Source organism: Lactuca saligna, chromosome 8 (genome assembly GCF_052625555.1).
Source record: "Lactuca saligna cultivar CGN05327 chromosome 8, ASM5262555v1, whole genome shotgun sequence".
In the NCBI taxonomy this organism is placed as follows: domain Eukaryota; kingdom Viridiplantae; phylum Streptophyta; class Magnoliopsida; order Asterales; family Asteraceae; genus Lactuca; species Lactuca saligna.
This window is the reverse complement of record NC_136424.1, coordinates 84095248-84167336: the sequence shown is the minus strand read 5'-3', so window position 1 is coordinate 84167336 and position 72089 is coordinate 84095248. Positions and strand designations below refer to the sequence as shown.

General features: G+C 34.9%; 2 protein-coding genes across 2 annotated transcripts; one reads left to right on the top strand and one right to left on the bottom strand.

Annotated features, from left to right (window-relative positions):
- The first annotated feature begins 19866 nt into the window (after window positions 1-19866).
- LOC145012694 (transcription initiation factor IIB-2) lies at window positions 19867-21643 on the top strand. The gene is made up of 7 exons (XM_078971489.1): window positions 19867-20329; window positions 20399-20423; window positions 20505-20634; window positions 20727-20857; window positions 20933-21021; window positions 21105-21181; window positions 21265-21643. Exons 1-7 carry the CDS (start codon window positions 19980-19982, stop codon window positions 21396-21398), a joined length of 936 nt encoding a protein of 311 aa, XP_078827615.1. The 5' UTR covers window positions 19867-19979; the 3' UTR covers window positions 21399-21643.
- A 38945-nt stretch (window positions 21644-60588) lies between these two features.
- LOC145012242 (zeatin O-xylosyltransferase-like) lies at window positions 60589-62116 on the bottom strand. The gene has a single exon (XM_078971038.1). The coding sequence runs from the start codon at window positions 62100-62102 to the stop codon at window positions 60693-60695; it is 1410 nt and encodes a 469-aa protein (XP_078827164.1). The 5' UTR covers window positions 62103-62116; the 3' UTR covers window positions 60589-60692.
- Window positions 62117-72089: the final 9973 nt, after the last annotated feature.

The window sequence follows — 72089 nt, the reverse complement described above, 5'->3', positions numbered from 1 at the left end:
TTGGTGAGTTGTAGTAGGAGTTTAGGGGCTTAATGGATCAAGACCACCTTTAAGGAAACCAAGGTTTGAGTTTTAAGCTTAATAGTTGGTTCTTGAGGGTAAAGTTGGAAACTTTACCCTTCTAGGCATCAAATTGGAAAGGATCTGATGTTTGGAGCTGTTGGATTCGAGAGAAATAGCTTAATGCATTAAGAATGGTTATCAGACTAAAGAACTTGAAGAGTTCACAAAGGAACTAGACGAGTTGATGTGAGTAGGTCCCAATCTTGTTGAAAAGGAAAGAACTCGACGGGTTAAGGGAGGACTCGACGAGTTGATTCGTAGTATCACGATTTTGTGGTTTATGCGAACTCACCGAGTTGAAGGACAACTCGAAGAGTTGAGACAACTCGGAGCGTTGACTTTGACTTTGAATGGGATGTTGACTTTCACCTTAACTTGACTTTGACCAAGGTTAACATTTGGGGGTTATGAAGTACTGAATGGGTTCTAGAGGGTAGTCCCATAAAAGGGTTTGGGCCCAATTTGGAAAATTGGGCCATTGATGGGCTCTCATGGATTTTATAGTTGGGCCTTGATAGGTCGGGGTGAAATGGTCATTTCACCCTAAGTGTCGATTTTGGATCACGGGGTAGAACCCAATTGCTAATTGGATGATATTTTGGTATTGATAGCTTGAGGAGTTGCCAGGGCAGCAGCTAAGGAATTCTTGCAGAGAACTTCAGCAGTGCGAGGTGAGTTACCTTCCTGTTGAAGTGGGTCGAAGGCACCAATGCTGACTCACTAGTAGTTGTTTATAGTTAAATGATTGTCTTTGTAATAATTGTCCGATATGCCACTATATGTTATGATTTATGTGCTAGTATGTTAATATATTATGTGATAGTGGTAAGGGGTGAAATAGACCCTGTATCCGGTTAATAAGACTGAAGGGGGTAGGTCGGGCACCCAGATATGCATAGTTGTATGATTATGTATGCTATTATGTGGTAGTGATAGGGGTGAAACATTCCTCGTAACCGGTCGAAAGGACTGAAGGGGTAGGCTAGCACCCATATATGCTAGGCAATATGTGATTTATGTATATATGCTAGGGTATTATGTGGTAATGGTAGGGGTGAAATAGTCCCCAGCTACCGGTTGAAAGAGACCGAAGGGGTAGGCCAACACCCTGATATGCTAGGCGGTTACGGTTGAAAGAGACCGAAGGGGTACGCCAAGACCCTGATATGTCATCGTCAATATAGAAACATAAGCATAAAAAATTTACATTCATTATCACTAGTGATTTATATCTCCTTAATCTCTCAGTGTAATGTGACTTCATATCAACACCTGTGATATAAATAAAATGAGTGGGTCAGGTTGGCAAACCTGGTGAGTACATAGGGTTTTCAACCCACAATAATATAATTATTATGTTTAAACATCAAAAAATCAACCCAATTACCCATCCTCGTTATCTTATTTACTCTTAAGGATCTACCCTAAGAATCAACTATTCATCTTTCATTTATTCCTAGGATCATCCTAAGGAATCGACACGAAGTCCATCGTTGCCACGTTTAACACAATAGGCACTAAGTATGCATAGTTGCCAGGGATTAGGCTCCAAGTCTGCATGGTCACCAGGGTTTAGGCATAAATTCTGCATCATCGCCAAGGTTTAGGCACTAAGTCTGCATGGTCACTAGGGTTTAGGCATCAAGTCTACACGATCGCCAAAGTTTAGGCACTAAGTCTGCAGAGTCACCAGGGTTTAGGTATCAAGTCTGCATGATCACCAAGGTTTAGAGTACACCGGGTGAACACATCGTTCACAACACTTACAGGTTGCGGGCCTACTAGTGTTCCACTATACCGTCTAGAATAGTCTGTGGTTGTCATCCATACTCTGCTAGATGACGGTGCCAACATTTGGGAACAAGGCTTCTCACATCGTCCACCTCTCACCCTTACCTCATGGTCTATATCACCTCTTAACTCATCATCCAACTCATATTTCATCTACCCATGTTTTACCCAACATATTATGTAGATATAAATACATATACAATTGAAATCATATAAAACTTGTATAAAATCGTTCATCCAACATAGATAGCAATTATACATATAATATGCACACATAGCACGTAGTTTATATAAAATACTTCATATCTATGTGTAAGATGAAAGAGACCATGCACTCACTTGATAAGGTGGTGACTCGGTACTCGGACAACGCTTCGTTTACTTTAAAATAATTTCCTTCGACAAAAACTAGTATTATTACCACTATATTGTAGTCTAATATTTACCGTGACTAATTATTAGTCTTATTATTATTATATAAGTGTTTAAACAATACTTTCCAACCACTATGTACAAACAGGGGCCAGACATAAAACACCGAACGGCAGGACCATTTTTGGCATATAGCACTTCTGAAATCCAACAACCCTATGCGGCCCTTTAAAACAGATTTCCCTGTACCACGAGTAGTTAAAAAGATATTATAACGACACTTATATAATAATAACTCAAATATTTATTATAAGTTCGTAATAACAATACTAATTTTAAATATAAGCTATATTAAAATAGGGTAAGCATAACTTACTTACAATGGGGTTTTAGCTAGGAGTCGAACTCTACAGGGGCAGAACTTCATCGCTGAATCTTTCTAAGAAAGATTCGTGCGACACTTCAGCGCTCACCTTATTATACTAAAACTATAGAAAGAGAAGTCGAATCACGAGGGACCGAAATGCTCGGGGGATAAGAAGAGAAAGACTCTTGAATCAAGATAATGGTGCAAGAAATATGAGAGCCCAAGCCTCTTATTTATAGTAACTGAATTTACAAAAGCTACCCTCCATAATTACTTAATGACCTTATAGTTATATAAATGACTAAACACCCCTTCATAATACCTTTTTAAATATATTTAATGATATTTGTACTAAACTAATGTCGAAAGTACTCAACACTAGTCTTATAATAACCGCATCATCGATACCTTTCTAATGATGTCATACCCCCGAACCGTCAGAAAACAACAACGGAAATGTCCAGGGGCGGGTGATGTCATGCGTAGTATCACAACAATTGTATCATAGCAAGGGAAGTAAACACAACCATTACATTAAAATATGATTATTTACGTCTGTTTGAAAAAATAGATTGTACATAACTGTATATAACAAAAGTAAAAGACGTGACTCCAAAATGCTACGTCTTCTCCAAAAGTTGGCAAGAGTACCTGTCTATTGTTGCCCTGAGAATACAAGCAATTTGAAAGAGTAACATCATAAAGCTGGTGAGTTCATAAGTGTTTAATTTTGGTGAAAAATGTTTCTTTGATCCTTTTGAAAAGTGTTTCCCAAGAAAATCCTATATTTTCTTATAGAAAGTATGTTAGAACATCCGTTACTTGCTTGTTGAACAATCTGTTTATGAAAAGTCGAGTTATCCCAGGAAAATCCCATATTTTCCCTTAAAAGTTGATGGTTGATTATCTATTCTAGTATGAGGTGTACATCTACCATACTTATGTCGTTAGACGTAGTTTGCTTGAAAAACCCTGTTTGCTCCCTGGGAGGTGTATTAGCCTTATTACATAAATAAAACTAGTAAATATGTGGTGAACTAAATCCTAAGGGTATTATTAATACTCTCTAGTAATCAAATCGGTTTTTACTTTGAGGTTAGTTCACCTGTTTCATTACTACAAAAGTAAATTACTATTATCTAGGTTGCGAGTGTCATAACCGTACTTAGACTTGATATGGCACGTAACGGGGCTAGTATCTTTTTATGACTTTGTCACCCCTGGACCTGTCGGTCTAACTGTAGTTAGAAGTAAGGTGTGGGATAGTCGGTCTCGTATAGATCTATACACAACAGTCACGTTCCCCCTCCAAGAGATTCTGGTTACAAGTGCTAATCCTACACACTGATTCTGCGGGGCTGTTACCAATGATGTGTCTCCAACTTTAGACTAACAGATTTAGAAGTAATAATTCTGAAAATCCTGTTTATGGTTTGCATGAATCCTTTATAAAATAACATATTTTACGATATGATTCACAAGTTCATTGCCTTAGTTTTGAAAACTATTTCTACGAGTTGATTTCTTAATCGTTTGGTAAAACTGCTTTCTGTGTTAAAAGCATACTGAACATATAATGGTATTAAACAAATAATATATTTTTGTGCACAAGTTTTATTGTACTTTTGCTTGTATTCCCCCTTGAAAACATGAAAAACTCGTAAAAAGCATAAGGGTCTGAACTCACTGATTCGAATGTACGTTCGGTGTGGATGATGAATGTCAACCGATGTTTCGTATGCAAGTGGATCCTATTAACATATAGTAACATATATATATATATATATATATATATATATATATATATATATTATATTAGGGTATTCCATGACTCAGCATGACGAGAAACCACCCTAAGGACCTGGAAATGCTTGAACTAAGTGTCAGAACCATAAATGATCGAACGAGGGAGGTTTACGGCCACCCTAAGGGTGTGTATGGACATGGGTGTACGACCCATGAGTGTATGGCCGTACACTCATGATGGGAAGTGCTTTTGAGGCGTTTACAAGGTACTACAAGCATCCAAGGAGTGATCTAGGTCCCATATTTAGTGATTTTTGCTAGTTTAAGGCCAAATATAAGCATCAAAGTGGGTGTAAGGCCATAAGAGTGTGTGTGTGGCCGTACATAGGAGTGTGCGGCCATACAGAAGGGTGTGCATCCGTACACTATTCATTCATGCACAAAATGTCAATTTGCAGGTGATTCAAGGTTAATACCAAGTCCAAGCTACTAGATGGGGGCCAAACTCTCACTTTGGAGAGTCTTTAAGGTGTGTACGACTACCTTATCAAGGTATGTGGTCATACACCTTTAAAGGATGAAGAAGATGATGAATTTAGGCTTAGATCAAGATATCTTACAAGTATAACAAGTTAGTGATGGAGTACTTCATGTTTTTGAGGCCTTTGGAGTGTTCTTGGATCAATATTCTAGAGAGAGAAAGTAGAGTGCAGCCAAAGAGGGAAAAGAGTGAATGAAGGGGTCTCCCCCTATATATATAGGTGAATGTGAGGCTGGGGGTGGGTGTGCGGCCGCACACCCATGTGTACGGCCGTACACACCTCCCAAGAGGGTGTATGGCCCAGTTTTGACCCTGTACGACTTGTTGACTCATTCCTAATCTCATTCCCGATTGTACTCAAGCTTAGAACACTTAAACAAACCCTTAAACAACGTTAAAAGGTAATGGAATTGAGTTTAATATTGATAAAATTGACCAATCATACAAAATAAAAGTTTCAGGTTGTCATAAATGATATATACATTTGTATATATATGTATGTACATATATATGATTTATACTTTATTTTAATACATAAATATGCTATTATAATTTGTAACTCATTCATACGAACTCCATTTTTGATGTTCTTTATATCCATGTATTGGTATTTATGAGTATTACAACTTTCATTTAGACACCGTCAGCTAATTGTCATTCTATCTCAGATTTACAAATTTGTATCGAATTTATCGCGTTCGAAGAGTAGGGACCAACTTTCATCCATATCATTAACATATGAGCTCTACTCTCGACATTCTTTATATCCGTGCGTAGGTAAAAACAAGATCTAAAACTTTCATTTAGACTCCGTCGGCTAATTCTCGACCGATCTTAAATTTAACAGTAGGAGGAGATTATATTGTTAAATATCCACGTAAAATTCATAACTTCTACATACAGAATCCGTTTTCATCTGTATTTTTACCATTGAGTTCCTATTAATGAGATCTTCAACTCTTATTTAGGTCGCGTAGGCCAAAAACCGGTCGAACTAAAATTTGAGTTTCGGGTCGTGCACTATTATGCCAAATGTTAGAAAATTCAGAACTTCCTCATACGAAGTCAGATTTGGGCGTTATTTTTATGAACGCTCTCAGTTTAACATATTCTATGACTTTTGTTAATATTACTAAGGCTAAAAATTCATCGATCGTAAATTCACTATTTACGTCTCCCGGTGTCGTGCCGGTTTTGCCGAAAATCTTCGACGGGTCATAACTTCTTCGTTATAACTAGGATTTCGGTGTTCTTTATATGTACTAAAACCTTGTAATATATACTACAACTTGGTTAAGATTAATCCTTCTAAATAATCTTCCATAAAAAACTCATTTTGATGCTTATTGTCTCTAAATTGACTAGCCCGAATCTGTGGGGGTTACATATATGCCTAGCAGTATGATTATGTATGCTATTATGTGGTACTAGTAAGGGTGAAATAGTCCCTGTAACCGGTCGAAAGGACCGAAGGGGTAGGCCAGCGCCCATATATGCTAGGCAGTATGTGATTTATGTATATATGCTAGGGTATTATGTGGTAGTGGTAGGGGTGAAATAGTCCCCGGTTATCAGTTGAAAGAGACCGAAGGGGTAGGCCAGCACCCTGATATGATAGGCAGTTACAATTGAAAGAGACCGAAGGGGTAGGCCAACACCCTGACATGCTAGGCGGTTACCAGTTGAAAGAGACCGAAGGGGTAGTCTAACACTCGGATATACTAGGTGTTTACCGTTGAAAGAGTCTGAAGGGGTAGCCCAGCACCCGAATATGCTAGGCAGTATGTGTATTGTTTGGTATGTGGTATGATGGGGGAAATCACTAAGCTTCGTGCTTACAGTTTACAGTTTTGGTTTTAGGTACTTATTCTTCGAAAGGAAAGGAGTCTGCATGGTCACATCACATCACACTATGATTTCCGCATTATGAGATCTTTGGGAGTTGTACTCTGATATTAATTTTCTATGACATGTTTTGATTATTTGAAATACTGGATTGTGATTGTGAAATGAGTTGACACTATTGATGTTTCAGGGTTTTGGCTCGAGTGGGCCACGTTACTTGTCACTTGGATCTTCTAGATGGGTTCAGTAAGATTCAAAGCACATTCCACGTCTATCGTATGTGAAAGTGCTTATTGGATGATTCTGTAGTGGTTCCATTAAAGGATATTCAGGGGGAAGACTGCTTGAATTATATTGAGAGACCTGTTGTGTTTCTGGATCGGAGGATGAAAACCTAAAGGAACAAGGTTGTCGAGTTGGTGAAGGTGCAATGGCAGCACCACAAGGGTTCAGAGTGAACTTGGGAGTTAGAAAATGAGATGAGGGAGAAATATCCAACGTTATTTGGGTTCGTAGACTTTAAGGACGAAGCTCGATTCAAGTGGGGGAGAATTGTGACGCTTGTTAGAGTATGTTCCTTATTTTCCCTTTCTATTTAATTTGTTGCATTGTTGGTCCTTGGCGTAGTACGTGGGGTGTACCACATGGTACGCTTAGCGTACTAGCTAAGAAGTTAGTATGTGAGGCGTACCACATGGTATGCTTATCGTACTAAAGAGGGAAATGACCGTGGGTCTGAAGCCTTGTACGTTGGGTGTACGAGGGTTACACATTGCGTAATACGTGGATAAGAAAACCCTAATTTTAGGGTGTTGCACCCTATATAAGGACCTTAGGTCCCTAGAGTTGGCCTCTTTACCAGCCTCCATTACCCTAAAACCCAAAATATCGACCTTTAGCCTCCATTGTGGTATCTTTGAGCTCCTAAGAATAAGTTGGTATTTATTTTGCTCATTTTGGAGGGATTGAAGAAGATTGAAGGTGCATTGCTTAGTGTGAAGCATATAGATCCATAATCATCACTCATTTTGCATGTCTTTTGAGGTATCAAGTTGATACATTGTCTTCTCCTTGCTTAGATCTTTTCATGTCTTGGTTTGTTGTGCTTTTGGTCCCCTTTTGGGTTAGTTTGATGAGTTAAGTCGTTTGAGGGGCCTATTCTTTTAGATCTGACATATTAGGAGTTTCTTATGCTTAAAGGTGCAAACTTTATGGGGTTTTGGTCCCATGCATGCATTAAGTCATCTATTAAATCCTTTTGACCTTCAAGAGCTTCATTAAGCCATGCATGTACGTAAAATTAGCAACTTTACGTGATAAACCATCTCAAGGAAGTTAGATCTAAGTTTTGGAGTGATGTCTTAATGGATTAAGAGCTGGAAATGTGAAATGGCCAAATGGAGGAGTACGCTGCGCGTACAAGCAGGTGCACTGCGTGTACGTGCTAAGTACACCCCGCATACTCAGCCAGTTGGGCTTCGAATGTTTTGGGCTTCAGTTTGGGCCATTATGGACTTAGATGCTTAGGGCCTTGGTGGGCCATCAAGTTTTGGCCTGATGACTGTTTTAGGTTCTCTTGGAAAAGGCCCATGAAAGGGATTTGGGCCCAATTTGGAAAATTGGGCCATGATTGGGCCTTGGATGACTATTTTGGTAATTAGGCCTTTTGGATTGTAGGTTTGGGCCTTAGCCTTGGACCAAACTAGGTAAGGGGTAAATGGTCTTTTTACCCTAATTTTGGACTGATGGTTATGGATTGGAATCTAATTATTAATTGGATGTTATTTGATATTGATAGCTCGAGGATTTATCGAACCAGCAGCTAGAGATTTATTCGTGTGACTCAGCAGTTCGAGGTGACTTTCCTCACTGTGTTTAGCAGGTCAAAGACACCAATTTCGGCCCATGATTTTGTTATGTTAGGGTGCTAGAGGTATGCGTGACTCTTGCATGTGTTATGTACTTGTATGATTACTGGGTGGGGCCTGATGATCATTTTGTATGCTATGTATCTTTGTAATTATTTCATGTGTATGTTTTTATATGATATATGTTTATATGTATGCTGTGCGGGCCCCAATATTTATACAGGGCGGGGCACGATGCCGAGAGGGGCCTGATGACGGGCGAGGCCCATTATGTGATTATTATGTATGGTATGTGGTATTTTGGGGAACACACTAAGTTTTGTGCTTACGTTTTTTGGTTTATGTTTCAGGTACTTCCATTTCCAAAGCGAAGAGCTCAGGATGATTGCAAAGAACACACCATCTCATTCCGTGTTTTCTTGATTTAGTCCGATATGTCGTGATGGTTGATGCATTGTTTTATATGGATTTTATGATGATGTTTCTGGAATATTGGTTTTATTAATTTTAAAAATGAAATTTTTGGGTCTTATTTTTGGGACTATACATCCTCGAACTTGGCCGGGTTAACCAATATACCTTCCTCGTTGACAATGTGCCCCAAGAACTGAACCTCACGCAACTAGAACTCACATTTAGAGAATTTGGCATACAACCTCTCCCTTCTCGGGGCCTCCAACACCTTTCTTAAGTGCTACTCATGTTGCTTATTAGTCTTGGAGCAGACCAAAATATCATCAATAAACATTATCACCGACCAATCCAACATCGGCCTGTGGACCCGGTTCATGAGATCCATGAACGTTGTTGGTGCATTGGTGAGCCTGAATGACATCGCCACAAACTCATAATGACCAGAGCAAGTCTGAAGGTCGTCTTCTATACATCCTCATCTATGACTCTCATCTGATGGTAACATGATCGCAAATCACTATTGGAAAACCAAGATGCACCCTGTAACTGGTCAAATAAATTATCGATCCTCAGAAGTGGGTAACTGTTCTTCACTATTAGCTTATTTAACTCCAGGTAGTCCATGCACATCCTGAACCATCCTTTTTTTCACAAACAAAATCGATGCTCCTCAAGGTGAGCTTCTCGTTCGAATGAATCCGTTGTCTAGCAACTTCTGAAGCTATGTAGACAACTCCTGCATCTCTGGTGGTGCCAAGCGATATGACGCCTTGGCTATTGGAGACGCTCCAGGAACCAGATCAGTCTGAAACTCGACTTGTCTCTCGGGAGGCACTCTTGGAAATTCCTCAGGAAACACATTAAGGAAATCCCTAGATAATGGGCACCCCCTTCAACATCAATCGTGCCCTCCACCCAAGTATCTGAAAACATATGCTTGAAAACTAGAACAATCCTACTGCAAATATCTCCTAGCCTTCACATTTGAATAGAGAGTTGGACCATGTGAAGCTCTCTCACCAATAATAACTTGCTCTCCCCCACTAGGAGTTTGAACTCTCACCAACTACCGCTCACAGTTGACCAGGTAGCTCCCGAATCAAACAATACATAAACATTCATACCATTGACCAAAAAGGTCCCTATATAAGATCAGATATAATCATAAACATAAATAAGGAAACAAATAAAAATATAAATAAATCACGTACCAGTAACCACATCTGGTGTTGCACGAGTCTCATCGTTAGTCAACATAAATGCCCTACTCTTCACCACAGGTACCTCCATCTTGCCTTGACTCCCATCAGTAATCCTCAAAGTGGTTGGTGTAGGTCCCGCCACTGGCCTTCTTGTGACATGTCTTGTTGCAGTGAAATAGATCAATGCACTTCGGGGACAATCCCTACTCATATGACCCATCTGCCCACATCTATAACAACCTGAACCCGATGATCGACAAGCCCTGCTGTGTTTCTTGCCTCACCAGTGGACCCCGACCTTGCTATCCCCTAGAGTGCTAATCAGAAACCTTGGGCCTCATAGCATGACCCACGACAGTCTGCACCTGCTCTGATATACGCTTCATCTGAAGCTCCGACTCAATCTCCCACTCACGAGCCCTCTCAATCATATCATTTAAGGTCTTGCATCTTGAGTAGCTCACAAACTCCTTTATGTTATCCCTCAACATGTCATGATACCTCGTCTTCTTCATCTCCTCATTCGTAGCATACCGCGGAACCAAAAGAGACCTGTCCTAAAACTTGACGATAAAACTTGACGATAATATCCGCCATAATCTCAATAGTTTGGCGAAGGTCCTGAAACTCCCTCGCCAGCTACTGCACCTCGATCGCTGATGCAAACTCCCTTTGAAATCTCATAACGAACTACTCTTAATACATGTCTTCCACAACTGCAGTCCCCACAACTCTGATGAAAAACATAGGTTACAAAAACATTGCTCTAAGAGGAAAAACATTTAAATTAAATGATTAGGGAACATGCAACCTAAGAATGGTCTATGTCTTTCATATAAAGCCAACATACTATGAAATATCAAACTATAAAGTTTTCCTAAAAAAATATGAATTCATTAGTAAGAATACATACCTTGTTGATTGTTGAAGTAAACAACCAAGAATCCTTTTGTTGATCTTTTGGAAGCAAGCACCACAAACATCGTGCCTCAAGTGGTTCACACCCAACACAAGCAAGACTGATATTGAGTGGAGAGGAGGTAGGAGGTTACACTTTTGGCCAACCATTGGGGATCTATAAGTTCCAAAAATGCTAGGGTTAACCTCCTTATATAGTGCAAATTGGAAACCTTAGATAACCCCAAAACCAATATAATAATATTATCTTGAATTGGTAATTATCCAGCTTCCTGATTATCCTCCAAGGATAATTCTAGAACCCTAAAGCCTCTAAAATCATCCACCCTATGTGTGGAAGGTTCTGGAGCCTTTTGTTCAACTATTGAACAATTTCACTTTAGTCCCTGTTGACATACAATACTAGGAAGGTTACTATACTCTTACTATCTTTGACATATACACATGACTCATATTCACTTCTAGAGAAACCAAACTCCTTGACTTTCTCGTCCAAGCAAAGATTCCATCTTCAAGATGCTTGTTTCAAGCCATAGATGGATTTCTCAAGCTTGAACACTCTAGTGGGAAACTTTTCATTAACAAAACCCTTTGTATGACTCAAGTAAATATACTCAACTAACTTCTTATTAAGGAAAGTATTTTTGACATCCATCTGCCAAATTTCATAGTCATGAAACGCAACTATGGCAAGCATTATCTTAATAGATTTTATCCTAGCCACTAGTGAGAAGATCTCATCATAGTCAACCCATAGGGTTTGAGTAAAGCCCTTCACAACCAGTCGAGCCTTGAAAGTGTGTACCTTTCCATCCATTTCAGACTTCTTCTTGAAGATCCAGTTGCACCCAACTGTCTTACGACCTGGTACATTATCAACCAAATTCCAAACCAGGTTGTCATACCTGGACTTGATCTCACTGTTCATTACCTCTTTGCATTTAGTTGCACCAGGTCCTGTCATTGCTTCTTTGTAGTTAGAAGGTTCATCCAAATTTACCAATGTACTATCACTAATAGACGTATCACCATCTGTAGTAATATGGAAACCATAGAACTCAGGTGACATTCTAAGTCTACTGGAATGCCTAAGAGGTAATGATTCGTCAACTGGTTCAACTGGAATTTCTTCCTCTTATTGAACCATGGTGTCTTCATAGGTTCCTTCATCGTTTGATTCTTGAATCTCTTAAATATCAATTGTACTCCCACTGTCCTCTTTGCATATAAGCTCTCTCTTTCTCTCGAAAGACTCCTCTTCGTGCTACAAAGACCACGTTCTCACTAGGTCTGTAGAACAAATATCAAAAGGACTTATGTGGGTAGCCGATGAAAATACATCTCTCACTTCGAGGTTCAAGCTTATTGTGAGTCTTTTGTCTAACGAAAGCTTCACAAACCCAAACCTTGATATGTGCTAACGAAGGAAACTTCGCTGTCCACATCTCGTGAGGTGCTTTGGCAACCTTCTTAGTTGGGAAAAGATTAAGAATATGGGCGACAGTCTCTAAGGCATACCCCAAAATGTAATTGGAAGTGAAGCTCGACTCATCATGGAACGACCAATGTCCAACAAGGTTCGATTGCGTCTCTCATCCTCATCATTAAGTTATGGTGTCCTAGGAGGTGTCAGTTGTGAAACCATTCCACATTCCATGAGGTAGTCATGGAACTCGATACTAAGATACTCACCGCTTCTATCAGATCTAAGCATCTTTATCTTCCTGCCCAATTGATTCTTGATTTCTTGTTTAAACTCTTTGAACTTTTCAAAGGTTTCTGACTTATGCTTGATTAAGTAGATATAACCATATCTGCTATAATCATCAGTAAAAGTCACATAGAATCAGTTTTCATCCCTTGTGGTGGATCTGAAGGGCTCACACACATCTGCATGTATGAGATCCAACAAACCTTCGCCTCTTTCACAAGATCAAGTGAAAGGTGATTTTGTCATCTTACCCAATAGAGAAGATTCGCATGCGTCATCTGATCTTAGGTCAAAATATAACAACACTCCATCCTTTTGGAGTTGGGTGATGCATTTCTTGTTAACGTGTCCAAGACAACAATGCCATAAGCATGCTTTGCCTATACCATTAGACGAATCAATTTAAAATACACTATTGCCTAAATTGTCTACACACATCGCAGTTTCATTCACACCATCACAAGGTAAAGCTTCAAAATAAAAAAAAACACCATTTTTATAAGCAGAAATAGAACCATTCTCATCATTAAAACAATATCTAAAACATTGTCTAAAAAATGCATGAAAATAAATAACGTTTCATGTCATTTATGATGAGTAGCAACAATTCAATAAATCTATACTAACACCATCACTAAGCACTAGACTATAAAATCTAATATTGGTGATAGGTGAAGATCGCCTATTCCCCATGATCAAGTTTTTTGTACCATGCTTCACGTCCTCACTTATTCTTAGCCCATGCAAATCAGAACAAATGTGAAATCTACCCACTGAGAATATGATGAGTTATTAGATAAGATAGTGTATATACGTGCTGTAGTAGGCTTCACCTTGCCATCTTTAATGTCTTGCAGATACTTTGGGCAACTTCGTTTCCAATGCCCTTTGTCGTTGCAGTACAAGCAAGTGGCTTATTTGGGAATAGAGACATGGGGAGCATCAGAACTAGATTTACCTTTGGGTCCATTGCTTGACGGCCCAGATTGAAACTTTCCTTTCCGGTTCTGTGTTGGAGGACATTTTCTCTTATTTCCTTTCCATTGACCAATGGCCAGAACGGGAGCACTAGCAGGAGTGGAGGCAACACTCTTTCCTTTCATCCCTGCTTCAACTATTCAAAAGAGGTTGTGCAATTGAGACAAAGTGGTCTCATTGTTGTTCAAATGATCGGTCAAGATGAACTGATCATAACAACTTGGTAAGGAGTTCAAGACTATGTCAAAATCCAAATCCTCATCAAAATGCTCATTAAGCTTTACAAGGCGATCCACGTATCATTGCATTCTTTGCACGTGGCCGCTAATAGATTCTCCCTCTTTCATCTTTCTGACTATGAGAGACTTTACCACCTCATACTTTTCTTGATGAGCTCGCTTATGGTACTTTTTCATAAGGTCCTTGTTTATCTCGTATGACCAGTAATCCATATGGAATCTCTATGATTCAGGAGTCATGGTGGCCACCATGATGCAACAAACTTTTGTTGCATCATTGTAGGGCTTCTTATAGGCGACCAGTTCTTCAGGAGTGGCCTTCTCTTCATCAATCTCATTCAACTCTTTCTTAAGGACACACTTCTTGTCCTCAAAACAAAGCTCCATCTTGATGTTGCACATCCAATCATTATAGTTTGTTCCATCCAATGTCACCCTTGATCAGATGTTTAGCAAGGAACAATTTTGATTGGAGGAGGAGGAGGAGGAGGAAACAGAAGCATCATTTGGAGTAGACGTTTGTAAAAGGAAGGTAGTTTTAGTGAGATAAGAATAATCCTTAATATAACAACCCAAAATGACTTATTACGGCTAAGATGCAAATATATAATTCACAACTTAGAAAAGGGATACCGTAATCTAATTGTAAATTTTATAAAGGTAGGTAAATGACGATTTACCAATTCTACCACTAGAAAATGAATTTTGAAAGAAATTAAGTTAAGTGAAATTCCTACATCTTTTGAGATTCATTGAAACTATTCAATTACATGTTTAATCTCAGATTATGCTCTTCCATTTGTGATTGGGATACCGAGGATCACAAATAAGATGTGAATAATCATCAAATTAGCTTGGTACTCTCGATGTCATTTATCATCTCATTTTAATGTGTCAGTTAACCACATGCGCTCCATTAATCAATGATAATTTTCGAGATGCTCATTATTACTCATTTTAGTCACTATTAGTGTGTCGGTTAACCACACGCGCTCCACTAACTACTATAAAGTATAATGTGCAATTTCATGGGTTAACATACAAATTCACATTTTTCCTAAAATAACTAAGATTGAGATTTTTTTAATACAAGGGTTTAGTTACTTTTAATCGCATTATACTTATTAATGAAAATTAATTGTCTTATCAAACCTGTTCGGCTAACGAACATCTACTAATTAAGGAAGCGGTGAGTGAGAGTGGACACTCATTCAACTACCATTTTATAGGCAGTTTTCTTATATCCCCTTATAGACTAGTTTCATGAATGAGGCGTACTAGCGGTTCGACTTACTTAGTCTTATACATCAATCAACTATAATAAATAAAGATTCATTTTGCCACATGTCAATCTTGTATGAGTTTTAACACTTATCATTTTATCATATTTTTGAAATAAATAATATCCACATGTCAATTTCTAGGTTTTTTCAAATTTTAAATTAAAAAGCCATATAGTACTTATATATTTATATATGTAAAGTATTAAATGTAATAAATGTGATAATATTTGTAATTAATATGTTTCTTCATTCCTTATTTCAAAATTCTATTTAAAAAAATACTTAATGTTTACATTTTAATATTTAATATTTTGTTTAATCAACTCGTGTAATACATGAGTTTTACACTTAGTATAATAATTAGTTAAAGTTTTAATTTTACATGTAGTATAAGGTGTATTTTAAAACTTTTTTAAAATACTAGGTTTATAATAAAATTTGAAAATTTATATAATTTAAATTTAATATAAACCAAATAATATTTGATATTAATTATTAGGATTAATATCTAAATCAATTATTTACACACTTAAAAATTAATTATATTAATCAATAAAATAATTAATCAAGTCAAAGATTTATCTCCTAACTTAATGGCTTTTATTTTATCATCAAATATTCAAAAAATTCGGATTTGGAAGATATTTAAAGCAAATAATTACCAAATAAAAGCAGATTATGCAGTTAAGCTCGAAAAAAAATGATATGTTCAGATCTCACGTCATGAGCAATAGTGCTCACATTATGAGATGCGATAAATCTGAAAATTTTAGTTTTGATCGATTCACCAATGTGTAATTACATTAAAGATAGTCATAGGCTCTTATACCAATGATGGAAAACATAAGTTACAAAAACATTGCTTTAAGCGGAAAAACATTTAACAATTAAATGATTAGGGCACATGCAACCAAAGAAGGATCTATGTCTTTCATATAAAGGTAACTTACTATGAACTATCAAACTACAAAGTTTTCCTAACAAAATCTAAATTCATTAGTAAGAATACATACCTTGTTGATTGTTGAAGTAAACAACCAAAAATCCTTTTGTTGAACTTTTTGAAGAAAGCACCACAAGCGTCGTGCCTCTGGTGATTCACACCCAACACAAGCAAGAAGGATATATAGGAGAGAGGAGGTAGGAGGTCATAATTTCGGCCAACCCTTGGGGAATTATGAGTGCCAAAAATGCTAGGGGTTAACCTACTTATGTAATGCAACTTGGAAACCCTAGATAAGCCTAAAACCAATATAATAATATTATCTTGAATTGATAATTATCCAGCTTCCTGATTATCTTCCAAGTATAATTCTAGAAACTTAAAGCCTCTAAATCGTCCACCCTATGTGTGACAGGTTCTGGAGCCTTTTGCTCAACTATTGAACAATTGCACTTTAGTCTCTGGACTTTTAATTAATTCTTTTAATCAAAAAATTAATTCCAAATAACTTTCAATTAAATATTAATTAAATATTACTATTTATAATTAATATATTGTTTTTATAATATATTAATAAATTATTTATTTCATTTTATTAATCAAATAATAAATCAACCCCTCTTTCTCTAATATCATCTTGTCCAATTGCTAGGTTTGAGGGTAACCCAAAAGGATTGTGCTACTATCAATTGAACTTTATACCAATTATAGTTATTTCCTTAGACACCTAATCCAACAAGATCGACCAACCTCATCCCCCCAGTCACGTGCCCGATCTCTCAATAGGCGGGATGCAAACCCTACCTTTGCTCCCCCCCCCCCCCCCCCCCAAGGGAAAAAGCTCTTCCGTTGAGCATTCTTCATGTTAGCAATCCAATGCTGGCTAGCGATGGGGTCCTTAGCCCCAAATAACTTATGAGCTCCACATGCTTTAAACTCTCAAAATAAAGGAGTCCATGCCCCTATCTGACCTACAACAATATCGGCTTGAAAAACTTTGAGTCACTCATCCATGAGCTCCATAACCCCCTCCTTGATGATACCAAACATCACGGGGGTACCATCCAAAATGCCACGAGTAACCTCGGTCGCAATAAGATTATGTAGCCTCTCATCAATCAGTTCCGTGCCCAAGCCAGAGCCATAACCTGAATCAGAACCAGAAAATCCTCCTTAAGTAGTCATAACCATCCTCAAACTAAAACACAATCTAGAAATAATTTACATAAGACTCGAGGGAATTCTCACTATATAGATCTCCTTAGAGTCTCTAAGTCTATCCTTGTCTCGAGTACGAATCTTGTGCTTCCAGTAGTACGGGCCCAATATTACGTTCCACTCAAATCTGTACCTTCCTCAAGAACCAAACCGACTCCTCTAAGTCACCACACTAGGACTATATACCAATCATATGCTAGAAAACATACATATCCTAGGCTCTCCTAGGAATCCTCAACCCCCACCGCTCACAATACCGAGAACCTTAATCAACACCATTGGTTGCCTTATGCATGCAAGTTATACACAAAATGGGATCACATAGACTGTGAAATCATGATTCTACCCGAAGTCCACAACCAAAAAAGGAGCATGAAACAATGCAAAATCAATCATTCTAGGGTTGTATAATCATAATTGTATACAACTTTGAAAGCATACACTTAGCAATTAACTGAGCCGATATCAATTCCAAGTAATACATAGCATCCAGTCTTCCTTGGCAATAAGGCATCACATAAATCAGGCAATTCTATCATACGGTTCCTAAAAATATCCTTAGCCCTACTTAAGCATGCAATGCACATATCAATCATACTAATCACAATACAAAGGTATGGGTAATTTGGGAACTACTTACTTAGGCTCGACTGACTGCACGCATCACACCCCCTTTTTAATTAATAAACATCTTTTCAAAATTTTGATTTCTTTTTCTTTGAAAAGATTATCATTTCCTCAGTTTAAGTTCTAACACACCCGAAAGTGTATCTGAATCCCTCAAACCAAGGCTCCGATACCAACTTGTAACGTCTCAAAAATATGGATAAAATTTTCATTTTTAATTTAATTGAAAACCATAAAGTGTTCATAACAAACTCAACAAAGTATCTCGGATGAGAGAAATCATTAGAGTATAAATCCAAATCCTAGAGAAAATGCGGAACATGGGTGGATGTGCTGCAATCATGTCGGACCCTTCCCTTTTGTACCAGAAGTACCTGAAACTACAAACATAACTGTAAGCACAAAACTTAGTGAACTTTCCAAATTACCACATACAACATACACATAATATAACAACACATGGTTGTGTCAGGTCCGTATCAACCCCAAATAACAACAATTAATTGTGTCGCGTCTGTATCAACCCGAGTCTATAATGACTTCAACACCAGATTAGCCCCATATAAATCATGCAATCACATTAGTCAAATTTATATAATAACATACATTCTACTCATACAATACAATGGACCGACCTTGATGCCTTTGACTCACTTAAGGTGGCAAGACGACTCACCTCACAAATAGATGAAAAATAGCTAAACGGGTCTCTGTTTCGAAAATCAGCTCAACCGAACACCTATTTAATGTCAATTGACCAAACTCAACTATAAATCAAAATATCCAAAGTACCTCCAAGTCAATCCTAGCCAAAACAAGGTCAAAAGTGAATGTCAATGGCCAAAGTTAACCCTCCACGTCGTGGCCTTCAAATGCCAAAACATATGTGTTTCCCCGAGTCTCCACATCGTGGCAGCCAAGGCCATACCGTAGGAACTCGGTCCAAAACATCTTAACGAGTTAAGGTGAATCCTCCAATTCCACAAGTTCCAAAGTCCAGATCCAATCATTTCTAATGTTCAAATGGGTAAAGTTTCTAGCTTTGTCCATTGAGATCCACCAAGAGGTTTAGATCTCAAGTCCTAGATCCCCAAAGGCTAATAAATGCCAATGACTTAATCAAGAAGCACTTAATTCCTTAAGCCACAAACTCATTTGCTCCACAAGGGCTTATAACACAAAAACCTTTTCTAAAGATGGATGGTTTAGATAAAAAATACTTAAAAAATGCATTATGTTTGTTGGTTTAGATATAAAATATACTTAAAACATTGTTTGTTGGTTTAGATATAAAAAATTGTTTGTTAATTTTTGTGAATAGCCTTTATTTTGTTAGTTTATATCCAAAAAATTATTGGCTAAGATTTAAAAATTATTTGTTGGGTTTTTTTAAAGAACGTTATTGGTTTAGATTCAAAAAATTATTGGTGATAGTGATGCTTGAATTTTTTTTTGATAAACATTAATAGCAAAAAGTAAAAAAAAAAATAAAAAAATTATATTGAAAAAACAATCAAAATAGTTAAAAACTGAAATTTTGAAAAATATATTAAATTACAAAAACTACACCTATTTTATAAATATTTTAAAAAATATATCGTAATAAAAAAAAAAAAAAAAAAAACTCCCAATCCAATCCGGTCCACATCCACCCATTTTTGAAACGGCCCGGTCCAGAAACTTTTCCTAGTCCAAATGCTCTGTCTTAGATGGGAGTCAACGGAATACGTATAATAGATGGTTTTTTCCACTATTATTCTCACGTTGAAGTACAGAGCTTAGATTCTTACACATAGATAACCAGGGATTTGTGAGCAAGAAATCGGACGAAAACAGTTTTGAGTTGGAAAGATATGGATGCCTACTGCTCCGATTGCAAGAAGAGCACGGAGGTGGTGTTCGACCACTCTGCCGGAGATACGGTCTGCTCCGAGTGCGGACTCGTTCTCGAGTCCCACTCCATCGACGAGACATCTGAGTGGCGTACCTTTGCCAACGAGGCCGGGGATAACGATCCTGTCCGTGTCGGTGGCCCGACCAATATACTCCTCAACGATGGCGGCTTGTCGACGGTGATTTCAAAACCTAACGGCGTAACTAGCGATTTCTTATCCTCCTCGTTAGGCAGGTGGCAGAATCGAGGCTCCAATCCCGACCGGTCGCTTATCTTGGCGTTTAAAACAATTGCAACGATGTCTGATAGGTGAGAATTAGCCTTAATTGTTTCTGTTATGTTGATTTAGGGTTTTGATGCGTTTAATTTATCATTCAGGTTAGGCCTTGTTGCTACAATAAAGGTACGCTACGCCCTAAATTCTATCTCCTTTAAAGTCATGTTTACATTTCAATTTATCATTTGATTTATGTTCAATTTTTAGGATCGAGCTAATGAGATATACAAAAAGGTTGAAGATCAGAAGTCAAGCAGAGGACGAAACCAGGACGCCATTTTAGCAGCTTGTCTGTACATTGCCTGTCGTCAAGAAGATAAACCACGAACTGTAAAAGGTACATACAAATCTTGATTTAGTAAATCTGGCCTCATTCGTATATATGATTGTGAACTGATTTTTTATAAAACTCTGTTGATGCTCAAATAGAAATCTGTTTGGTTGCCAATGGAGCCACAAAGAAGGAAGTTGGGCGTGCAAAAGAGTACATTGTGAAGCAACTGAAGCTTGAAATGGGTCAATCAGTGGAAATGGGGACTATACACGCTGGCGATTTTATGGTTAGTTTGATCGTCTTTTTACATGTATTTTGGGTGCTTGATTAATGATTATCAATCAATTGTGAAAAATCATAGAGACGATTTTGTTCCAATCTTGGTATGACAAATCAAACTGTTAAAGCTGCCCAAGAATCTGTACAGAAGTCTGAACAGTTTGATATAAGGTAACTAATTCATGTCTCTTTATGTAAATCTGACATATGATCTTTAATATATATTCATATTCATTTGCGCTTTGTGTTTTTAGGAGAAGTCCGATTTCTATTGCTGCTGCTGTTATTTACATTGTGACTCAACTTTCTGACGATAAGAAACCCCTTAAAGGTGAATTTCTTTCCTTAAGCCATCTTTATCAATGACCATTATACCCTCATCTTCTTCAAGAACCTTGGCTCTATTGAATGCAGATGTATCACTAGCAACAGGAGTTGCAGAAGGGACAATAAGGAACTCATTCAAGGATCTGTATCCTCATCTGTCCAAAATAATACCTACTTGGTATGCCCAGGAAGAAGATCTTAAGAACCTCAACAGCCCTTAAATATTTATTTACCAATCTGCCCTTTTCAGGATATGGAAAAGAGAAGGATTGTGGTGCAATAATTTAAGTCTAAAAAATCATCAATCAAATCAAATGTGCATTTTTTTTTTTTTTTTTTCAGTTTCGATGTCTGTGATTTTTCTTTCTTCCATTTTCTTCTAATCCATAAAGCTAGATAATGATAATATATTGTTCCACGTTTTCGATCAAACTTAATGCATTTTTTTTTTCCTGAGCTTTTTATATGTGATGCTCAATACACACCTTTCATTTGATAAAAGAATTAACACAGTATGATCTGTATCCAGAACGATATGCTTTTCTGTCATCTAAACTTTAAGTTTTTTATATTGTACGAGAAAGTAAATTTTTAGAAAATAATTACATTTTTTTATAAGAAATATAAGACAGACATGGATTAAATATATTCGTAAGATAAAAATATAATAATGATATCACATCTGTAATTTTAAAATGTACTAGTTGTGAGATCCATGTATGGAATGAGTTAATTTAAAAAAAAAAGTTTAATATAATGATCTAAATATTTGAAAACTTTGAATTTATAAGGAAAAAAATTTATTAAAATTGAATTGTTTTTTAATCTTTTAAATTTAAATAAACAAACAAAAGAAACTAATAAGATTTAATTTGGAAAATTTGAAATTAAAAGATAAATATATTAATAAAACTGATATTCATTTATTAGTATATTTATTATAACTATTATATTAAAATATGAAGTAAAATTTTAATAAAATAAGAAAACTCATAAAAATGATAAAAATGATATGTGAAAAAAAAAACTCAAAATAAGCATAAAATGATATTTAATAAATTGAATAAGAATATGCCATGTTGTAAAAAAAATTTATTTATTAAAGGGGATTGATAAAGTTTTTTTTTTTTTTTTTTTTTTTTTTTTTTTTTTTTTTTTTCTTTTTTTTTTTCTTGCATTCCTTGGATGCCAATGGTGTGGTGAAATTGATGAATCTATCTATTTGTCTTTATAAAAAAGATGCATCTATATAATAATTATAGAAATAAAATAATATAACTAAAAAAGGATCAAAGATAATATAAAAATATTAAAAGGCAAATACTGTCAATTATATGAAAACAAAATAATAATAATAATAATAATAATAATAATAATAATAAATAAATAAATAAATAAATAAGAACACGATTCCATCTTAATTCACATATCTAAATATCCAAAAATAAAATGGTTTACGCCAAAAATAAACTTTCTTATTGTGCAATTTGTAGGACCCATTTTTATTATATGCGTCAATGTCGTACACAAATTATTGGAGGCTAGAGTCGTGGGTGACCTTTCATTCATTTCATGGTTAATCAAAATGATTATACATCGCATGTTATTTTGGATAAAATAGTAGATCGAGACATGTAGCAAGAGGACACAAGATGGCATAGAAAACCAATCTTTTAAAACTTGGGTTTTTAGATGATCCGCTGTGATGATCGATTCACGGGTCAACTGGTTCAACCGGTTGAACTGTCGGGTTAACCCGGTTTATTGTCTTTTTTTATTTTTATATATTTTTAGTTTCCTGCATAATGCATAAACATATAAAACCAATAATTTGATGTACACAAAGTTTAAATACTGAAAAACATTAAAGAAATGACTCGTTGTTTTGGTGTTCGCTACTTGTATCCAACTATCAAAACCCTATTAAATCGGGTCAATCCGGTTTTAACCGGTTTAACATAAACGGCCGAACCGCGGTTCAAGAGAAACCCGGCCGGTTAACCCGGGTTTTAAAACATTGTAGAAAACAGTATCATGTGATCTTCAAACTTCTAGCAAACAAGTCGTACTTTGTCCGAATCAAAATAACTACTTTTTAGGTTTTAGAAAATGACAATCAATCAAAATTTTCTTATGATCTCGCTTGTAATTTGCATGTTGCTTACGCTTAATACTTAGGAGTGTCTCAATCTTATATTTTACTAAGATAAGGTTTAGGTCCTCAATTCAAAAGGATTCCATATTCTTCAAACTTAACTCAATATTAATATATCTCTAATCTCAATTAGTCTATCACTAATTGTTCTATAGACCACATTACAATGACCAATCTTGACTCTTGAAGATGAAACACATGACACAACAGTGCGATCTTGAAAACTTAAATGTCGTATTTATCTTCTATTATTCTATCTTGATTTTCAATTGTTCAAATCCTCAACGTCAAATGGTATGTGTCACTTTTATTCAAGTTTTCCATTATTTACTAGGGTTATCCCATTAGGGATAACTATTTTCAATTATACATTGATTACATAATACATATATTCAATTGTCAAGTCTTGAATACTTATGTGTGGATTTTGCTTTTGAAATTTTTGAATTTGTGTTGGAACGAACTCAAGGAAACAATCAGCGAGTTCATACTCTCAAGCAACAAGTATTTACATTAATTCATCACTTCTAATATTATGTTTGTTCATTTGTAGTTGTCTTGGTGATTCACAAAAAAAAACATATACATAATAAAAAAAAATTAACTTCGTCATTTATAAACTTTTAAAGTTTATTATTGCAAGTTCGAATCTAATAAAGGGAGGTTTGTAACGTTAATTATAATGAAAGCCAAAGGGCCCCATATTTTTGGTTTGTGTAGATCTTTCATACTGGTTGAGCCGCCCCTGATAACACCACCTTCTTCCACCATTTACCGTGCAACAACATCAAGTTCTGCCGTATTTACTATTCACCTTTCTTCCAACTCCATTAACAATTAGATCGCCACCTCAACCATAGACACACCACCTTTTCATCTCCACGTATATTCCGACTCCAAGAAACTATGTAATTAGCATTGCATTCCTCGGTTATGGGCAATGCAACAATTATGATCCCCTCTGTATACAAATTACAACCACAATGACTCATGAACCCACCGATAGATGAGTGCCCTAATATCTCAAGTTGAGGTGTCCACCTCCTCAGGTCACCACTCCTAAATCCTTCATCTCCACTCTCTCTCTTCATACCCTTCCAACAACTCTAACATTAATCTAACATCTCTATAAAAAAATCCCCTTTTTCAGCATACCTCACCACCCATATGAACTTTTGATTGTTTTTTTTTTCCAATTCCATCACTATCACTTTAATTTATTGTCCAAACAAAACATAAATCACTAAATTGCTTCTTGTTTATTAAGTCAATTGAGTATTTTATTTGATTGTGTGATATGTAATGTAAATAGAATTGAATTCACCAATAGCCCAATACTTATTTGTAATGGATTCGGTGTCACTTTGGTTTTGGATTAATTTAGAGACTTGTCTCCAAACACTTTATTTATGTCATAAAGTATTGAGTAAATTACGTGAAAGATCATTATGGTTTGGTGTAATTTGTGCGTTTGGTGGTTTTTTTTTTTTTTTTTTTTTTTTTTTACTTCGATAGTCCCTATAGCATGTTTTATTGCGTCGTTGGTCGCTGACATATATAAAATTGCTATTTTATCCTTAATATTTTTTAATATATTTTTTTATATATTTATTATTTATAGTTATTAAAATTCAATAGGTTTAATCAAAACATCAAATAAGCTAAAACACAAACAATCGACACAAGATCTTTCTCTTTTCCTACCCATTTCTCATCGGCGGCGACTGAGTTTCTTGGTTGAGATTTGTTGTCGTTTTGCGTCTCTGGTTACCTTCTTCGTACCGCGGGTGTTTGTTGCTTTTTCTAAACTACTGATTCTATGTTCTATGGATCCAAGACCATTAGATTTTGAGAAAGGTCGGTCGATTTTGGGTGGTGGTCGCCGTTGGTGCAAGATATTTCATATGCGTTTCTGAATCGTGCTCATAGAAGAGCTAATGATGCTAGGGTGTCTTCTAATTTGTCAAAGTAACCTAACCGGAAGATGGATGTGACCAATGGAAGATCGGACCTAATAAGTTGTCACAACTAGAAATTCTCCGATCGAAAACCAAGTCAAAAGGGGTCTTGTATATGTAATAGTTATAGCTATATTGCTATTATTATGATATGTGTAATGCAATTTGTAGGAAACTATACTATCCTAAACTCTCATGATAAATACAATCAAATGTGATCTTGGATTTTTTTATGTCAACATAATTAGCATACAAACAATAAAACCAACATGTTAGAGTTTCTTATACACTAAGACCATGAACACTTCCCTAGGAAGCCTCCATGGCCGTGAACCACCTTAAGACAACAAGCCTTGAACATGAACAACTTCCAAGAGGCCACTTTGGCCGTGAACTACCTTAAACCCTCAAAGGTTGGCCGTGAACACCATTTAAGGAACAAGAATGACCATGAACACCATTCTAGGTAGCCTTTAGGTCGTAAACCCCTACACATGAGCATATTAGGCCGTAAACTCAAAAGAGAAAAGGAATATGGAACCGTGAACCCCCTTTGGTGGACCTCCCTTGGAGCATAAACCATGGTCTAAACCCATTTAGACTGTGGACCCTCTTGATTACCAAGATATTACAGTTGTCATGCATGTTTTACCCAATAGTAATCCAACTAAACATCCCATTTAATTCTCATTCCCATGAGAAGTAGCGTAAACCCCTTTTCTCAATTCACAAACTCATTTCCTTTCTGAGAATCCTCCATGAACTCTCCCAAGAACTCAAGTCAAGCTCCAGAAAACATTTTCTTCACCATTCCTTCCAAGTTCCTGCTAGCAAAAATCTTCAAGAAGTTCATCCAACACTTCAAGTGTTCTAGGCTCCAATTTCTCACATCATCTCTCAAAATCATCCACCAAATCCATTCTTTTAATGTTTTCATTGTTTTGGGGGAGGATACAAGTCAAGGGTCTTATGAAATCATGGTATAATTGCTTGTCTATAGTTATATGTTGTGATGTATGTGTTAAGATTATGAAACTCCTTATAAGAAGTCCAAGAACTCGAGATTTTAGTTAAGTCTCAAGAGTTTGGACTATATTTCACATATTAATTGTTGATTTGAAATAAAAACTGTTGTTTATATGAATTAATTCATAAAGCCTTATGTAAAGAACCATAAGGAAATTGCTTCAAAAATTTGCTTAAACAAAGTTGTTGGCATAAGATTTTGGAGATGTAAAAATTATGAAAACTTATATTATTTTGGACCATTTTTGGCCATAAGTATATATAAGGCCGTTTTTGAGATATACGATAAATTTGAGTTATTAATGAATATCTCCATTAAAATGGGCCAGCAATGGAAATATCTAATGAATAAGGGCATTTTGGACATTTTCTTAAATATGAGTCCAAAATGAGTATTTTAGAAGAAATGGACTATTTTTCAACAATTCTCATATTTTTGGATCACTCATGATACTTTTAACAAATGTGGGTCTTATTTGATAATATATAAAAAGAAGGGCCACTTTTGCCAACATCGATAGTATTGAGTCATTTTTGATATATATGATTCAAAGTTGATTATTTTCAATAAACGAAACGAAATACCGAGTCAATAAGCACAACTAAGGTTATGAAACGAAACGAAACACCGAGTCAATGAGCACAACTAAGGTTATGATGTAGCACCTGGTTCCTGGTACGTGAATTTTGCCTTAGTAATTGTGTTTTTGGCTGTGGACTCGGCGAGTTGGAGGCCCAACTCGCCGAGTAGAGACGAGACTTTGGGGCACGGATAAGATGACGACTCGACGAGTCCATATTAGGGACTCGGCGAGTCTGCGCTGTTTGATGAAACCCTAATTTCCAAGGGTTTTCACCCTATTTAAACATCCATTTGCACCCCAACTCCGCCCCATTCACCCCCAGAAGCTCTCCAAACGTTCTAGCTCTTGTTCTTGTGAGTTTGAGGCATTTTAGTGTGTGCTCTTGAAGATTTTGAGAAGGAAGTGGAGTAGATCAAGAGGAAGGGAAGGAAGCCAAGCATCTTAGTGTCCTTTCAGTGATTTCCTTGAGGTAAAACTCGTTTTCCCCTGTCTATATGCTTATAACTCCATTAAAGTCTTCCTTGAGCCCTTCCCCAAGCTTGTATGTGCATCATATTTCGTAATAAGTTGATTGGCCTCTAGATCTAGGCTTGGTTGAGCTCCAGGAGCTCAGATCTACTACCTTTATGGACCTATATTGCATGAAGACCTTAGATCTACTCTTTTGGTGCATTTTGAACCCTAAAACCCTCATGGATGAATATCTACACGTAAAGATGAACTTTACGTGTTATTCATGCTCTAGGAACCCAGATCTATGAATGGAATGGACTAGATTCGAACAAAATCGCGTATATGGCTCTTGCATGGAGCAGACTCGGCGAGTCTAGTCGCGAGTCTCCGAGATTGTCCCATTTTTGCTGTGTCGAGTTGTGTAGTGAGTCCAGGGTGGACTCAGTGAGTTGGAAGCCAAAACTCACCCATAATGGAACTCGACGAGTCGATGCCCAGACTCGGTGAGTTTAAGGCAATCTCCTTAGATCAAGATCAGACTCGGCGAGTTGTTCATACAACTCGGCGAGTCACAGTATAACTTGTTCATCGGATGAAGATGAACTCGACGAGTTGTTCATACAACTCGGCGACTAGGATGAAGGACTTGAACATCAGTTTGGATGGAGAACTCGTCGAGTCAACGCCTAACTCGACGAGTAGAAACAGAATCCAGGTCAGTTGTTTGGACATGGACTCAACGAGTTGGCGAGCCAACTCGGCGAGTCGGGTCAACTGGAAGTTGACTCTGACTTTGACTTAGGGCATGATCAGGGGTAAAATGGTCATTTTATCCAAAGGACAGTTAGCAGTTTTTGACTAAGTGTTTGGTGGGAATTACAGCCGGAGTACTTCCGGAGCAGCAGCAGCAACAGGCTGACTATTCCCACACAGATCAGCAGCTACTCTGAGGTGAGTTTTCCTTCCAGTAGGAACGGGTCTACGACACCAAGGCCGACCCGTGTAGACGAGATGTTAGCACTAGAGTGTGGGCCGAGTCCGTATCTCTGGGGTTAGTTGATTATGATATATGTGTCAGTATGATAGAGTTGTTTATACTTGTTGTCTGTGTGATACCTGTATGTTATGGGTTAGTGGTTGAGTGTGGGCAAGGCCCGTATCTCTCCGAGTTATAACTAGAGTTCACTGTACCTATATATATATATATATATATATATATATATATATATATATATATATATATATATATTAGTGTAAGTTTAAAGTCCTATAAGAGTTATAACTAGAGTTTTCTGGAGGGAGAGCAGAAATTTGTGTATAGATCTATACGGGGTTGAGACCTCGCACCTTCGCTGTTCGCTACAGTTAGACAGGCGAGTCTAGGGTGACAAATGTCTTCAACAAAACTAATGCCTGAAGAACGTTAACACAAACATTCCGTCATATTAGTATGGTTATAACCACTCACTAGAATATAACAAGTATTATTTAGAGATTTACGTGGGAACACCTTACAAATGGTTAGCACATCGCGTTGATTGTCTCCATGCATGGTATTGATTGTCCGCATTCGTTGTGTGATCGTCCACATGCATTGTGCGGATTGTCCACAAGCAACCGTTGATTACTCACACCACCCCGGTCTTCGGGTTTTAAGACCACAAACGATTACACGACTTACTCAGAACACATCTTTTAATTATCAACAATTATGATTTTGAATATCTCGAATGAAACTTTATCACACAAGTCTAAGGGATTTAAGACTACTATTTTTGTATATAAGAAAATATAGGATTTTCTGGGAAAAAACGATTTTATACAATTTCGAAAGATCACAAACAAAAGCACACCTACAACTATATTTGATTAGAAAAAAGACTAACAACTATTTTGTATATCAGAAAATATAGGATTTTCTGGGGAAAAACGATTTTATACAATTTCGAAAGATAACAAACTAAAGCACACCTGCGACTATAGTTGATTGGAATCAAGACTTACAACTATTTGGTATATCAGAAAATATAGGATTTTCTGGGGAAAAACAATTTTATACAATTTCGAAAGATCACAAACTAAAGCACACATGCAACTATACCTGATCGGAAATAAGAACTACAACTATTTTGACAAGGAAATACTGGATTTTTCTGGGTTTTTAAACTATCACAAATCTTTATACGAAAATGCTTATGAACTCACCAACATATTATATGTTGGCGCTTTTCAAACGACTTGTATTCTCAGGAAAACAGTAAACAAACTTATGGATCGCGGATTATGGATTATTTTGCTGTGGTTTGGAATTTACTTACTAGTGTCTCTTTTTTATAATTTGAGAACAAATACATGATGTAAATTATGTAAGTTTGTTATCTTAATGTATGATGTTTGGATTTGCTATGTTTCATTACTATTCAATTGTTATGATACTGCACAATGACGTCATCCGCCACCGGACGTTTCCCTCGTCTTGGTCCAGGGGTGACATAAGCAAGGGGTTTCATAAAGCTTTTGGGTCATCGAATCGAGACCTCGATTTGCATCTTCTTCTCCCAACCCACCGGACCACTGCTTCACATCCATCGACCACAACTCCAAATCGACCCACCCCTCTCAGACATGGCCGAAAACCAACACCTCATTGGATTCTAGATTGTGTTCGTTTATTTCACCCTAACAATTCAAATGCAGGAATGATTTTAGCTTTGTTTTTGGAATTTCTGGTTTGATTTGTATTTTCCTGGTTCGTTTTGCATTTCTTCTGGTGTCATTGCAAATTTCAGGAATGATTTCAGGTTTGTTTTGGGGATTTCACGCTCACCTGCACCAGATTCTATATTTTGTGTGTGTGTGTGTGTGTGTTTTTTTTTGAATTTGAGCATTGATTTTTTTTTATATATCAAATTTGATGCTTTTTTTTTTGTTCTGGATTTCAACTTGTTTGGTTTGTGTTTTTCTCAACTTCTAGTATCATGTGATATTAGCGATAGATAATGGCCAAAGATGGTGGTCGGACAAGGAGGTCGGAAAGGGTGGTCGGTGATATTGACCGAATATGCTGGTGAGTACAGGAGAAGCAAGACAATGATTTCATTAATTCATAAATTAAATAAATGATAAATACTAAGGTTGTCAAGATCGGGATCCTACGTAGGATCATATTTTGGGTTTGCAAGATCGGGATCGGGATCCTAAGATCCCACAAAATAAAATATAATTTTAATTTATAATTTTTAATCATGAAAAATAGTTCAAACACTTAATTCTTCGTTCAAAAGTTATAAAAACTTCAAAATATTAATCATAAGTCGCAACACAAAATGATAAATGCTAAATTGGTAAGGGTAAAAGACATAAAATTGTAAAAAAACTCATTTGCAAAAAAAAAAAAAAATCAAGGGAGGTGGGATCGGATCGGATCTCGATCCTACGATCCTACTTACAATCTTACGATCCTACCTGCGTTCCTACCCCAAATACGATCTTTTGACGATCCGGATCGTTTTTCATACATAGGATCGTACGATCCTACGATTAGGATCGTGTACGATCCTACGATGAAGATCGTGATTTTGACAATCATTATAAATACTATAGGTCCATTTACTTTTAATAAGTATAAATTACAATTTTGATCCCTGTGTTTGGTTAAATTTACATATTCAGTTAAACATTTGAAAATTTGACAAGATGCATCTTGATGGTTTAAAGAAATTGCACTGCACATCCTTAATCTATTTAAAATGACCATTTTACCCTTATATATAATTTTTTTTTATATTTTGCCGCTTATATTTATTTTATTTATTTATATATTTCATGATTTTTATATATTTTTTAAAATTTTATTTGAATATATTTTTAAATTTTTTTATATTTTGTTCATTTAAATATTTTTGACGTTAAATTTGAAGAAATTTTCTAGTTTTTATTTATTTATTTTTATTATTTTTTATTATTTTGATGTTTTGTTTGTATATATCTTTTAGTGTTTTTTTGATCTTTTTTATATATTTGTAATGCTTTTTATAAATATTTTTTGTATAAAAATTATAAAAAGGTTAGTTAAATGAGAATATGATTAACACATATTAGGTATATAATTTTTTATTTTAAAAGGGTTAATATAGGCTAACCGATATTCAAAACAAGTGTCAATCACTTCTAGTTCATTTTTTTTACATTTCATTCCGAATGGGAAATACTAATCAGTATTCATATCACTCAAATACATTTGTCAATGTTTTCGAGTTCATTTTTTTATAAATATTTTTTTCATTTTCGGGTTATATGATTTTCCAATTAGCCATTATATAACTTGAAATACATTTTCGAATTTCAGTTAATCTATCTATTAATCTTATTAAAAATATAACTTTATATCTAGTTTTTTTTAATGTTTTTGATGTTTTTTTTACATTTTTTTGTATATATTTGTATCATGTTTTTTTAAATATTTTTTGTTTGTTTGTTTGTTTGTTTTTTTTTTTTTTGACGTGTTGTTTGAGTACATTGTAATTTTTTGAGGTTTTGTTTGTTTATACTTTTTATAACAAATGTAAAACAAAAGTTCGTTAAATGTGAATATCATTAACTTATATTATGTATAAAATTATATTTTTAATAAGATTGATAGGTAGGTTAATTGAAATACGAAAAGAGTTTCAAGTTATATAAAGGCTAATTGGAAAATCATATAACTCAAAAACGAACAAAATTTCTAAAATAAAAAAAGATGAACTCGAAAACATTGACACATGTGATTGAGTTATATGAATTATGATTAGTATTTTCCATTCCGAACGAAATGTAAAAAAATAATTCCAAAACTAAAAAAATTGAATTCTAAGTCACTGGCACTCGTTTTGAATTTCGGTTAACCTATACAATAATCATATTAAAATAAATAATTATATACATAATATGTGTTAATCATATTCTCATTTAACTAACATTTTTATATTTTTTAATACAAGAAATATTTATAAAATGATTTAAAAATGTATAAAAAACAAAAGATCAAAAAAAAAAAAAAACTTTAAAAAATATATTCGAAAAAAAAAAAAATTCAAATAAAACGTTAAAAAAATGTAAACAAGTAAAATATAAAAAACTTTAAAAATATATTCGAATAAAATTTTAAAATAATATATATAAATCATAAAAAATATAAATAAATAAAATAAAATGTAAGCGACAAAATATAAAAAAATAAAACAATTATATATATATATATATATATATATATATATATATATATATATATATATATATATATATACATACATACAAGAAAAAGAAATATGTAAAAGTAAGGGTAAAATGGTCTTTTTATGTGGATTAAGGATGTGCACCACAATTTCTTTAAACCATAGGGATGCATCTTGTTAAATTTTCAATGGCTGGACTGAATGTGTGAATTTGACCAAACCATAAGGACCAAAATTGTAATTTACTCTTTTAATAAAGTAGAAATAATGAATAAATTAATCAAAATAATAATAATAATGAAAAAATAGACTTTTTGGCTGGCAAAAGCTGACACGACATGACAAAAAACACGATACGAAATGAAATTGAGACGAAATTGAAATTCAAATTCGTGTTCGTGTCGTGCATATAAAACACAATGTCGTGTCGTGTTTGAGTTAAAAAATTGGCATAAAATCAACCTGATTATAACACGAAATTAACCCGATATGTAACCCGAAAATAGCACGATAATAACCCAAGTTATTATATCCAGATCACCTTAGCATTTTGTAAATTAAGTAGTAAGAGTTTATGAAAGGGCTTCTAGCCCATTGATATCCGGTGTTGCCCTACCTCCTTGAGGTTGAGGGTTCAAGTCCCGTCGTAAACATATGTGGATTTAAGGTGTAGTTTAGGAGTAGACTAGATTTATCGTTTTAAAAAAGTTAGTAACACCCTGCTCCCAAGTTCAATTAAGGAGAGAAAAGAAAGGAAATGGACATAAATGAAAGGAAAGTAAGAGAGATTGATGCTCCTGAGTTTCATTAAAGGAAGGAAATGGAAGGATGACTTTCCTTCCGATTTGGGAGGATTTGAAAAGAAAGAATAAAATATTTAACTTTCCTTCCATTTCTTTCCAACTCGGGAGCACAAAAGACAAATTTGTTTTCCTTTCTTTTCTCTCCTTACTTTCTTTTCTTTGCTTCAACTTAGGAGCGGGGTGTAAGAGTTTACCTCAGGGGCGGAACCAACTAGTAGCCGTGGTAGCCTGTGCTACCCCTCAAGTTTGCTTGAGAAATGAAGGGAAGATGAGAAAGAGGAGCTCAGGAGCAATGAAGTCACACGATTTTATCTACTTTACAATAGAAACTTCCAACTTCTTCTTGCTCATCTTTTCAATTGTAGATCCAAAACATGATAGTTGTTTTACTTGCTTTCTGACTGTGTCCATATTCAATGATTATTTATGAGATTATCTATTAGTACAAATGGTCAAATAACTTTATAATTTATATTGTGTTTTAGGGGGTTTCATATGGGTTCGATTGTTTAATAGGAGGTATCTGTTTTTTATGAACACCAAGTGTTTGATAAAAACTCTTCAATGAAAGACATCCATAATGTTGTAATGGATGAATGGAATAAAACACCTGCATCAATTGGAATCCCCATATATTGCTTTTCTTGAATATTTCCCAGATATTGCTTTTCTTAAGGACTAATGTGAATGATCATATCCTTTATATTGCTTTTTGTAAGAACTATATCAGTTGCTTCAATGATCCGTCGTCCCAACACCTATTGACATTTTTTATATTGCTTTTGTTGCTTTCTGTTCTTCAACTGGTTAGTGATCTATTTTTTTTTGTAGGATTCAAGTGTAGATGGATGCACACGTGACGTTAGAATTAAGCATAATGCTATAGGTGGTAGGTGTTGAAGGGGCATAATCTAAACAGAAAATAATAGTGAGAAATTGGTAAGCATAGTTTGTTTTAGTTCAACTATATGTTTTGGTGTAATGTTATGAAGTTAGGGTACATATTTATGTTCTTAAATTTAGCCATGAGTCATGGCTTCCTTAAGACTCTCATTTCAACTTATTTTTTCTTTTGTTTAACAGGATGACGACAATAGGGATGATACTTCTAGGTATATGTTTGTTGAATGAAAGTAAAGTTCCAGTTTTCATGACATTTTTATATACCTAAAATTATGCAGTTTCTTGATAATTTACATGGTCAATAAGGAGGTGGTGGACTGGTGGCACTTCTAAACAACTTCTAAGCCCTATTTAACAAAAAATACCAAAGGGTCAATGGCCTAGCGGTACAGAGTGACTCTATCAATTGAGAGGTCATGGGTTCAAGTCTCTTTGGAGACATATGTGGTTATTTAGGAATAGATTAATTAGTTAGTTTGTCGTTTCAAAAAAAAAAATTAACAGAAAACTGATAAAAATCAAAATCAAGGGATGGTCCACATCAGTCAAAGCAAGGGTAAAGACTATTAAGTTGCAAAGTTGCAACCAATTAAAGATTATGCAAAGATTAGGCAGGAAAAAATGTTAGAAAAGTCTATTGGTTCTGGTTAGATGGTAGTTATAAATAGAATGACTTGCTCTATCTATGTTTAACATAATTGACCATATTCAAAATTGGAGTTTTTTCGATTTTACCCTTTCGGTCTTACACAGAAAAAAAGTGCTACCCTAAGTATCTTTTCCGATTCCGCATAATATATATATATATATATATATATATATATATATATATATATATATATATATATACATATATATATATATATATATATATATATATATATATATATATATATATATATATATATATATATATATATGTTCAGGTTCATTTGAGACCATTCTAATTTTATGAGACCGTAAGACCAAATCTAAAAATAATTTAAAAAAAAAATAAATGGAAAAATCCAAAAATTCTTTTTTTAAATATTATTTTCGGAACTTGAATTAACTAAAAAAAATAAAAATAAATAAAAAATAAAAATAAAAAAAATCCCGTTTTTTTTTTTTTTTTTTTGAAAAATACGTGAAATATTCTAATAGAATATTACACTAACATATTTTAAAATGAAAAATAAATGGAAAAATCTAAAAATTCTTTTTTTAAATATTATTTTCTGAACTTGAATTAACTAAAATAAATAAATAAATAAAAATTCCAATTTTTTTGAAAAATACGTAAAATATTCTAATAGAATATTACACTGTACATATTCTAAAAAATAATTTTAAAATACAAAATAAATGGAAAAATCCAAAAATTCTTTTTTTAAATATTATTTTCGGAACTTGAATTAACTAAAAAAATAAAAAATAAATAAAAAAATGCGTCTCACGGTCTCACAAAATTAGGCCGTCTCACATGAACCTAACCACATATATATATATATATATATATATATATATATATATATATATATATATATATATATATATATATATATATTAAACAGCAAATTTTATTAAACATCACCCAAGTAGCAAGTATATATATACGATAAAAAGATGACGGCAAGATTGTGTTTGTTGTGGAAGTCGGTCTTTTTGTGTGATTATTGATTTAAAAGTACACTTAGTTGAAGACGGTTTAGTAGAGATCAGTTTTTTTATTTGTTAATTTGATTTTGTCTATTATAAGGTTTTTTATTGTTTGTTAGATGAAATCAAAATCAGAAGTTAGAATATAGTTTTTTCGCTGCGTTGTATATATTTAATTATTTATGCCTGTTGACAAACACTTCGTTGGCATATGAAAATGTTGAAACAGGTTGCTTACATTTTTTTTTTTTGACAAATGAAAATGTTGAGGCTCCAATTTGTTCAAAAGATTGGTTTTAGAATTTAAGGTAATTGTGCTTTTTAAATTAATTTGCCGGAAATTTTTATTTGGTTTTAAATCATCTTTAATATGTTTATATTTTATAGGCAATGAAGACCTGTTCTTACAAGAACTTATCGAAGCTATTATGGAACTGAATATCAAGGATAAACAATAAATGATGATGGAGACATAAATTTGAATGTTTTTTTTTAATGTCATAAGTTTGAAGAAATTTAGTACAAATTTTATGTTTCAAACCTTATTTTGCTTTTTAAACTTATGTTTATATGCGATTCTTATATTTCAGGATACATTGATATGATTATGTATGAATTAAGTTGACAAATGGATATTTAATGTAATTATTTGTTGTGTTTGTCGTTACGTTGTTTTTTAAATGGTTGTGTTTGTGTTAGCAAAAAAAATACGATCTCATGTTTTGTTCGGGTTATAAAAAAAATGTGTCACTCGGATTAAGAATGAATTAAGTTGATAAATGGATCTTTATTTTTTTTACCGTGTTCGTTGTTTTTTTCATTTTATAAATGGGTTGTGTTCGTGTTTGTAAAAAAAAAAACATAAACTCGTGTCGTGTTGTGTTCGGATTAAGAATTTTTTTTTGTATAGTATCGTATTAGACAAAAACACGGAACAAATGTCCAATTTGATACCCTTATATCGTAGGGACTAAAAACACAACAAATATATTTATTAGGGATTATCCAAATTAAAAAAATAAAGTTATATATTAAACATACAAATTAACCCAAACCATACGGATTGCAATTTTACTCTAAACTTTTCTCAATATTAGGTTTGAATTAATTAAATTTTTTGTGTTTTAATAAATTCCTATTATAGATATGTTCAAAGCAACCTTGGTCTTGCTAGGTAACAGACTCCAAGTTTCTAGCTTTTCTCTTTACTACTTTCCAATTGTAAGACTAATCAAGTTTCTAGTTTTTCTCTTTTACTACTTTCCAATTGTAAGACTAATCAAACAATTGTAAGACTAATCAAAGAAGGGAAAATGACTTAGGAGGGTAACAAGTATTGGACTTGTTCTCATTCGGCCCCTAATCCTTTTTTTTTTTGTCCTGATTATACCATTGAACTTATTATTCATGCTCACCAAAACCCTCGCGACCGCTTATCACTTGTTTTGTCGGTTTCCTTATTTTAAAACGTTTAATTATGGATGACGTGTCGTATTACGTGGACTTAGAACATATTTCATCCTTGTTTCTCTTTGACACCCTTTCTCCTTAAACTTAGGGTTCATAGTGAAATTGAACAACAGTTCAATCAAAGATTATGGTTACGAAATTGAAGAGAACTGGTGAATGCGAGTGTTATAGTGAAGAAGATGGCCTCCGATTCCAAACGATGTAAGTATTTGACAGTTTATGTACATTATAATGGTTTGTTCGCACCAAAACCATTAGTGTACTTAAACGTTGTTGTTGCTTCAATATGTTTTGGTGCAATGGATCTCAAAGAGTTTATTTTGCTCGTTGAAAGTTGATTGAAGGCAGTTGCGATAATGTATATTACTGCACTAGAAATGAACCATTAGCAGAGGGTATTAGGAGAATTGGGAATGATGCTGACTACTTTGAGTTTATTGAAACGGGTTATAGTGATGAAAAACTCTAAGAATAAATGTGTATATAGACCACAAAAATGAACCGTACTTGAGTGGCTTGATATTGAAGTAGTAGAAGATGATGAAGGCATTATTCTGAGCAAGACCCGGATGATGACAACGATTCACAACTTTTTGATGAAATTCCATATGAGCATGAAGCAGATGATTACATTCCTTCTCTTGACAAGACTATTGGTGATGAATTTTTGCACCGAGTGTCAGGTATTTGTAAGGATACAAATGATGAGGTTGAAATCAACAATCGGACAAAAATAGTCCTAATTCTAGGTATGAGATTCTCTAACCCTCTGGAATTGAAAAATTATGTGACTAACTATGCAGTGAAGAATGGCTACAACCTTTATTATGAGAAAAATGATAGTCAGAGGTTGTTAGTAAGGTGTTGTAAAGATAACAAGAACCCCTCTTGTCTTTTTAGACTATGGGCTTCTTGGATGAGTAGTGAAAGGTCTTTCCAGATTAAGTTCTTAATTGATGACCATAATTGTTCAAGAGTCTTAAAACTTGGTTCCATTGTAACATATAAATGGATTAAAAAGCATTTTAAGAATCAGCTTTTGTAGAACGCCAAAATGAGCATAAGGAAAATGAAAGCCAAGGTAAGTACAAAGTTTAGCTTGATTGTTAGTGTGACTCAATGTAGAAATGCTAGGAGATATGCTTTGGATGAGATAGAGGGTAGTTTGATAGAACATTATGGTAAAGTGTAAAGTCATGAAGAAGAAATAATGAGGACAAATCTTGGTTCAATAGTAAAGATAGATGTGGATGTCATTCCTGATTCCACCATTTACTTTTCTAAAATGTACGATTGTTTTAAGGGTGTGAAGGATGGGTGGATTGCAACATGTAAGAGGGTAATAGGGGTAGATGGTTGTTTTTTGAAGGGTATATGTAGAGGTTAATTGTCATCAGCTATGGGTAGGGATGCAAACAACCACATCTTAACTATTGCATGAGTTGTGGTGGTAGTGGAAAATAAGGAAACATTATAGGGTTTTGAGCATTCTAACACTCCTAAGGTGTACATGCAATCCTAGAAACCTTGGATCTATGTTTGTCTAACATACATGCAAAATACTTTTTCCAAGGTTCATAATCCTATCTAGCATACTTGGGGAACATTAACATAAAAGATGGCTAGAATTACATACTTTGTAGTTGATTTGATTCCTTGGAAACCTTGAGAGCCTAGTACCCCAAGTGTGATGCCTCAAATGTTTCACACAACACCAAATGCACCTGGAATAAACTTTGAGAGAGAATATTACACTTAGAAATCGGCTTGCCCTCTGTCTTTCTTCTAGTGGCCGATTTTGGTGAGCTTCATATCCTTTATATAGCGTGTTACATCTAGGGTTACACCATATAAACCCTAATGTGACATGACTCTTCATTTCCATGACCCATGAGTTTGTAACTCCCATGGAGCATCCTATAGGTCTTAGCATATCTAGATAAACCATGAAGCCTTAAGCTCACTATACAAGTTATGGATAATCAACCCATATATTTAATTAGTATTCTTTTGATCACTTAATTAACTCCAAGTTAATTCTTGATCAACACTAATTAAATAATATTATTAATATATTAGAACTTATAATATATTAATAAACCATAAGTGTTATTTCTCTCATTTTAGTCTATCCAAATGCATGATACCATGCAACCCAAATGGACCATGTCGGGTCGGGTCAAGTAAATAACATATATAGTTCTGAACTTAGACACCTTATCCAACAGTCTCCCACTTGGATAAGTCTAATAACTATAACTGCAAGTATGACTTCAGGAACCGATCGGCAATTGTAGCTCTTTCAAGGTCTCGCAGAACTAAGAAGATGATGATACGCTATTTAAGATAAGTGATCATATAATCCTCTGTTCTAGATATCAGCCGGACAAATACATGGAACAATGTCTTACTTATTATCCAGTAGTTTGTTTCCCGATTTCCGATTTGTTTGACAAAGAACTTAATCGAACACATCAATTTAGTTCTGATCGGGCCCGGTACATAGGTCAAAAAAAAATCATCGAGGGCCTAAATATCACTTCTAATCCAAGAAGGAAAAGATAAACTTCGACTCATATGCTTGTTCTACTACTTGTTGAATCACACACAAAAGCATGTTTTATAACATCAAGTTACCAATGCAGTTTTGTACGATCAATGTATAACCAACTCATAGCCAACAAGTCATATCTCTAGGTTTGAAGACTTATATGATATTACCATCTCACGATCACTCGAGATAGATTCCATGAAGTGATTCCAGTGAGTGTGGGTTGAGTCCAATACTCATAACTTATGAGTACTCATGAAGTGTTGTAGCACCACTTTGCTACAAGCCAACCTCATGACAGTCTTGATTCATATCTACTTCCAACATATGACCGACTGTGGAGAATTTGAATACTATGTAATACACAACTTAAATATTCTAGAAGTCAAAACATGCAAAAGAAATTATAGTAAATGATTGACAAAAGATAGCAACACTTTACTCATAAATAAACACAAATTTTATTCATCATCAAATGTCAATTACAGTTTACAAATTTCTAAGTTATCTAACTACTAAAAACTAATATCATCCTTCAGCCCTATGTGCCTCGCATGCTGGAGATGCTTCACCCTACCTAGTCCCTTAGTGAGGGGATCTGTTGGGTTCTCATCCGAAGATACCCTCTTTGCCATGAGGAGTCCTTCTTCTATTCGATGTCTGATGAAATGGTATTTTCTGTCGATGTGTCTGGATCTTCCATGATCCCTTGGCTCTTTTGCTAAGGCAACTGAACTTTCACTATCACAGAAAATTTCCATAGGCTCCTTTATAGCCGGTACAACTCCAAGGTCTCCAATGAATTTCTTCAACCATATCGCCTCCTTTGCTGCCTCGCTTGCTACTATATACTCTGATTCGCAAGTTGAATCAACCACTGTCTCATGGTTGGAACTTTTCCAAGTAATTTCTCCTCCGCTTAAGGTAACGACCCAGTCCGACTGAGAGCGGGAATTATCACTATCAGTATGGAAGCTAGCATCACTATACCCTACAACTCTCAAGTCATCACACCCACCGAGGGTAAGGACCTAGTCCTTAGTCCTCCGAAGGTACTTGAGGATATTCTTTACCGCAGTCCAGTAAGCCTTACCAGGGTTCCCCTGATATCTGCTGACCATGCTCAAGGAAAAGGCCACATCAGGACGAGTACAAGTCATAGCATACATGATCGAGCCTACAACGGAAGCATAAGGTACTCGACTCATTTCTGCTATCTCAGCCTCGGTACTCGGGCTTTGAGTCTTACTCAATCTGGCGTTACTCTGGATAGGTAACTCTCCTTCCTTGGAATCCTGCATGCTGACCTCTTCAGCACCTTATCCAAGTAGGTACTCTGACTAAGTCTAATTAGTCTTTTACTCCGGTGTCTCAGAATCCTTATCCCTAGAATATAAGCAACTTCTCCTAGGTCTTTCATAGCGAAATACTTCCCAAGCCAAGACTTCACTTCCTGCAAGGTTGGGATGTCATTTCCTATGAGTAGTATGCCATCCACATATAATACCAAAAAGCTAACTATACTCCCACTAGCCTTGACATATACACAAGATTCATCTTCACTCCTCGAAAAGCCAAACTCTTTGTCTTTCTCATTGAAACAAAGATTCCATCTGCGAGGTGCTTGTTTCAATCCATAGATGGATTTCTCAAGCTTACACACTCTATTAGGGTATTCTGTACTAGCAAAACCCTCTGCTGACACATGTAAACATCTTCAGCCAGACTTCCATAAAAAAAGGCAATTTTGACATCCATTTGCCATATTTCGTAATCTTGAAATGCAGCAATGGCTAACAGAACCCTAATAGACTTTATCTTTGCAACTGGTGAAAAGGTCTTATCATAATCAACTCCCGAAGTGTGAGAAAAGCCCTTTACAACCAGTCGCGCCTTATACGTGTGTACATTACCATCCATGTCTGTCTTCTTCTTGAAGATCCATTTTCACCAAACTGTCTTACGACATGGTATATTGTCAACCAAGTTCCAAATTTCATTTTCATGCATGGACTGTATCTCGTTGTCCATTGACTTTTTCCATTTAGCAGACTCGGGGCCTGCCATGGCTTCCGCATAGTTGTTAGGTTCATCCAGACTTACCAGTGTCTCATCAATGATAAGTGTCTCACCCTTCGCAGTAATATGAAAACCATAGTAATGCTCAGGTGCATTCCCAACCCTTGTGGAACGCCTTACAGGTACAGACTTGTCAATTGGATCAACAAGAGTTTCCTCCTCAAGTTGACTGCTAGGGTTTGAGGTTCCTTCACCACTTGACTCTTGAATTTCTTCAAGGTCAATTTGCCTCCCACTATTTCCTTGGCTTATGAACTCTCTCTCTCTCAAAATACACCCCTTCTTGCTACAAAGACCACATTCTCACTGGGTCTGTAGAAGAGGTAACCAAAGGATTTCTGTGGGTAGTTGATGAAAATACACCTCTCACTTCGAGGTTCGAGTTTATCGTGAGTCTTGTGTCTCACGAACGCCTCATAACCCAAAATCTTGACGTGGGCTAGACTTAGAATTTTTCCAGTCCACATCTCGTGAGGTGTTATGGCAACCTTCTTTGTTGGGACTAGATTAAGGATATTGGCGGAAGTCTCTGAGGCATACCCACAGAATGAGATTGGTAGCGAAGTTCGACTCATCATGGAATGAACTATATCCAATAAGGTTCGATTACGCCTCTCAGCCACACCATTTAACTATGGTGTCCTGGTAGGTGTCAATTGTGAGACAATCCCACATTCCTTAAAATAGTCGAGGAACTCTGTACTAAGATAGTCACCACCACGATCGGATCGAAGCATCTTAATGTTCCTGCCCAATTGATTCTCGACTTCTTGTTTAAACTCTTTAAACCTTTCAAAAGTCTCTGACTTATGCTTGATTAAGTAGACATATCCAGATCTACTATAATCATTTGTAAAAGTCAGATAATAACGATTAGCATCCCTTGTGGCAGTTTTGAAGGGTCCACACACATCTGTGTGTACTAGATCCAACAAACCTTCACCCCTTGCACAAGAACCAGTAAAGGGTGACTTTGTTATTTTTCCAAGTAAGCATGATTCACAACTATCATCTGACTTTAGGTCAAATGACTCCAAGACTCCATCCTTTTGGAGTTGGCCTATGCGTTTCTTGCTTACATGTCAAAGACGACAATGCCATAATGATGCTTTATCCAATTTATCATTAGAAGAACCAATACACAACACATCATTTCCTTGGTTATCTACAACATACACAACTTCATACACACCATCACAAGGTAATGCTTTAAAATAAAGAACATTATTAAAGAAAGCATTTATTCCACCAATTTCATTATCAAAGGAAAAGGTAAAACCTTGTTTGTACAAAGAATGAAAGGAAATAATATTTCTTGACATTTCAGGAGAGTAACAAGATTTATTCAAATCTAATGTAAACCCACTACTTAGCAACAAAGAATAAACTCCAATCTTGGTGACAGGTGAAGCTTTCCTATTCCCCATGATCAAGTTTATCTTTCCATGCTCTACATTCTCACTTCTTCTTCGTCCCTGCAAATAAGGACATATGTGAATTCCATAACCTGTATCAAGGACCCAAGAGTTAGAATAGGGTGAGTTATTAGAAAATATTGTGTAAATACCTGCATAAGTTGTTTTACTTTCCCATCCTTAATATCTTGTTGGTACTTTGGGCAGTTCCGCTTCCAGTGCGACTTTTCATGGCAATAGAAGCATTCAGCCATTGAGTCAGAAGAAGGAGTGACGAAACCTCTCTTGGTTCCACTTGAAGAGGAGCCTTCAAGGGTCTTACCCTTGGTACCCTTCGAAGGGCTCTTCCTTTTTTCCCTCTACCTTTCCCGATTTTCAGGAAAGGGGCGGAGTTTGGAGTAGGAGTAGGAGTGGTAACAACCGACTTTCCTTTAAGACTTGTTCCTTTAAGACCGGTGATGGTTCCACCATCCTTCATTCGGGTTGTTATCATGGAGAAGATGATGTCATACCTCTCTTGGTGAGCACTCTGATGGTAGCAGTCCATCAAGTCTTGGTGCATCTCAAAAGGGTAATAGTCCTCATAGGACTTTTGGAGATCGACTGTCATTGTGGCCATCATGATGCAAGCCACTTTCGTGGCATCTTTCTTATGAGTCCGGAATTTAGCGATCTCCTCAGGAGTAGCAGTTGACTCATCAATATCCTTTAGCTCCTTGTTGAGGACATATTCCTTGTCCTCGTAGCGTGTGACCATCCTGATGTTTCGGATCCAATCTATAAAGTTGGAACCATCAAAAATGAATCTCCCACAAAGGTTCATGAGAGAGAAGGAGTCGGTAGGGTTTGAGCCAGAAGCAGTGTTGTTAGAAGACATATGAAAAGAAGAGAACAAGTTTAGATTAGATATAAAGATAGTCCTTAATAAAACACCCAAATTTAATATTAAGGCTAGGATCCAATCATAATATATTATAACTTAGAAGAGGGGTGTCGTAATCTAAGCTATAACATATTTGAAAGGTAGGTGAATGACGATTCACCAATTTCCACCATGAAAACGAAATTTAAATTATTAGGCTTTAATGGGTTTTAGAAATTCATAGATTCTTTTGAGAGTCATTGAAATTTTCAATGGCATGTTTCAATCTCGAGTGTTCCCTTCATGTTTTGTGACTGGGATACCGACGATAACAAATCAAGGTGTGAAGTAACCATGCAAATTACTTGGTACCCTTAATGTTTTTCACTTAATCGATGTGCCGGTTAACCACATACGCTCCACCGACCTATGAAAAACCTTAAGTCACCCTTTTCCTACCTTGTTAAGTCCAAGTTTGTGTGCCGGTTAACCACACACGTTCCACTAATGACTTAATCAAAGTGCAAAGTGTAATTTCATGGGTTAGCACCTTATTCACATTTTCCTAAAGTAACTAAGATTGGAAATTTATAAAAACATTTAGTTACTTTATAATAATCATTATACTTTTAATGAGAATTTTAAGTCATTGTCCTACCCGTTCGGCTAACGACCCTCCACCAGTTAAGGAAGCGGTGGTGAGAGTGGATACCCATTAAGTTGTCATTTTATAGGCAACAACCTTATACCCCCCCCCCTTATAGACCGACTTCGTGAATAAGGCCTACTAACGGTAAAACGACTTGATCTTATACACACACACACACACACACACACACATATATATATATATATATATATATATATATATGTTATTAACTTATAATATTATAAAGTATAAGGGTTGAATTTTAACTTTTAAAATTCTAGGAATTGGAACTAAAGTTTACTAGATGACTTTACATGTTCCAAAACTTGAGAGCAAGTTTTGTAACTTTACAAAACCTTTCAATTCATCACTTATGAGTTATTAAAAATAAAGACTCTTCATTTTGTAACTTATGTGTTCTTTTAATGGATTTAATACAAAGTGACTTTTGGTTATCCATAACTTGAGGACAAATTATGGAATCCATTAAAACACATAAAGATCATGAATTAAACATTAAACAAATAATTCCTATGATCTATCAAGAACTCATAAGAACATGAATAGTCATATCAAAATTTTAAGAACATATGAACACATATAATCATGTAATTTTGATATTAGCCATTGTAAATGGATTAGAACAACCATTACACCATCTAAAACAAGTTTTAAAACACCAAAACAGTTTAGGGTAATGTTTCTAGTCCATTTCTAGCAACAAAAATCGAAAATATGCACTCTGCATGCCCAACTCATCGAGTGCAATAACCAAAACACCGAGTTGGTTGAATATTCACTTGGAATCATCGACTCCCCCCATGGACTCGGCGAGTCCCCTGTGCAGATAGCATGAAATTTCACTTTTTTCACTATTTTGCATCAAGTATCAAACAAACAAGCCTAGTCTCTGATACCACTGTAGTGTTTTGTGCATTCTAATACTCCTAACGTGTACATGCAACCGTAGAAACCTTGGTTCTATGTTTATCTAAAATACATGCAAAATATTTTTTCCAATGTTCATAATCCTATCTAGTATACATGGGTAACATTAACATAAAATATGGCTAGAATTACATACTTTGTAGTTGATTTGATTCAATGGAAACCTTGAGAGCCTAGCACCCCAAGTGTGATGCCTCAAATGTTTCACAAAACACCAAATGCACATGGAATAAACTTTGAAAGAGAATGTCACACTTAGAAATCAGCTTACCCTTTATCTTTATTCTAGTGGCCAATTTTGGTGAGCTTCATATCCTTTATATAATGTGTTACATCTAGGGTTACACCATGTAAACCCTAATGTGACATGAATCTTCATTTCCATGACCCATGGGTTTGTAACTCCCATGGAACATCCATGGAGCATCCTATGGGTCTTAGCCCATCTAGATAAATCATGAAGCCTTAAGCCCATTATACATGTTATGGATAATTAACCCATATATTTAATTAGTCTTTTTTTTTATCACTTAATTAACTCCAAGTTAATTCTTGATCAACACTAACTAAATAATATTATTAATATATTAGAAATTATAATATATTAATAAACCATAAGTGTTATTTCTCTCATTTTAGTCTATCCAAATGCATGATGCCATACAACCCAAATGGACCATGTCAGGTCGGGTCAAGTAAATACCATATATAGTTATGGACTTAGACACCTTATCCAACAAACATGTGTAACACCTTGGTTCCAGTCGTTTCATAATTCCAGACCATAACCTAAAGATCAAGTATCATATGGTTTGGGGTTTTGAGAAGAGAGGTTTAGGCCCATTTGGATGTGGTTGATATAGCTATGTGATCCAACAGTTTGGTTTGTGCTTTGGAGTCAAAGGGTAAAATGGGAAAGTAATGTTCCAGACTTCTTTTATGAATTATGGATTTTATTTCGATGTGTTTTAAGTCAAAAGTAATTAGATAGGGTTTTATATCTCCTCAATACCTTTCTGTGGATATAAAGATCATCGAAATCAGAGTTGAAACGAAGAAGGTATGTCTGTTTGATGTTTGGATGGTTTTGGGTTAAGCTGAGTACGTTGGGCGTACAGGGGGAGTACACGGGGGTATCGGGGTATCATGAGTATGATGGGCATACCAAGAGTATGTAGGACATACATGATCAGTGCCTAAATCCTATTTTCATGGTTTGAGCCCTATTTAAGCTCCTTAACCCCCCCCCCCCCCCCCCCCAAAATATATATATATATATATATATATATATATATATATATATATATATATATATATATATTCCATTCTCTGCCTCCACCTCTCCAACGCCTTCCCATGAAACCCTAGCCCTAGTTTGAGCCTTGTAAGCTAAAATAAGGTGTTTTATGTGCTTTGGAGTATGCATGGTGCACCTTGGAGAAAAAGGATCTTCTTGGAGAAGTGTTGTTTGCATTGGAGCTTGTAGATCTGGACTCTGTTCACCTTGATCTTTCTTCTAAATGTATAAATTTTGAATCTTGATGAGGCATTAGTTAGATCTAGCTAGTTTTGGATGTTATGAGCTTTTGGCCATTTTAGTACATCAAGTTTACCACAAGTGCGACCCTTCTGGCCCCCAACTCTCGTATCAACAGGCTTACCCCGCTTCGTCACCGGTTGTGCTTGCACTGGTCTTCGGTCTCTACCCCGAGACTCCTCCTCCTCCTCCATGGTCATTAACTCTAGCTCAATCTCCCTCCGTCGGGCATTGCTTTGTAACTCAACTAATGTTTGGTAAGATGAGTTCGCCACAAAATCTTGTATATACCTCCTCAGTATGCTCAGGTATCGGCTCGCATGTGCCTGCTCAGTGGACACATGCTTAGGGTAGAACAATGCCCTATCATGGAACATCCTCGTAATCTCAGTCACTGACTTTGTCTTCTACTTGAGAGAACCTCTCCCACATCATTGCAACATGGTCTGCAGGTGTAAAACTAGTAGTCACAAACTTCCACCAGTCCTTCGCCCCCGAGCGAAGCTGGTTTAGCGTAAACTAAACTCACAAATGATTAGGGCATGGACACGTATAAAACACCCCTAGATATCAGAAATCCATCTCATAGCAACAATCGGATCCCGAGTCCCATCAAACTCTGGTGGCTTCGTGTTTCTGAACTCCCGGAACAATAACACATCACCTCCCTTTAGCCTAGCAACGACGACAACTGCGGTGGCTGTAGCAGCAGCAGCCGGAGAAATAGTAGTATATCGCTTGTCAAATGTCTCAATCAATGTGGTCTTAATAGACCCAAACATCTCAGGTATCGCCTATCAAATGGTTGCGGCTACCTCCTCATGAATCATCCTGCGAATCTCCTCATCACTAGTCTCACTGCTCCCGGGGTAGTGGTGTGTACCCACCATGACGTCTCCGAAACACAACACAAAAATCATCAGAGACTCGCTCAAGCATACTCACACCCGATCACGCGTCCCTACTTTCTCCTTAGCATCCTAAGGAATCTTACTTGGGTTGCATACAGATTCGGTGCTTTCCGTAGTATGGGCCCAATACTACCATCGACACCAACCTGTAGTCACTCCAAGTCCTCCTCCTAGGATCCCAATCATAAGTACTCTATCTATCATGAATAACAAACTATCCTCCCAGTAGAGACCTCATTTGATCAACTAGGTATCTTTCCTAGATTATCCATCAACTCATAACTCTTTGTAGGTGATTCCTGCTAAATACTCCTACTCAGCATATACTCAAGGTAAACAGATAGCAGCAACTCCTAGGCTAAGGCATCACAAATAAGGAAACTCTAGCTCTAAATATGAAATTCGTAGCCTATCCTCTAGCATGCGTCCCTAAACATCTCATAAATATCTCATAACACAAATTAGTAAGGGTATTTTAGGAACTCACCGTTCGGGCTCTGGCTGATTGTACACACTGCTCCAACTCATTTCTGTCTTTAAACTCTTTCTCATTTTAGAAAAATCATTTATTTTGAAATTTTTTCTCAAATCCTCAGTTTGAGTCCAGACACACCCGAAGGTACATCCGAATCCCTCAAACCAAGGCTCTAATACCAACTTGTAACATCATAAATTTTCAAACAAAATTTTCATTTAAATGACATTAATCTCATTAGCACATTCACAAAAATCCCCAAAAATATCAAGTTATCAAAAGCACATGTTCAAAAATTATTTCTAACACGATCCAGGATCCTCCAAAACCTATCTCCAACTCGTGTGTGTGTGTGTGTATGTGTGTACAATCAAAACGGTGCCTTCCCGTGATCATAAGAAGTACCTGAAATACATAACACATAACATGGTAAGCACGGAGCTTAGTGAGTTCCCTAAAATACCACACATATCTCATTAGCCTCTCACGACTATGCTCAAATAAGACCCACCAATCAATGTGTCTCAGTGGGACCCTCCAGTCCCACAACTCGGGTGGACCCTCCGGTCCTAACTCAGTAAGCTCAGAATAATACACAACATAAATCAAAAAGATATAAAGCAGGATATGACAATGCTCAATATAAGCACATAAGACCCTCCGGTAACACAAAGATTTCCACTCTAGGTAAGTATAGTGAGAAGACTCACCTCGTAAGCAAGCAAGCAAATAATCCCGTACACGAATATCGAACTAGCCTCTGCCTAACACATAGGATAATTATCTCTAATTAACACTTAATCATGACTCTAAATAAACTAAGTTATTTTCTCTCTCAACTCTTGGAATGGATAAAAGACCATTTTACCCCTCCATGGTCCCCATAATCCCTATCTTGACCCAAGCCCTAAAGTCAACAAGTCAACACTCGAGTCAATAGTCCATGTTGACCCGACTCTTCGAGTGCATCTATGTGACTCGCTGAGTCCCCATTGTTCCTTCAGAAATGTCGCGAAAACCCAACTTAACTCGTCGACTTGTCTCATCAACTCACCGAGTTACCCAAGTCCAGACTCATCGGGGAAAACCCTAGCCGACTCGTCGAGTCAGTTCGTTGACTCGATGAGTTTATTCAGTCCATGTGCTCATTCAGACAATTTAAGGCAGATCCATGACCCCAAACTCTAGATCTGGCTCCATAAGGCTCGAATGTCACGTAAAGCTGCAAGCTTTACATCCATGCATGGCATATTAAGCTCATAATGCCAATATAAGCTCCAACAAGGGTTAGATGCACAAAAGTTTGCCTCCATCTCAATAAAGTTCGGGTCTTTGGGCTCACTAGACCACCTACAGTCCAGATCTGAGGTTTTAACCTCAAGACATGCTCAAGTGACTCAATACCATCAAAATGGATGGGAGAAAACCTTAAAAACACCTAACCCAAAATCTCATAAGGAAATGATCAAGAATCTTTTTACCTTCAACCGAAGCAAACTCCTGAAAAACCTCTAGATCCAAAAGCCTCCTCTTGATACAAGCTTGATACTCTCTTCTTCTCTTCCAATGTATCTAAAAAACACTCAAATCTTAGCCCTCTTTCTCTCTTAGCTCACTATGGCCGATTAGGGTTTCACAAAGGGGAATTGGGTGGCTGATTAGGCGGTAATGAGGGCTTAAGGACCTTTAAATAGGACTTAACCCTGGAGAATTAGGGTTTCTTCTCACAACGCCAACTCACCGACTTGGTTATAATATATATATATATATATATATATATATATATATATATATATTATGTCTGGGAGTCGGGATGTTACACCTCTAATGGCTTACACACAAAGCCTAGAACTAGAAGACAATAGGAGAAAGGAAGGAAGAGATTTTCAGCTAGAGTATCTTCCAAGGAAGAGTATGGACGAAAGTTAAAGGCCTTGGGGTCCTATTTATAGTTTAGGTAACTTAGTAAAACAACAATATTTGAATGATTAAATAATAGATTTAATCCCAATTCAAATCATTTCCTCATTTACAACTAGAAGGCTTTTGGAAACCTTAGAAACCCTCCTAATTTCATTCACCCTTATATGGGTTCTAGAATTTTCTTTTCTTGCTTAATTATGAACAATTACAATTCAACCCTTGGACCTTTAATTAATTCATGTTAATCTTGAACTAAATCCAGTTTCATTCTGATTAATAATTGATTAATTCTCACTTATTTCATATTAATTTATTAATCATAATAAATTAACAAATCAGTTTTCTATTTCCAATTAATATATTAATCACATAATATTTCAACAAATTATTTCCTCGTAATTTCTAATTAGTTTATTAATCATATAATAATCTAATAAATCATCTTCTCTATATAAATGTTATTCTAATCAAGTTCTAGTTATGAGGGCAACCCAAAAAGAACTTTGCTTATAATTACAAGAATATATACCAATTTAGTTACTGGCTTAGACACTTTATTCAACAAATATATGTTTAATACAATTGGATTTTACTATTGACTATAATTGTTTATAAGTTTTAACTATTATCTTCATTAGGTTCATCAATTTTGTTGTTTAGAATGCTTTGTAATGAACCTATTTTGGATAAATGAATATGGTGTTGTTTTGTATTTTATTGTGTTTTACAATGACTGACAAAAAGAGGTTCACACGTTTGTTGATTTCTATTATCATCCATTAAATAAGTACCAAATTACCATCATCAACTAATGAAAAAAATAGGCTCAACAAATGAAAAAAACATGCTCCACACATTACCTGGTTTCATGTAGTTTCACCATGTCCTTCAACTCTTTTAATGTATTAAAATCCTGAAATAAATAGAATGACTTACTAACCAGTGCATTCTCATTCTCATGTTCCCTTCATATATCTTTAATAGTTTTCATTCATTGATCTTCGTTTCCTTCATCAGTTGAAAATACGATCAAGAAAATATCATTACCGATTACTTCAAGGTCTTCATCTTACTCTATACCTTTATACACCTGTGTGGTCATTTCCTCTAACCCATTCAATATTATGGTTAATGTTCAATTGGAAATCTTTTATGTCAACAACAACATCATCTATGAGATTATATTTTTCCATAAGATAATCCTCATAGCCAGTGCTGCTATCATGCTTACTTATAGTTTCCATGTCCACATTTTTTGCAACACTGTCTTGATCAAATGCATTGTTTTGATTTGTAAAACTATCTTTGTCAATAACATTTGATAGTGTAACATTATCATCCTCAAACATATTTTGGGTTTTAAAAGTACCAAGCATACTTAGTTTTAGGGTCAAAAACGTTCATGTCTAGTATGTTAAGTCGATTGATATACTTTCTTCCCAAAATATCTATAAAATTTTCATCTTAGTGACATAGGGTCGAAAATAAGTCAGATCCGCATCTATTGATTGAATTGAAAACATTAAAGTTAAACTTATTGTGAAAACAATCGTTTATTAAATGTAAAGCATTAAAATTAAATTTATTGTGAAAACATTGGAATAATTAGAAAATGTGCACATCTATTTACTCCATTTTTGTATGTATCCTCCAACTCATCATGATTATTCATCATTGTTGAAGTAGGGTTTTCTCGTCAATTAGGGTTTTTTTTTTGTAAAATTAGCATGTGTTTTTGTGTCTGATAGGTGATGAAAATGCTCGTCGATTCTGAAACATACTAAAGTTCCTATGTTGTAAAGTGAATGAGCCAAAAAACCCCCAGTGTGCAAGGCATGTGTGGGCATTCTAACAACAAAAGAGAGGGAAATTTAAGTTAGGGACCATATGGGTTACAATTATTCTAAATGTCATTGATGATCCAATTAAAAATAAAACTTAAGAGCCAAGCATGAAAGTAACCCAAACCTACAAACCATCTATGTAAATATAAAATTCAAAATGTTGTATAGAAAAGAGAAATTGACACTTTAGGACAACCAAGTTTGGTGTTTTTTCCGGATTGGTCACTAAATTTTTTTTTTGCTCAATAGATCCTTAGAGTATCATTTTATGTGTTAATTACACCACTTTGGAAAGTATGAATTGGTCAATCAGTAAAATGGGTGACATGGCACGCCACATGGCATATTGGTTAACAAAACACACCCAAGTGGTGATGGCATCGCATCCACATGGCTCTTTTAGGAGTAAACAACAGGAACATAAGTTTCATGCTCTATAGGTTGTACAATGTGTATTAGCACTTTAGCGGCTCCAAGTAGCATTTATGGTGACCTTTCTCTAGTGATCCCAATCAAATTTCAATAATAATTATTTTGCTCTTTTCTATGTTGAGGGTCAAACAAGGAAACTTAACCTTTTCCTTTTCCAAGGAAGTTAGTACGATAGTAAGTAAAGGACCGTTGAAAGCATGAAAAGGGTTGCCTTTTATTGTGGTCGGAGAGGGAGGAGCAACCTTGGTCATAATTATTTTCCAAAAATAGAAGATAGTTTGGAGGGAGAGATGTTTCCAAGTGAGGAAGATGACTTATTTAACACCATATTGATTTTTTACATTCGATAGATCTCTCTGGATCATCTTCAACACATTTAACACCGTATTGATTTTCTACATTCCATAGATCTCTATGACTCATCTTCAAAATTATCTCTTACTCAAGAGTTCATCAGGATTTGTGTGTTTATTATCGCTTGTTCATGGTTCAGCGAAATCCTATTCACCATATGCCATCATCATAAGCATCGTTTAATGTCATCAACTCTTGGTTCCGCAACCAAGAATCACTACAAGAAAAAGGGGTATCAAAGACTGACATAATCGGTCTCCGATAGTCAATAATTAGTCTTTGATGATAATCAGGGACTGATTTAGCTAGTCCCCAGCTAGTCCCCGAGACCTAGTCTTAGATAGTCGATTTTTATGTATCTGGGACTAAAAATCAGTCCTTAATTCATCAAATTATCAAAGACATAAAATCAATCTTTGATAATATCTCATTTAGTCTCTAATTTTTCTTCAGATCCCCGATTTGATGTTATATCAGTCCCTGATACTATCTTTTAGGGATTGAATATCAGCCTTCTATAATTTATTAGTTAGTCTCCAATATTTTTCATTGAAATTTCTATCTTATGTCGTATCGGTCTCTTATACTATCTTTCAAGGACTAAATATTAGTCTTTGATACTCTCAAGTTCAGTCTTATATTACAAAATTAGCTCCAATTTTTTTTATAAACTTAAATGAATTATAAAAGAATAAAAAAAACTATTAAAATAACCAGTTCAAAAGACAAAAGCATTACTTAAATTAAAACTTAAATGATCTTAGAGTAATATTCTCAATATTAATAACAACAATATCTTCCAAAAGACTTAATAAGTCTATACATTATGCTAGTAATTACACAAAACACTAAACTATCAAACTAAATAATAGTTCAATAAGAAACACATAAGTTAACATGAAGATTTCATTTGCATAATTTCTTCTCTTGTTTATCCAACTTATGAGCAATTGCCTATAAAATAACCACAATAAATCACATAGAAATATTTAAGAATATCATTAATAATCACACCACATTAAAGAACAATGAAAAAAATAACCACACAACATTCAAACTAATTAGGCACAAGTTAATGTAAAATACATAAAATATTGAAGTAGATAGATATATTACCTTCCAAAATGATAACAAGATCTCCATGTTTGCTCAAAGCTATAGTACCTCTTTCAAACCTACAATACAATCAACTAATGATAAACATGTGTAATAACACAAAGAAAACCAACATAAAAACAACAATCCAAATTACCTTATTGCAATAAACTCATGATAAACAAGCTAGTAGTGTATCATTTCCAAATGAATCCATCTATAGTATCTATTCATTTAAAAATAAAGGAAGCACAATGTTAAAAGAAACAACTTGTGAAACCATGGAATGAAAATCCTTCAAGATACTATGAAACAAAATGAGAATGCTTTTGTTCATAGTCAAGGAAATGGAATTGTTCATGTGAGAGTTTTTTAAATACTTAGACAATAAGAGCAATTTATGTATTAAAAAGGGTCTTCTACATTCCAGTAGTACATCTATTCCATCCATTATGGAAAGTGGTTATCATTACAGTAAAATAAGTTGGACAAATTTCCCACACATTGGACATATTTACCCCTGCACAGTCAAGTTGTCATGCAACATTGGTGTTAAGGTGGCTTGGTCAGAAAGTTTCACCCCATATAATCATTTTTTCTTGTTATTAATTGAATAGATTAAATTACATATGAAAATCAAAAAGAAATTCCATGATTGACAGTTGAAAAAAAAAATAGAAACAGACCTTTGTAGTAACATTGAATATGCTGGGGACATAAAGATTAGGTGGATAGACAATGAGATCTCTAGCCACAGTCAAGGCTCATGAGTGACTTGAATTATCCTTTGAATAGCTGATTGCAACATCTTGAGAGTTATTAGGACAAATATACATCTCCTTTATGGCTGAAAGAGAAAAAAATGGGATAACAAATGTTGGTTATCATTTTTACCTTCCATCTATCAAATGATAACAAATAAATACATGGTCCTTAATATTATTAGGTAGAAACAAGTTTCTCCTATGCATTCATTACCAAAGACTCAGTAATTGAAGAGTATTTAGATTCCATGCATTACAAACAATTGTTCATAAAAGGTTAGTGTGATGACTACAAATTTTAACAAAGGAAACATTTTTGATATTGTTAACCAAGTGATATACACATATACTTTGTGTTATACCTATAAGATACAATTGTCTTTACAGAGATACTGTTTATATTTGTTTTCTTAGTCCTTTAAATTCATTATAACACAAGCTAGTTTGAGTAAAACATATCTCAATATTTAAATTGTTGCTGAAGCATCAATATATCCGACTTTAAAACTCTTTTATAAATTCTAAAATTAATCATTGAAGAGAAGCGACTAAAGGAGAGTATCTTATGGTAGATGCTAAATTGTTATGAAGTAAGAAATCAAATCGTTCTAAAGAAACAGTCAAACCACAAAACAAAAAAGACAAGCGATGAACGGAGATTATCTGATAATAGATGTTAAACTACTGTGAATTAAGAAATAAAATCGTTCTAAACAAACAGTCCCCAAAACATAAAATTCGTAATATGACTACTACAGGAAAAAATGAATATAATACAAAATCACATAGTCGAAGAGAAACTTACAGTTACACGGAGGAGGGCATACGATCTAGGGCTATATAGGGAGGAAGAGGGTGGAGCAGGGGAAGAGGGTTGAACGGAGAGAGACGACTAGGGCAAAGAGATGGATGGGCGAAACAAGGCGGACGATCTAGGTTAGAGTTGTTGAGTGTCGGAGCATGTGTGTAGGGAACGGGGAACCACGATGACTCGTTCCAACTTCTGAATTGATGAGTTTGTGAAGTGGGATTTTATGATATGCTTTCATTTTCTCGCTAGGTAAGAAAGAGATGCGGTTCTAAAAAATCTTTTCAAGTTTTACATTCTGGGGTTTTGAACTCTTTTGACGAATTGTTTTTTTCTATGAAATAACGTTTTTTTAAATATTTTATTTATTATAATTAGTTAAAATAATAATTTAAGTAAATATGATATTTTGAATGTTTATAAAAGATAAAGATGATAATATGATCTCAGATTTATTAGAGGGTGTAATAGACAATTGAGAAAAATAATGATTTAAAGTGATTACAAAATGTTTAAAAAAAATATTTGGGCAACTATGATATTTGTAAGCTTATAAAAGTTAAATATGAATATTTTAGGTTGGGAAAATATAGTATTTTGATCTTTAATATGATTTAGGACTAAAATAATTATGTGAGTAAGCAATTATCCGAGACATATATTTAGTCCATGATATGTTTTATCAAAATAGTATTTGTGATTGATTCATCAATCTCCAATATATGATATATATGACTAAATAACCCCCTCAAATACTAAAATTTAGTTCCTAATTATTTCCCTTCATATTCAAAAGTGGCTAATCTATCTAAGACTAAACTTCGATCCGTAATAAGTTTCCTTTGAAATATTATTCATGATCGATTTATCAGTCTCTTATATATGACATCTATGACTAAATAATCAATCTTAGATACTAAAATTCAGTTAGTTATAAGTGTTCATTCAAATTTCAAATAGTGCCTATTTATTAGGGACTAAAATCCAGTTTTTGGAAAGTTTCCTATCTAGAGGACAAATTGGTGTAATTGTATCAATGATTGAAATTTAGTCCTTAATAAGTTCAATGCATGATCAAAACTGACACATGTATATCAGGGACTGAAATTCAATCCCATATAACTTTCCATCCAAAGTCAAAGTTGGAACTAGACTATTCGAGACAAATATTCAGCCCCCAATGTGTTCTAACCAAACATAAACTAGAGTAAATAGATTTGGGACTAGATTTTAGTCTCGAATAAGTGTCATCAGTCTTCAATCTGAGACTAATTCATCAGTCCTAGGTACAGGGTATCCAAGACTGATTAATCAGTCTCTGGCATTTTAGTCACAGAAGCTCCTTTTTCTTGTAGTGAATCACCATCAGGTACAATGGATATTCATTATTTCCATTTTTTTCATCTTTAACAAAACCCTAACTCTTGTACGCTTCCATCATCAATAACTGCTTCCGATCGCTATTCTTGAAAAATCAACCATCAGCGTCAGAACACCAAATGTTAAAATACCACTTGTCACATACCAACATCACCAAAACATTCTCCTTGATGCTTTGCACTGCCAACCACCGTCTGGTATAGTTAAATCATTTTATTTCCGTTTCTTTTTCCTTCAACAAAACCCTAATTTTCTTTTTGTTTAATCAACAAGGTCCACTAATGATTCGTTGAAATCACTAATTAGCACCAGATTTTTTCATCCGACAACCACCAATCATACCGATTTGTACCATCTTTTCCTCTCATCACTTGATTTTGATGAAATGAAAAAAAAATCATGTTACTTAGAGCATCTCTAATGGTAAACATATATGATAGGTCAAAAAAATTGCCACATCACTATTTAATTATATTGACCTCTAATTAAATTGTTTCTCCAATGGTTAAATTTTTTAATGATTTTTTTCATTAATTTAACTATTTTATCATTGTTAATCTAAAATGTTCTATAAAACCTTGTCGTTTAACTAATAGTTTTTTTTTTTTTTTTTTTTTTTTTTAAAATGTCGTATTTTAATCAAAACATTCACTGACATAAAAATGATTCACATATTACTATAGTATATATTTATATATTGTATATTTTCTTATTAGATAAATAATAAATACTTAAATTTAAATGAAGGGGATAAAAGGTAACAGTGTTAAAAAGAAAGGGTTAGAGTGTTCAAGATATTAAACTATATCACTCAATATATTTTTGATTCGTCATAAAAATGATTTTTTTTATCTATTCCACTAATATCAAGTTGTTTTGACCACTCAACCAAATAATAATAATCTATAAAACCTTCCATTGAATACTCTTAGTTTTAATGTTTTATGTTGAAACCGGTGAAATTGTAATGAAATTTAATATAGATGTAAAATAATATTTTAGGAATTTCTTATACAAAAAAAGGGAAAAAAATTTAATAACTAATCCAAAAAAAAAAAAAAAAAAAAAAAAAAAAACCTAGGATATCAAGTTCTCTAGAAAAACGATTGGATCATGACTCCCAAACCAATTTCTTTCATCGATTGCATGTATCCACATTTTATTGGAAGCTATAGAGTCGTGAATTAATGTCCTTCATTCCAATTTTTCTATCTTTTATATCCACCATATATCACATATGTAGTGGGTGTCACATCAGCATTATAATCATCTACTATTACCATGAGATACCTATCACTAACGCACCACTCCACATCATTATTTTTATTTATTTTTAATTCAAAAATACAATAAAATTACATTTTTTATAATTAAAAAGCATTCATTTTTTTAAACTAGTGTTTCATTAATTATAAAAATAAAATTATAACTTCAAACTACATTACTTAGTTAATTTAGAAAAAAAAATTACGTTAATTAAAAAAAAAAAACAAAGAAACATACATATAAAAAACCTAATTGTCGTTCATGCTATGTTGGTACAACGTTCTGCGACATCTTCTCGAAGATTGAAATACGTTTCACTGTTATGAATTTCAACAACTCGCTCTAAAAACGCATTCGTTCCCGGTACAAACTCCTCAATTGGAACGACAACGTCGTTCGAATCATACGTGCAAATCGCTCGACCTTCATCTTCGATAATCATATTATGCATTATAATACATGCTAGGACCATTCGTTAAATTCTTTCTTTATCCCAGAGTCGTGTAGCATATTTCACTACATGTCATGTCTGCTTAAGAACTCCAAATGCCCTCTCAATAACCTTTCTCGCCGATTCCTATTTTTTTGTAAAAAACTTTGCTTTTCACTTCGAGGAACCGAGTATGACTTCATCAATGTAGAATAATCTAAGTATATCTCATCACCAAGGTAGTAACTGTATTTGTACGCGTGCCCGTTCACCCTGAACATCATATCAGGTTCTTTGCCGGTCCAAATATCGTTGAAAAGTGGAGACTGGCCAAGAACATTAAGATCATTGTTAGACCCCGCTACTCCAAAAAAGGCATTCCATATCCACAAATCTTGAGATGCAACAGCTTCTAGGATGATAGTTGGTTCACCTATATCTCCTCAACTGAACTGACAACGCCATGCAGTTGGACATTTTCCCCAAGCCACTTGCATACAATCTAGACTGCCAAGCATACCCGGAAATCCATGCCTCTCTTCATGAGCCGAGTATAATCTCTGAATATCATGTTGAGTAGGTTTGCGTAAATATTCTTCGTGAAAAACCTCATAAACACATGCAGAAAACCAATCTACACATTCAAAGGCGGTCCTCTCGGATACTTTCAAGTATTCGTCAGATGCATCGAATGCTATACCGTATCCCAAATACCTAAGAGTAGCCGCACATTTTTGTATACTACTAAAACCCATTCTTCTTCTAGCGTCGGGTTTTTGTTTGAAAAAATCATAACGAGATTCTAAAGTATTACTAATACGTAAAAATATAGCCTTATTCAAACGGAAACGACATTCGAAGTAGTCGTCATTATAAAGATAATTATCGGCAAAGTAATCACGTACTAATTAGTCGTGTGCGGCTTGACGATCACGATTGACGACCGCTCTTGTACGAGCTGCATTCGAACTTTCTTCGTCGTGAATGTGTTGCACAACGTTGAAGAATGTGTCGACGAATTCTACGTCGTCATCCGAATCAAAAGTTTTTAGAAATTCAATATGTTTTGTGGAATCCATGTATATGTGTTTTGTGGTTGTAGAGAATGAAGATTAGAATGAGGTGTAAGTTTTCGTGAAAATCAGAAAGTTTATTTATATAGTGAATTGAGTTTGAACAAAAAAAAGAAAAAAAAAAACGGTCAAAATAGCCGTTCAACGGTCAAATAAACTCACAGTCAATCATGTTCTCCGTTTGATTTCATCGTCGGGAGCACGGATGAGCACGACCACGCCCAACCACGGAATGTCGGGGTGGTGTGCACGAAATTTTTTTATGGCCAGCTAGATCACGGATTGCTTCGTGGTATGTATATGCTTCCACAAGGTCTTATATAAAAAAAATGATTTGATTATACATCACACGTTGTTTAAGATATAATAGTAGATCGAGACATGTAACAAGAGCCACGAGGACACGAGATGACAAAGAAACAACATGAGTGATGTTGAAAATTCTAGCAACAACTTATAAAATAACCACTCCATAAAAATAAAAAATAAAAAAATTAAATAAAAAAAAATCTCTTATGGTCTTGTGATTTCAGTGACAAATGCATCTAATTCCTTACGCATAACACCACCTTCTTCCACCGATCGCCGCACAGCAAAACCGAGTTCTGCCGCCTTCTTTCTTACCAGACACCCTTCTTCTGATGACATTAACCGCCGGACTGCCCCCTCAACCATAGACGCCACCACCTTCTCATCTCTACGAAACCATTCCCTCGCGTATATTCCGACTCCAAGAAACTCTGTAATTAGCACCGAATTCCTCGGTTGGTCGGAATGCATGGGCCATGCAGCAATCGGCACCCCCATTGTAATTCCCTCCATGCAAGAATTCCAACCACAATGGCTCATGAATCCACCAGTAGATGGGTGTCCCAATATCTCAAGCTGCGGTGCCCAACCCCTCACCACCACTCCCACCCCCTTCGTCTCCACCCTCTCTTCATACCCTTCCGGCAGCTCAACTATCCGATCATCTTCTCCGTCAAAAATGTCACCCTTATCGGCTTCCCTTACCACCCATATGAATTTCTGACCACTTTCTTCCAACCCGATCGCGATTTCTCTTGCTTCTTCATCACTTAACGAAACCGTTGTCCCAAACGAGATATAAATAACCGAATTTGCTTCCTGTTTATCAAGCCAATTGAATAACTTTTTTGATTCGGTAGTGGGGCTCTTATGATCCGATATAGTAACAGGATTAAATGGACCGATTGCCCAATTCTTAGTCGTACCTGAATCAATCCCTTCGTTTTTAAGTAGTGATAAAAACTTCTCTTCGAACACTTTACTAGTGTCATAAAGCGTTCCGGAGCTGATCTTCTTGAAAGAAGAGTCTTCAGACTCAAGAAGCTCGAAGAACTCCTGGCTGAAACACCCATCATGCGACGGGACCTTCTTCCACAAAGACTCAGTTTCATCATCTAATTTTAACGTTTGTGTTTCCTCCCAATGGTACAAAAACGCAGTGAAAGCAGAACAGCTTTGAAACATGTAAACCTCAGCGTTAGGCACCAAACTGAAATCCTGAACGACGGAGCTCATCAAGTAATCATGAACAATAACGACCCGTTTTGTGGTGGCTGACAGATCGGAGAGTAGTTTCGAGAATGGTTCACGGAGGTGCATGATAGCTTTGAATGACGGCATGAGGTGGTTGGGGAAGCGTATGGTGGCGTTGGGATTAGGTGGAGGATTGGGGTAGGAGGGTACCGGAAATTCATGGAAGTGGATGTTGTCAACAGCAAGTGGGTCCCAGCCATGGATGCGAAGCTTGGCTTGGCGGGTGTGCTTGGTGGCGCAGACGAAGTGAACAGGGAGGTTGTAGGCGGAGATGAGACGTGAGAGGTGGAGGAGCTGGTTGAGATGGCCTTGTGCTATAAAAGGCACCATCACAACACATAATTCATGAATTTGATCCATTTTAATTAATTTGCTTTGAGTTATTAATTAGTTAATTGATCGTGGTGTTTGTGGTATAAATAGATGCCAAGTGATTAGATTTGTATGGAATTCATCAATTTGTTGTCGTTAGCGATGTAAGGAAGTGTATGATAGTGGCGTATTCCTCTCGTATCTTATATTTATCCTTTTGTAACTATGATTATGCGGTTTCGGCTCCTTTTTACTGTAATACTATATTTTTGGGCAAAAAATATATTTTTCCTTGCTATCTAGTGTAAGTTTAAATAAAGGAGAAATAAAAAATCATCCTACAATTTTAATTTTTTTTCTCTTAAAAAAATGATATACATATCATATATTTGATTGACAACATTCTAAAAACTCTTTTATATAACATTACTAATTATTACTTTTAAGTAGCTTAAGTTATTAAAAAAAGAGAAAATGACAAAAATAGCCAATTATACTAATTACATTACAAAAATTGTCAAAAAAATCGAAATTGCAAAAATAGCCCTCAATTTCGCAGATGAAATTGCCCAATTTGCGAAATGACCATTCCATCTGCGAATGTACAAGTTGTTAAAGTACAACTGTGCTTTAGCAGCTTGTACATTTACATGTGGATTTTTTTTCTGTATATATATTGAAAATGTAGGGTAAAATCGCAGATGGAATAGCCCCATCTGCGATTTGCTCTCATTCCATCTGCGAAATTGTGATTTTTTTTTGTTTTGTTTTTTTTTTTTAGTTTGACTATGAAATTAATTGGTTTGACTATGAAATTAATTGGTTTGACTACGAAATCATGTTGCTATATGAAAACTTTTTTTAGTTTGATTATGAAATCAATCAAGTTGTACTTTACCGAAACACTGAGGAAAACTCTTTATATAGCAACATGATTTCGTAGTCAAACCAATTGATTTCATAATCAAACTAAAAAAACAAAAAAAAAAAATCACAATTTCGCAGATGGGGCTATTCCATCTGCGATTTTACCCTACATTTTCAATATATATACCAAAAAAAAAAAAACCACCTGCGAATGTACAACCTGCTAAAGCACGGTTGTGCTTTAGCAGCTTGTACATTCGCAGATGGAATGGTCATTTCGCAGATGGGGCAATTCCATCTGCGAAATTGAAGGCTATTTTTGCAATTTCGATTTATTTTGACTATTTTTGTAATGTAATTAGTATAATTGGCTATTTTTGTCATTTTCTCTTAAAAAAATTGAAAACTGGCTACTTATTTTTTTTTCCCCTTAACTTGTGGGCACTTGTTGAGTTGGTTAAGTTATGTATTCAAGAAAAATACTTGTACTTTTTCTAAAGACAAAACTTTGAAAATGGTCCCTGTGGTTTTCGAAAATCTGAAGTTAGTCCCTAATTTACAAATAAACTCACGGATCGTCCTTATGGTTTCAAAACTTTTAACATTTGGTCCTTCCGTTTCACTCTGTTACCATTTAGCCGTTAAGTAAGGGGCATTTTTGTCATTTCACTATCAGAGACCATTTATGAGGTTTTCTATTATTTTTTTAAAAATAAATAAATAAATATAAAATTTAATATGCAATGGGTCTCTCTCTCTTTACATCTCCAAATCAAACTCATCTCTGTTTTGTGACTGTCGGCTTCCCCTTTTGCTTCTATTCTCTTCTCCCCTTTCTTGATTAAGCTTTTTTACAGCAACAATAAGATGGGTTCCAGGATTAGTAGTCTCATCGATCCAACCCTTGAAAACCAATTCAAAATCGTCTTCTTATGAAACTGTCATGATTGATTTCTTCTTATGAAACTGTCATGATTGATTTCTTCTTGAATGTAAAGAAATTACAGGAGTTGGAGAAGATGAAAAAGAAGGAGATCGATGACAGGTGGAAATTTGGTAATCAAAAGTAGATTTGATGATGAAGTTGATGAAGTAGATCTGATAAAGAAGGTGTCTTATATATAGGGGGTCTGTTTTTAGTTGTAGAAACACACTAAAGAATAGGTTTTGAATCTGATCGATTCCTGGAAGAAAGATTCAAAAGCAGTTGGGTGCCATTAAATGGGTTATGAATCTAGTGAAGAAATTCAGCATGTTATAGTAGAAAATTGGAGGCAAGATTGGAATTATTCACTGTAGAGTATACACTTCTCATTATTTCTGCAGATCAATCGAAACTAGCACCAAAAAGCAACAAGACATCATCATACAGACATCTAGCTAAAAGTGAATAAAGAAAGGAAGTTGATTTCTTTTGTGTTTATTTTCATTCTTCAAGTTTTGTTGATTATTAGCGAATAATGGGGGATGTAATTATCTGGCTTAACATGATCTGGCACTTGATCATGTATTGGAGGGAGAGAGAGAGAGAGAGAGAGAGAGAGAGGGAGAGAGAGAGAGAGAGAGATGGGGTGGGACCCATTGCATATTAAATTTTATTTATTATTTTATTTTTTTCTAAAAGTAATTGAGGACCTCATAAATGGTCCCTGGGTAGTGAAATGATAAAAATGCTCCTTACTTAACGGCTAAATGGTAACGGAGTGAGCCGGAATGACCAAATGTAAAAAGTTTGAAACTACAGGGACGATCCGTGAGGTTTTGCAAATTAGGGACTAAACTTCAGATTTTCGAAAACCACAGAGAACATTTTTGAATTTTTGTCTTTTTTAAAATTAGTTGGGTTTTAGTGTTTCAATAAGGTATGGACTTTATCAAAACCCCTTTTAGAAAAAGCTAATCATTAAAATGAAGGTATTAACGATTCTAATTAGCACATATGACTATTTTTGTAGTTTTTATCAGGGAAATCATGTAGTGGTGTTGATTCTGATGGCATATGCGGAATTAGAAAGATCTAGTGAATCATCATGAAAAATTCAAGAACACATGGAGTAAATAAATCTTTGTAAGCTCTTATTAGATCTAGAAAGATTATACAAATGGGTTTGTATACAATTTCTCTCTCTAGTCTAACACTCCAAAATGGACTCTTACATAATGGGAGTCACTCACTTCCTATTTATAGGAGCAGACTCAACCCATTTACACATACAAAGAGGAAAGCCTAACACATTACATCCAAGCATGACTTTGCACCCTAACATTCTCCCCCTCAAAGTTAGGATTGGATGTCCGACATTAATCTCCAACGAGCTAGCACGATCAAGACCAAACTCCCTCTCGAAGTAACACCAGTCTTCAAATCCGCAAATGAATATTCGACAAACCTGAGAAGCTTCGAATACCCATCATTCTCCCCCTTTTTATAATCAAAAAATGATTATCAAACCCACTAAGGATGAGAAGCGCCTGAGGAATAAACTTCACAATACTCCCCCTTGATGTGTACCAAAAATGAATCACCAAAAATCTTGCACGAAAAAACAATCACGAAAAAGCCACAAAAATTTTTCAATTTATGAGAAATTTTGACTTTTTGGGTGAAAGTTGCAAGAGTTTTCAAAAATCAGGTAGATATTGTCACTTTCTGAAACTTGCAGGGACCCGTTGCGCCAAAAACAGTCAAATATGCGAAACTCTAGCCCATTTGCGAAACCGGGCATAAGGCGTTAATTCGCACAAACTGCAAGGACCAGAACTGAAAATGTTGCAATTTCTCAGCTTTTATTGCTATTTGCGAAGTTGGGTATTTATTTCCATAAATGCGAAACTCCAAGGACTGTTTTCGAATCTTCTTCCCTTTTGTTCTCCAATCATGCGAAGTTGGGTCAATTTTGTCACTTCGTGAAAAAGTTCAGGGACCAAATGCGAAACTATTAGCTTTCTTCCCCAATGTCAACAATCCTTCGCACATAGACCCAACCCTTGGTAAATATCATTCCTTTCCAAAATCAAATACCAGATGCGAATTATCATCGACTCCAGGTCACTTGTTTCGCATTTTCCTTACAAAGCTTCGCAATCTCATATGCGAAATTGATTGAGACAAAATGCGAAACTGATTTTAATCTCATATGACCAAATGCGAAGTGAATTTGATCATTAACCACACAATCGCCGTCATTTGCATTTCTTCACAATCCAAGGTTCGTTCTCCTGTAACATCTTCCCAGTTCCTAATTTCCAAAATCTTCGAAATCAAAGAACAACAATCCATCAACGATCCCAAAATCAATCGACATCAAACATACCTCCATTGATATCCCGTTCCAATAACGACTCCAAACTTTCGAAATCAACTTATAATCCTTCGTTCATCATTCCAAAAACAACCATTTGATTTCAATATAGTTTCGTCCTTCACTGGTAAACCCAATTCATCAACACCAGACTTTCAGAATCAATCAAGTCTCTAGTTTCGAAATTAGGTCATCAACCACAATCGATATCAAATTAATTCCAAATTTTAAAACACCGAATCATTCTATCACCGATTCCAAATACGTCGACAATCATCAATCGAACCTTTCATAGAAATCGACTTTGATTGAAAGAAACGATTTTGACTCAACTCAAATACATTTGATCCAAAATCAAGTTCAACTTTCAATTTCGTTATCAGAGAGAGAATCACAAATCTGTGAGACCTTTTCAACAACTTGCGAAATCGTCTCCACCATCGCAAACTCAGATAAAAAAAAAATACCAATTTTGACTTCTGAAAATCATCATTAACTTCTAACGAAGATTGATTTTTAAGTTGAATCGATTCTAAATCAAGAATGACTCTAGTCAAAATCAGATTTAACGTCGAATCCAAGTCAACATAAGTGATTTTCATGAATCGATGTGAATATTGAATACAAAAACGTTAAGAACTAATAGAATCATTAACAAGACTTGATCATATATTCAATCAGATGATGTGTATAGAAAGACAAGAACGAATCAAGATACAAGAATAAACTGAGATAAAAGTATCTGATTAATCAAATGATACGAAACGTGGATTCCAGTAAACAGATCTTATGAACAGTAAAAGATCATATAAGTTGGGCTTGAAATGGATGAACAGTATCGAAAATTTAAGTTTGGGCTTAATCAAGATTTGGACTCGATTAATAGCAATATAAATTTTGTCTGGGCTTGATCTTCAAACAATTTATTGGATCATCAATGGGGGTTGAAACGGATAAGATCCAATGAGGCAAATCGATCAAAAATGAAAAACGCAAAGTACGAATCGAAATCATGGACGTTTTGGGATCCATTTGAGAATTTGAGATACCTTTTTGACGAATCGAGACCCATTTTCAACGAACGAATCAAATTTGGAAGATCTTGGTTCTTTTGTCGGAATGAGAAAATCTCCAAATCGAACATTGTACCACCCACCATGCGAGATGTACAACTCATTCTTCGTGTTCTTCGTGTTCTTCAACGATCCAAGAATATCTTCAAAAGAACCACCAACACTTTTGGGTTTTGACTTCAAATTCAATGCAACCTTTGGAGATTGTTGCTTTGGAACCCAAATTTGCTTCACAAATTTTGGCTTCACAACATATGACGATTTTTGTGAGTAAACCCACTTGTTCTTCCGATTCATCTTCTTCTTCTTTTCCTTTTTCATCTTTTTGCATCTTGAAGACTTGACTTCATGAACAAACCCACTTTCAACAACATGAACATTTTGAGTTTGAATCAAATCTTTTGGAGTTTGATATTTGTGAATTTCTTGAATCACCGGCTTCCGATAAAGAATCATTCCTTCAAACGAATCACAAGAACACAAAATATCATCGGTTTGAACTCCAATTGAGCAAAAAACTTTTTCATCATCAGAATCAACTCAAACTCCTTTTTCTTGAACATCAAGAACATCACATTGAACTCCATTGTTTTGAACTTCTTTTCCTTGAACATCATGAACACGATGAACATCATCAAGAACATGTTCTTGAGCTTCACGACAATTTGCATAATATTCAAGTCTATTTCTTCCCGGTTTACAATTAGCAAGAGGAATTCCTTTTATGACTTCACCATTCTTCTTATTTCTTCGTCTTTCTTGATATATTGTAATCAATCGATCAAACAAATCTTTGTTTTGATAAATTGGATAACCAATGAAATCTCCCTTTCTATCCCTTTCTCCATTTGACATAAGTGCATCTTAACTTTGTGATCCAACAGTCAGTTGATAAAGAATGCATTCAAAAGAAGTGTATACGTATAGAAAACTTTCATTCCGAACCAACCATTGCTCCATAATTGCTTCTTTTCTTTTGAATCAAATGTTATGAACTTGAGTTTTCTAGAAAGAGAAAGTGTAAATCAAGTAGATCTCTAGAGAGAGAAAGTGAATATGAACCAAATTCTAGTGAGAGAAAGTGGTACAAACAAGTATTCTAGAGAGAGAAAGTCGAATTATGGATCAAATCAAGGAAAAATTCGACTTCAAGAACACAAAAATACTCTAATCGCGAAGATCCATAAGAACATGAAGAATCACCAAATCAAGATCGCCATCAAGGATCAATTCTTGATGAAATCAAGAGCACCCGCTCTGATACCAATTGTAGTGGTGTTGATTCTGATGGCATATGCGGAATTAGAAAGATCTAGTGAATCATCATGTAAAATTCAAGAACACATGGAGTAAATAAATCTTTGTAAGCTCTTATTAGATCTATAAAGATTATACAAATGGGTTTGTATACAATTTCTCTCTCTAGTCTAACACTCCAAAATGGACTCTTACATAATGGGAGTCACTCACTTCCTATTTATAGGAAAAGACTCAATCCATTTACACATACAAAGAGGAAAGCCTAAAACATTACATCCAAGCATGACTTTGCACCCTAACAAATCTTCGGAAAAGTCCCAATATCTTACCCTAATTTACGAAAAAGTCCCAAACTAAAATTTATTTATGAAAAAGTCCTAATTACCAGTAAAAATGACGATTTGATCATATTTTTCCGGTTTACCGGTTTCATTACTTAACCGGTTTTAATAAAGTCCCATTATTTTACCATAATTTACGAATAAGTCCCAAATTATGGTAAAATAATAGGACTTTAATGAAAGTTATGGTAAAATAATGAGACTTTAATGTTTCCAGGTAAGTAATGAAACCGGTAAACAGGAAAATAGGGTCAAATCGTCATTTTTACCAGTTTATGGGACTTTTTCATAAACCAATTTTAGTTTGGAACTTTTTCGTAAATTAGGGTAAAATATTAGGATTTTTCCGGAGATATCACTTTTTATCACAAAATAAATGTATATTCAGTAAAAGAAAAACGGTCCACAAATCAAACGAGAAAGATCCTTTACAATTTAAAAAATAAATAAATTATAAAAAAGAGAAAAAAAAGCTCATTGATTTTGGTTTTGAGTTTTAATTTTGCTTTCATTTTATCTTCATGAAAAATATAATCAATATTACAATGAGTTATCATCACTATTACCGATAAGGTTGAAGGGAGTGATGCCACAGAAACTGTATTTCCTTCACTGTCACATAAGTGACGCGTGACACGTCAGCTTTTATCACAAAAGTGTGGTTCTTTGACACAACAAGAAGAGGTGCTCCATTTTTTTTAACACTTTAATTTAAATAAAAACTTTCATTTTCATAAAAACATAACATTTCCTTACTTAAAAATTAAAATCCATTACATTACATTACTTAAAAAAAATATAACATAACAAAAAAATACTTAGAACTTAGGAAAAAAAACTAGAAAACTTAAACATACAACCTTAAAAAACACACACACGCACACATATGAAACGATTAAAAACTTAGAGAAAAAAAATAAAAAAAATTAAACCTATTTATTAGCATAACGTTTTTTGAGATCAGCTTTCATTGCCAAAGCAATTTCAAGCTCATCCTCGATCATTTGCGATGTGTTCAATGCTAGTATTCTCAAGTCGCTATCTCTTTGTTTTTGAAACCACTCTTTCGGAAACAAATTGCAAAATTTTGTCTATTCTATTGTTTATACCTTTCATATCAGCCCTCATTTTTTTAAACTCATCTGAATCTGACGTTTTGCATTTGTCTTTGCTTTTTGCTTTGTCCCTTCCAACTGATCGGTAAGGTGGTGAAACTTGAACGGGTTCATCATCGTTGAGGTCGAAACCAACACGAGCATCAGATGTAGTATTGTCGGATTTGGATGTTCTTGATCGTTTTGAGCCACTGTCGATATGTTCGTAGGATGTTTTGTTGTTTTGCTATTTTTTGTTATCTTTCACAAAATTCCGAACTTCAAGAAACTTGAAAGGCTTCTTATTTTCTATTTGGTATACTTTCAACAGTTTCTACAAAATCACATCATCACTTTCTCCGTTTTTCTATTGACGTTTATACAAGTCATTAAACAACATGACTTCCTTATTCATGCCCCCCCCCCCCCCCCCCCTCCATTTTGAGTACACTTGGTGTATTGAACAATAATCTTCACGATTCATTTCTTTGTGGAACCTATGTCTAACTTGCATAAAAAAACGGTCAAGTTTTTTGTATTTTCCTATCGTCACATCTTCTGAAATATTGATTCATGATTGTGCTAATACTACCATTTTTTGGGGTTCCCATCCTTTAGCCTCTGCCTTCGTTTTTTTTATTTGGTGCTCGAGTGAGCTGAGTTTCTTGAACAAATTCATGTTCGAACTTAAAAATGGATGTTCGTGGTTGTAATTGAGTTTGTTGAACAGACTTAGGTTGGGATGAAAATTCAAACGAATTAAAATTTGGGTCCGATTATGGTTGTGTTTGTGGAGTGATTGTGTTGGTCGTTATGGTTTTGAGAATTGTTGTGGATAATAAGGCATCATACCCCTATAGTGATAAAACAAGATCGAATAAATCGGTTGATCATACGAAGGTCTTGGGGTTGTGGTGTTTTCAGTAGGTGTTTTTTGGTTGTTAGAAGAAAACATCTTAAAATTTTTTGAAGAAAAAATTGTAAAAAAATGAAGAAATTTGAGTAAGGTTTTATAAAAAAAAATATGAGTAAACAAATAGGTATGTATATATATATATATATATATATATATATATATATATATATATATATATATATATATATATATATATATATATATATATATATATATATATATATATATAGAGAGAGAGAGAGAGAGAGAGAGACCATTCAAACGGTCAAAAGGGGCTGACCAATCAAGAAACGTGGTAGAAATGTGGTGAGGTGCGGTCAAATTGCACCCAAGACCGTATATGAAAGACGGTGTTCTTCTGCCTATGTGGCAAAAAGTGCAACCAAACAGTATACTACTCCACTTGGTCGAAAAGATCAAATCATATAGTGAATGCTATGTAATTAGTTGGCATTTCAAAATAAATGTTAGATACAAAGAACCTAAGGTAAAAATCTTTGGTCAATAAAGTTTATTTATTTTATAACAAATATAGATAACATTGAGAAATTTCAAATTCAAAGATGGATGGTGCATTTGTAGCTCGAGGTAGGGCCCTCTATATAACTCAGAAAGTTGTGAAAGTCCATGAGATTAAGGTATTTAAAAATATGAAAGATAGGGTACTTCGGGAACTTACTAGGTAATTACATTGCATGGCTTGCTTAATCCCCATAGGATTCTTTCTCATCATTCAATAAGGAAAAATTAGTTCATTTAGCAATGAGCCATTTTTTCGTTTTACTCGTATCAACGGCTTTACTTAAAAGTCAAAAGATCCAATTCAGCAATGAAGATTGTGCTGGACTGTATAACAAAACGGAGATCAATTGATGAATGATTGTTCGGATGCATACATTGAGAAGGAGGCATATAAAATTGATGCAAATGACACTAGTGAAAAGATATGGTTTATCATACTTACTTTTTGTACTAAGCTATTAATTATATAAAATTCTTTCTGTATTGAGTTTGTCTCCATATTAACTTTTTTTTTTTTTTTTTCGCAAACCGTGAATCTAATAGATGAATCATGGCTCTCTTTAATTGGGACTCAAGTTACAGAATCGATTACATGTTTCTCTTTTTGAAAATGATTTGTTTGTTTTGGGTTAAAAAGCACATTGCATGCATAGCTAATTA

Coding starts and splice junctions, on each gene's coding strand:
- LOC145012694 (XM_078971489.1), top strand. CDS start 19,980: ATGGATGCCTACTGCTCCGATTGCAAGAAGAGCACGGAGGTGGTGTTC. Junction 20,424..20,504: donor GCCTTGTTGCTACAATAAAG/GTACGCTACGCC, acceptor TTCAATTTTTAG/GATCGAGCTAATGAGATATA. Junction 21,022..21,104: donor TCTGAACAGTTTGATATAAG/GTAACTAATTCA, acceptor TTGTGTTTTTAG/GAGAAGTCCGATTTCTATTG.
- LOC145012242 (XM_078971038.1), bottom strand. CDS start 62,102: ATGGATCAAATTCATGAATTATGTGTTGTGATGGTGCCTTTTATAGCA.